Here is a 71,505-nt window from a genome sequence, read left to right as displayed (position 1 = left end):
TGGACCCGTCACAGGTCAGCAGAGTGAGTAAAACCGGCATGCATGATGGAAAACCATCAGATAGATCTTGACTGTTTTTTAATCACAGATTCAAAATTTGTACAGAAAAAATAATCCTTACAGTCTGGCAGTGCAGAAGTCCAAGGCCAAGAAAGCCTGTGCCAGGGGAAGCCTCACTGTGTCTGCCAGTGCGGGAGGCAGAAAGTCAAACCTGTTTGATAACGTGCCCCACGGTATGCAGCCTATGCCTAAGATTCCCAGATGGCTCCATTCACCAGGGCAGAATCCCTCAGGCCCTACTCACCATCCAATCCCAGCACCATCCCACTGAGGACCAAGCTCCTAATGCCCTAAGCTCGGGGGACACATTCATAGCATGCTCGGATGGCGTTCACTCCGTGGTTTCTTCTCCCCTCCTTACCTGGTGATTGATCTCTGAAGTTCTTCACCTTGATGGGGCCTGGCCCTCCCCCTTAAGTGGAGCCACTCACGCACACCCCCCCCAACCCTGTCTCTTCATAGGGATGGGTGCTCCAGAAATGCACGTGCCACCTCTGAGGTTGCCCTTGATCGGTGTGTTTACAGTGGAAAAACTTCTGATACTGGAGTTAAGGACTCCAGAAGGGCGGGAGAGGTCTCTTGAGGGGATACCAGTGTAAATGGTAGAAACCACCACCTCCCCCCACCTCCCGGCGCTCCCCTTCCCTCCCTTCCCTCCCCCAACACCTGGCCAAAAACTGCAGCCTTCCCTAATTACAACACAGGTGAGGGCTGCTGGGAAATGGCCGAAGACCATGTGGTCTGTCACAGAAGAGGGATTCTGATGAGAGAGAGGGAGAGGTGTGCCCACTTTGCAGGAAAAAACAAACAAACAAAAACTGTTACTTGCACCTGCCGTCTCTGGCGATTCACAACTTCCTCAACCCAGTCCACCCTCTCCACTCCAGAGAGTCCCACCTGCCTTCCCGCCTGAGCTGTGAGCAACTGACATGAGATTCTTAGGTTGCAGTAACAAAAAGCAGCACAAGCTGGGCTGGTGTGACACCTCAGCAGGGATGGGCAGCACCGGCCACCCCGACAGAAGATCCCCAGGACCTTCGTGATGCAAGGAGAGAGCCGGTTCCCACAGGCGACCCTCCGAAGCTCCACGTGCGCTGAGACGCACAGGTGCACACACACAACCAACCAATCATCAATCAACCAATCAGTCAAGCAATCAATGTGGAAGAAAAGTTTAAGGTCCAAGCAGGCAGCTTAATGCAATAGCCCCTATGCTGCAGATCTGGGGTCCAGGAGTAGGCGGGACTCCCACTTCTTCCTCTCCTAGCTCCCTCCTGGTTTCTGGTGACTGCCATCGGTTTCTGGCGTTTCCCGACTTGGGGATCTACACGGATCCGATCTGTCTCCATTGTAGTTCTCTCCTCTCTCTGCTTATGTCCCTCAGTCCCTCATCTTAGAAGGCCTCCAGCCGTGCCAGATTAAACGTCCCTCTACTGTAGCATGGGCTTCAGTTCAACTTGATTTTATTTCCAAAGTGCCATTTCCAAACACGCTCACACGCTCACAGGTGCCAGGGGTAAGGACTTCAAGCTAACGCTTGGGGATTTGCTTTGATTGGGCTTACAACAGCTGCTGAGTCCGACAGAGAGGAACTTTCGTGCAGCGTCTGAAACCCTGTGCACAACTTTGTGTCCACGCTGTATTTCACCTTCCCCAGTTTCTAGATGCCTTCTTCCGCGCCAGCCTTGCCTTTCAGTGTGTGTGTGTGTGTGTGTGTGTGTGTGTGTGTGTGTGTGTGTGTGTGTTTCTGCCACCTTTCCATGCGTAACGCCTCGAGGACATCAGTCAGGTACTACATTCAACCATCCCTGTATCCTCTGTACAAGGAAAATGTAAACTTGATGGTTAATTTTACATGTCAGCCTGGCAGAGTCATGAGGAGCCCAGATGTTCAGTTGAGCACCGTTTTCTTGGCATGTCTGAGACACTTTCCAGAGGAGATTATCATTCACTTTGGTAGACTGGGTAAAAGTGAGCCTCATGCAATCCTCCGGGGGCCCAGCCGAGTTATGGTGGTGCATGACTTTAATCCCAGCACACGGAGGGCAGAGGCAGGTGGATCTCTGTGAGTTCCAGGCCAGGCTGGTCTACAAAGCTATACAGAGAAACCCTGTCTTGAAAACACACACACGCACACACACACACACACACACACACACACACACACACAATATCCTCTCTGGGGCCCAAATAGAATAAGCAGAGAAAGGGGACTTTTGCCTGCTGAAGCTTGGCTGCCTAGAAACTGAAGCTCACACACATTATGGCTGCTCACATCTTCATGCTTGGAGTAGAACTCACACCATCATTTCCCCTCCCAACCCAGACTAAGATGGCCCCACCAGATCCCCTGGGTCCTGGCCCGGAGGCAGACTGTAAGACTCCGGGCCTCTATGGGTAGATGTTTCTTAGTCTCATTTCTCCCCTGCTGCTCTGCACTGGGTATCAGATGGTGAAAGAGTAGTCCTGGGAGAGCTTGTGAGGGGCCACCGAGCGCTGGAACCTGGCACCTGTGGGGTGACAGTTCCCTCCCTCAGGAAATGCATCTCTTGCTTGCTTGAGTTTATCGCCTCTGGCTGACCCCATGGAAAGATAAAAAAGACAAGCCACGGACATGTGCTTTTGAGAGTGTCAAGGTCCAACTACAAGCTGTACAATTTGGCTTTGGAAAGACTCTGGGTTAACACCACGGGTTACTCTCTAGTCCTGCCCCTGCTCCCTGATGCCCATGTTACCCCTCGAACAAACTGTCCCTTTCCGGGCAACATTTCACAGGTGACCCTGACCTTCTCTGAGTCCCACAGAACTACCAGGAGGATTCTAGAGAGCTTACGCACTGGAAGGGGCTGCAGGGCTGTGGGACAGGCGGAGGGAGAGCAGTTGATGTGGGCTAGAATCGTTGTAACTATTCTCTCTCACTGTAGCGGGTCGCTTGATCCTCGCCTCAAGGAAATGGTTTCTAATAGAAAGCAACCATCAAACTGTCCATTGGGTTCCCCCCAACTTCCGTAAGAAGTCAGAAAGAGAACCTTTATTATATCACAAGTGTCTGCATGTCCCCAGAGAAGGTCCCTTGGAAGCATAAGCCTTCCCCCCGCCCCTCAGCAGAACCTCTGCAAGTGTTCATCACGGGCAAAAAGTCTGGGTACCGCACACTCTCCAAGTGCCTGGGACTCTGACATGCTCTGTCACGGAAGCCAGGAGACACAAAAGTCTCCATCACAGGAGAAACCTGCCCCTTTCCCACCCGCCCCAGGCAGGGAGGTTTCAGTCTAGGCCTAGAACAGTGTTTTTCCCACCAAGGAGTGCACAGATGATGCTCTTACTGGAAGAGGGGACACCTAAGACCTGAAAAGAAAGCCTTTGGGTGCGTCGCTCAACAACAACAACAACAAAAAAAAACAGCAACAGCAACAGCAACCTGGGACAGTTCCTAATCCTTGGATGCATGCTTTGTCTGGTTGGGGAGCCTCAGGAGGAAGCTCCTGAAAATCGTTGGAAGCTTGCCCGTATATCAGGGCAAGGCTCACACAGCCATAGCCGCCCCAAGAAGTTCTTCCCATCCTGGGTCTACCTGGCTGCCCTCTAGCCATCTTCAGGGACTCCCTGGGGGACACACTCTGTGCTACAAACTGCACTGTGGTGCGTCCCCAGCCCTTACTGGAATTTCAATTGCTGGGAAAACGTCCTGGTAAACAACCTGCTCAGTCAGCACACGTCAGCAGCCCTGCTCCAGGGCTCTGCTGTCAAGGCGCAGCCAAGCTGGAGCCCTCTGTACAGCTGCCATCTTGTCTTTGGGCCAGCCCGGCCTGTCTGTCTCCAGGCCAGAGGCAGCTAGGCACCCGTAGCTGCACCCTCACCTTGCTGGCTTCAGGCGCTTCCAGCGTTTCTCCTCCGGAGGAAAGGCAGACACAGATTCCAACATGGAGCCTGGCAACTCCCCCTTCCCCCCACCCCAGGTTTTGGCATTCCTTTCCTGGGACTGGGCCGGCAGAGCAAATGGTGTGGGATAAAGACACAGAGTATCAAGGACCTCAACTGGCATGCCTGGGTGGGGACTAGAGCATGGACTATGTCATCATGAACCCCCCACCACACACACACACACACACACACACACACACACACACACACACACACACACACGATAACACAGGTGACCGGCCTGAGTGAGTCTCAGCTCAGGTGAGACGAGGAGGTCACGGGACAAAAGTTACTTGCCATGCAAGTTCAGCTCCTGGTACCCATGTGGTAAGTCAGGCATGTTAGTGCCTATTCATAATCCCAGCACTGGGGAGATGGAGCCGGGAGGATGACTGGGCCCCTGGTTAGCCAGCCAACCAGCCCAGCCAAACTGAGGGTCCCAGACCCCACAAGGAAGAAGAAAAGAGCCAACTCAGGTAAGCTATCCTCTGATCTTCACATACACACTTTACATAAGCATAACCCCCCTGAAAAAAAACCCACAAAACAAATATATGTATTTTTTAAGCCAGGTAGCCCCTGGAAAAGGGCAACACACACATGCCTGCATATAACACACACACACACACACACACACACACACACACAGACAGGTACAGCTGGAAACCTATGCTGTCCTCTTGAACATATCTGAGAGGGAGCAGGCTTGGTGGCATCTTCCTGTCACTGTATCACTTAAGACATGGAGGCAGGAGGACCAGGAGATTGTCTAGCCTCAGCTAAATGTAAAGCTTGAGGCCAGCCTAGGCTAATGAGATCCTACCTCGAAAACTGAAAATAAGTAACTAAAAATAATAAATAAGGAAGCATCCATGAGAAGAAAAACGAGAGCCATGCTAAGCCCAGCAGTGACTCCCACATCCAACAAAACCCCAGGGCAGGCTTTCTAGTTTTCTAGAAGGAATACAGAGAGACTTGCTGATGGCATCTGAGCCAGGCGTGGGCATAAAGTAAAATGTGACTAAGTCCAAAGACAACTGGGTAATCACAGTAACAACTATTCTGCACCAATGTGGACATGCTCCTGCGGCAGGCGCTGTGTGCTCTGTGCAGGATCTGCACCCAGAGCATTGCCGGTGGGGCAGGGACAGGTGAGTTCATGTGTGACTATGTCGATAATCTGTTCTGCCCCCATACCAAGCCCAGGCGTGATTCTCCTCCAACACATTCAGGAAGGGGTCATGGAGAAGTCTGGAAACTGTCCCAGGGAATCACAGCGGCAAAGTAGCCATGCGCCTCAGAGAGTGTACAGTTTGGGGACCAAATCCTTCTCCTTACATGCTGCTACCATTAGCAAAACAACAGCATGTGTGTGGGGGTATGTGTGCATGTGCATGAGTGTGTGCATGTGTGCACATGTATGGGTGAGTGTGTGCATGTGTGCACATGTATGAGTGTGTGTGTGCTTGTATGCACTGTATGAGTGTGTGTACATGTGTGCACTGTATGAATGAATGTGTGTACCTGTATGAGTGTGTGTGCATGTGTGCACTGTATGAGTGAATGTGTGCATGTGTATGAGTGTGTGTGTTCTTGTGTGCACCTGTATCAGTGTGTGTCCTTGTATGCACTGTATGAGTGAATGTGTGCATGTGTGTACCTGTATGAGTGTGTGTTCTTGTGTACACCTGTATGAGTGTGTGTACATGTGTGCACATGTATGAGTGTGTATGCATGAGTGTGTGTGCCCTGCCATGCGCCATGTCCTAGAATGAGAGCACTTGATTTCAGGAACTTCTATGATAAGGAAAAGCTTAAGACTTGTTTCTGACAGGAAAAAAATCTCCAGCTGCCCTCTTGTCTGGGTCTGTCCTAGCCTTAACCCTGAGCTAGTCGCGTGGCGCGCCCTGAGGAACAGACATCCAAGCCCTCGGTTTCTCCTCTGACAGGAGGCTTGGAGCTGTGAGAGGCGAGAGTCACCACCCTAAGTGCGGAGCAGGAAGTCCTGGGACACAATAGAGAGGGCATGAAGTTCCCAACAGAGCCCAGGGAGAACCCACATTCTTTGCCCTCCTTTCATGGCCTTGGGGCAAATTGAAGGGAGGAGGGTGGAGGGCTATGGAGTGTAAGGATGGTTCAAGACCCCTGCCCGTGCTTGAATGAGCTGAGACCAGGACAGACCCAGGCGAGGGAACAACAGTGGCTTCTGCCAACTTTCCCTTGGCTTGGTCACATCTTGAGAATGATTTGCACTCACCAGTCTCAGGGGGCTCTCGGGAACCACAGAAATAGATCCCTAGGGACCAGCAGCTTGGCGACCACAAAGAACAGGTTGAATCAGCATACCCGATTCTGACAAGACTGGACGCTAGTGAAGTCAATACAGGGTCTGTGTGCTGGATGCCACGGCAGCTGCACTTCTTGGCGAGCTGTATCTGGGGCAGCAATGGGCTAGGCGTCTGGCGCATCCAGTCCCGGTCCCAGAGGCCTGTGTCTAGCAGGTGGCTTTGAGCCTATTGAATCCGCCAAGGACAGCGAGAGTGGGCTGTGCAGACAGACTTCCTCGGGTGCTCCACACCTCCCTCAAGAGCCACAGCAGCCATGACAGGCGGGCACACACTGAGTCAGGTTTTGCGTTTGGGAGAGGTTTGCTGGGAGATTCCTCTCTAGTTTGCGCTTATGTTTCCTAAGCACAGGGTGCCCTGATCATGCAGCGCAGGGAATGTGCGTCATCAATCCATGTGGCTCGGCATTAATTGCTTGGCTCTTCTCTGCAAGGCCAGGCCACTCCGGGCCTGCAGACAAGATGGAGGAGGGGACACGCGAGCCCTGCAAGTCTGGTGTCTCCGAATAAGCCGTCCTAAGATGCAGCCACACAGGCCCTTCTGAGACTAACAGGGGAGATCGCCGTATTGAAATAAGAGGGGTGTCACCATCCAGTTCCATCTGCAGCTGGCCCCCCAACAGCCTCTGTGTCAGGTGGCCTAATTTCCAAACACTCCCTCTGTAGAGCAGCACCATGGCCCTGGGATGTACTACGGCCCCAACCCATGAGGATCTGTAAGGGGTTGACCAATGACCTTGGCAATGCCATACCCGTCTCCAGCAATGGCAATAGACTCGGGGGCCACAAACGTCCTTCTTGAAGAAGGAAGTTCCAGGGAAGCTGTGGTGGAGAAATGACCACAGGGTCCCAGGACCGGCGAACAGCCACAGGCTGCGTTGGCCTCCTCACAGCATTCTTAGGGCATAAAAGACAATGTACTAACCAGCTACACCAATTCCAGAGGGAGCCCTGCCCTGTGACCGGGCACCAGCCTGGTGTCTCAGAAAGAAAGCAGCTTTCAGAGAGTCTCCCAGCTACTGTGAGTCACCCGATCTGATTCCAACGAGGGCTTAGGTGGATTTGAAGACAGCCCATTGCCTCAGACTAATGCCATATTGCCTCAGAAATCAATTTACCTCCCTAGAGTTTCATAAACCAAGGAAGCATTGCATTTGCATAGTCCAAACTCCCCGGCCCAGCAGGCCACCCACTTGGTAAGGCCCAGAGAAGCCTTATCCCAAGTGTCTGGGATTTTTCAGGGTTTGGCCCTCCCTTCCTCCCTCCCTGCCACACCCAGTCTAAGCCCATGGGTTCAAGTCACAGACAGGGAGGATCCTTGAAGCCTTGACTGGGTCTCCTTGTCACCACCTGGGATGAATGCTTCCTAAATCTCTACCAGGCCTCTCTCCAGTCCCCGCAAACTTGTGCTGCCACCCAGCTCTTTGACACCCTCTGTAGCCATCCACCTGAGAACCTCTTGGAATGTCAACTCCCTGTGTGGCCAGAGATCTCTGTCCTATCCCACACCCCCCCACACACACACACAAAGCCCGATCCCAAGCTCTCCTGGACACGACATGGTTCCGGGACATTTCACTGTTCCATCCCGTTTCTCCAAGCTTCTTGCTGGCAAAGCAGCCCTACTTAGCATAGAGGCCACTTGAGGAGCTTTTGCAACACCCCCAGTGTTTCAGCTGCTGTGGTCTATTAACACAACCGGAAACCCAAAGGCTGTACACCGGCAGTCCATAGGAAATAGGTTTCGTTAACCGGAACCCCTCCTAAAGCGTGCTGTCTAAAGGGCTACACCTTCCTGGCAAGGGCTCACCTGCTGGTTTTGGGAGCGGAATGCTAAACTTGGCACCTGTCACCCTCGCCTTTCTTCAGATGGCCGGCCGCTGCTGAACCGCGGTCACTCATCAGCCTCCCCGTTAGAGCAGCAGATCTTAGACGATGGTCAGAGCTACGAAAGCGTCTAGCCTTGGCGGTCCGCCGCCAGCTTCACTCTGCCACACAAACTTGGTTGCTCCTTGCTTTGGCGGGGTAAGAAGGAAAGTTCAGACAAGGTGGGGCATCACCACACTGGCATCAAACTTAGGGTCTCCCTGCCACATTCACAGACTTACAGGCCATATGAATCCAAGCCTTCGCTCTGTAGACAGGGAAACGGAGGCTTAGATGAAGCAAAGGACTTCTTGGGGACCCCAAACTTCCGTAGCAAGCGTCACGGTGCAGATTACCCCACCGACACCAAGTCTACCGGCTTACAAGAGGAAGGGGGTAGAAATGAGGTGGTTCCCACAAAGGAAAAAAAACAACAACACAGAATGAAAACGCATCCTGGCCACGGGGTGAACTGATTATTATTAAACCTGAGCTGGAAAAGAGCTCGGGTGCGCGGCCCAGCGCAGATGGCAAACCACAGAAGCCAGAGACGAAACGGACGAGTTCTGGAGTTCCACATCTGCGAACGGTTCAAAGTGGGCCAGCCCTCCGTGGCCTGCGGAGTCCAGAGTGGAGGTGACAGACGGGGCTGAGTGCTCACGGGTACAGAGCTTATCCTGGGGCTAGCAGGAGTGTTCTGAAATGAGACAGCGAGCTTCACAATGGTTGATGTGATCTTTTTTTTCAAACCACTGGATCAATCGTATGTATTCCTTGAGATGCTTCAAGTGGTATCATGGGATGGCAGTGACATCGTATTGTAGGAAGAAGATAACTATGTTTGGAACCCAGGGCTTCACAGAGGCAACTACTCTAAGCACTGGGTTATAACCCAGCACAAGACAGTTTTGTTTTGTTTTTAAGAAAGCCTGAGGCCACCTTGCTGCCCACAGCCAGGGAAGGAGAGGAAAAGACAGAAAATGGAGGGTGTGAGGAAACAGCTTTCCCTCCTCCCCCTTGCTCCCAGCCAGCACACAGAGGTGGTAGGGGAACAGTCCCTCTCTCACAGCTGCCTCTGCAGTCCCCCCAGGTGACCACCCTGGGCTCCTCCCTCACTTTCTCTCTCCTTGGAGCTCGGGTGGGAAGTGTCCCACTCCATCCCCAACCCGTAATAAGTCCCTCATCTGCAGGCCGGCGTACAGGCTGCCTCTGCCGGGCTTCCTAGAGAATCTGCAAAAGGACTACAGAGCTCTGTGTGGCTACGGCTCCCTGATGGTGGGGGCACAGCTCTGCTCGGATCCCTGACCAAGGGACAGAGGTGACAGAGTGCAGTGGGGATGGAGGAGAGGGAGAGTTTCCTAGGGATCCCCACAGAGAAGAGAGGCAATAGTTTCAAGCTGTTCCAGAGGAGGGGAAGAGGAAACTTCAGATCCCGGACATCAGTTGGAAGCTCGCATTCCTTTCATGACGGCTCCACTGATCCTGTGTGGGCGGCTCAGCTCCTGGCAGCACCGTGCGTGGGTGGCGTTCTGAGAACACAAGGTCGCTGCTGCCACCGGAGCCGGCACCTAGACAAGGCTCTGTCCTCCCCTCACAGCCACCACAGCAGCAGAGCCCAGGCCCACTCAGCAGACACAATGCATCCCCGCACACACACACACCACACACATATATACACACATGCACACCACACACATATATACACACATGCACACCACACACATATATACACACATGCACACCACACACATATATACACACATGCACACCACACACACACACACCTCTCTCCTTCCTGTCTGCCTCCTCCCGCCGGGGTCTCACCCATGTGAGTGAGGTGCTCTGTAACTCTAGCCTGTCAGGCCTCCAAATGGAGGGAGGGAGGAAAACATTAAAGTCCAGAGCAGCCCGTTGTGATCACCACAATGAGAGCGGCTTTCATGAGTTCTGAGTGTCTTCAAACAGCTCTGTAAACACAGACTAATTAAGCCTCCTGCATTCTCCCTGTCATAGATGAAGACGGCGGCGGCGGCGGCAGCAGCGGCTCACCCAGCCCAGGCTGGTCTCAGGTGTCCCAGATGACCCAGCCCAAAAGGTCTGCACTGACTTCAGGAAAAGAGTCACGTGGGAACCCAGGACCAGTTCTGCAGGAGCAAAAAAAGATTGAGCAAGAAGGACAAGGTGTTACCTCCTACCCTCGCAGGGCAAAGCCCCAAGTCACCCTGAGTGCCCAGCTAACTGGATGTCTGGCTTCTGAGAGGAGAGGGGGCGGGACTTCCGGGGCAGTGGATTGAGCTGTAGCCTCTGCTTTCACCTCGTATTGGCAAAACGGGGTGGGGTGGGGGAGGACAAGGCCTTGGAGAGCTGGGTTTCCCAGGAGTGACTCATGGTTACCTATCAGCACACCTCATCCCCGGTGCTGGGTCTCTTAGCACCTCACGGAGATGGGTGGACCTTTCTCCACATCAGAGGGAAAGTAGGAGTCCTGTGTGCTGGCCTGTTGGTGCAACGGGGAAGAGGCCACTCTTGTTCACCCAAAAGCGCTTCAGGAGGAGCTGTTTCCCCGGAACGCTGAACCAAGACCGTCCCTTACGGCCACCGCTTTTCCTGTCTCCTTGCCTGGCCAAGGCTTAACTGGAAGAGCTTCTAGGACCCACAGCTCTCAGGACGCCAACCCAGGCAAGAGCTGCCCACCTCCAACCCCGGGGCAGCACAGATGCACCAGCGGCTTCCTTCAGAGCTGGGACCCAAGCACACAGGGGTCAGAAAGAGCAGAAACACAAGATCTGATGAGTGGGGACTGCTGAGGACGTTGGTATAGGTTCCTTAGTCAGAAACCTCGCCTCAGAAAGGAGGAGGAGGAAGGAAGAGGAGGAGGAGAACTTATCCATCTCCATCACTTCTAAAATTGTCATTTTCAACTAAAACCACTTTGCAAATGCCACTTCCAGTGCTAAGCATGTGTGCGTGCCAAGTGTGTGTGAGTGTGTGGGTGTGTCAGGGCAGGCCTATTTGTGTGTTTGTGTGTGTGTGCGCACGCTCTGTATATGAGCAGCAATGCTCTGTGTGTACGTGTGTACCAAGTTTGTGTGTGTGTGTATGTATGTGCATGGGTATGTATGGGCAGGCATGTGCGTGCTCTATGTATGAGCAGCTATGTACCGTGTGTGTGTACCAAGTATGTGTGTGCATGTGTGTGCTCCATGTCTGTGCAGCTATATGCACTGTGCGTGTGTGTGTAGGTGTGTACCAAGCACGTGTGTGCATGCATGTGCAACTGTGTGCGCATTGTGTGGAGGCCAGAGAACAGACTTGGACGTCATTCTTCCTCAGATGCCATCTACCCTGATTTCAGAGACACGGTTTCTCACTGGGACCTGGAGCTTCCTAAGGAATCAAGCTGTTTCTCTCCCCGGGGTAGGAAGAGCACACGGCCAAGCCTGCCTCTTTCCTCCGTGCTGGTGCTTAAACTGGGGTCCTCGTGTTTGCATAGCAAGCCCTTCGCCCACAGAGCCGTCTCCCTGCGGGACACACTTCATTTTCAAGGAAACCGGTGTTGCTGGGTGAGCCGCTGAATGAAGAACGTGGACCTCCCGGGTGTGACGGCTGTGCTGGCAAGATGCAAACTGGTATTTTGGCACAGCCAAACCGACCTTGGGTTAATTACCACAGTTGCCAGGGTTTGAGTATTTGTAAACTCTAGCAGTTGGCTAATGCCGCCACGAGCTCAGGAGCCTAAATTCTGCCTCTTCGTTGACCTGCCTGTGGAACACAGGTTGAGTAACACCCCCTCCCCCACCTCTAGAGTCCATTTTCCCCACAGCTGATGGCAAAAATCCCTCCCGAGGGGCCTGGATTTTTTTTTACCTTCCAGAACCAATTAATTACTGCTTACTTTACTGAAGTTGCCAGCCAAAACAACGATGCCTGTAAGGGTCCCGAAATTTGCATCTTGGTCATCTAGGTATTTCAGTTAGAATCAGAGACATGGGAGAGAAGCAGGAGAGGAGGAAAAGGAAGAGAGGGGGAGAAATGGCAGTTGATGGTCAAATCTAGGGAGAAACTGTAGGAAAGGGAAGGAAGAAGACAGGGCCTATTTTAAAGGAATAGGAGGCCATTAAAATGGAGCTAACCCTATGACAGCCCATCTTTCTTTGAAAGTGAGAGAGGCCCGTTGTCTTCACAGCTTCCACAAAAATACAAAGGTGAGAATGGCCATTCAAGACATGGTTATACCATCCTGCTCCCCAGCATCTCTTCCTGAAGCCTCCCTCCTATTCTAATTTTAATATTTATTTATTTTTGGGGGGTGGTTTTCTCTGTATTGTTTTGGAAGTTGTCCTGGAACCCGCTCTGTAGACCAGGCTGACCTCGGACTCACAGAGATCCGCCTGCCTCTGCCTCCCGAGTGCTGGGATTAAAGGCATGCGCCACCAACGCCCGGCTCTAAATTTAATATTAAGTAATTAGTAATGTGGGCATGGGCGGCGCATGCCTTTAGCGCTAGCGCTTGGGAGGGAGAGGCAAGCCGATCTCTGTAAGCTGAAGGATAGATAGCCTGGCTTGCACAGCGTGTTCCAGACCAGCCAAACTACATAGTGAGACCCTGCCCCAAAAAAGAGAAGCAAAAGAAGATAATTAAAGCAAGTGGGCTAGAGAGATAGATCAGTTAGTAGAGTGTTTGCTGTGTAAACATGAAATCCTGGGTCTCATCCCAGTGCTGGAAAGTCAGAGGGTCCCTGGGACTGGCCAGCCGCCTCATCTAATCATCAAGTCCTGGGTCTCAATGAGAGACCCCCGCCTCAAAAATCACAACATGGAAAGCTTCTGAGGACTGTCACTTGGGCTCCACATACATGTGCACACATGTACACCCACAGGAACACGTACCCAGACACGCACATATATACACAAATATGCATGAGCGCGCGCGCACACACACACACACACACACACACACACACACACACACACACACTCATGCAAGCATGCACGCAAGAGTAAAGCATAGGAAGCTAGACCATACACAAATCATGGCCCTAAATTTCCTTGGCAGGTGCCATTTCCCGAGAGCCCCTAGGGCAGTAGGCCACCAGTTCCAGGGGTCCTCTTGACAGGCTGCACCAAGAGCAGCCACCCCACTGACAGAACTATCCAGAAACATCAGTCCTTTCAAGATCTAAGGTCTTAGCAGGGAAGTGTGAAACAGAAACAAAGGACCCTGGTTTCCAGCTAGGCCTAGGAAGCCTCTGTTGAGGCAGATCAAAGCTCTCAGGCCCCTTCTGCCAGACTGTGTTGATCAGATGTGTGGTTTCTAAGTCCCTTGGGGCACAAAGGTACAAGGTGACTCCTTCAGCTCGTCACAGGCCTGTGTCAAAGGTGGCCTTGGAGTTCTGCCTTGGCCTGGCTCCTCCCGGTGGAAACAGCACTGAAGACCCAAAGGGCTCCCCGGGTGATGTCACAAACGGAAGCCTCCTGGATACTCACCACCGGGACTGAGACTTGGGGTCTTTGGGTTGATATTAGGCCAAGCAGGGTGCCTAGCCATTTGGTACACCGTTCCCTCCGAACCTTCTAATCCCTACCCAGTCGTAGAGGGAACAAGGGAGGAAGGCGATGGGTGGACACAGCAGGGGTCAAATGAAGGGCAACAGACGCTTCCATGCCACCTGCAGTGAGGAGCCGCCATCTTTCCACCTGAGAAGCCAGCCATACAGATGGCTCCCAAACACAAGCCCCCCAGACAAATCCACCAAGTCCAGCAAAGCTGCGCCCGGCCCCCCCCCCGTCCCCACCCATCCTTGCACATCTTATGCCTTAGTTCCCGAGCTCTCCGTCATCCTCCGCACCCACCAGGACACCCTTCCACTTTGAATACACCGGTTATTCTCAAGCCCTGGCATAAAAATCTCATGCATTCCTCCCTTCCTGAGGCCGTTCCTCGGCCCCTTTCCCCTCTGCCAAAACATCAAGACCAAGGCCCCTACGGTGTACAGGGAATGTGTGTTGGGCGGTGGGGAGTCCTGCAGGTGGACAGGAAATAGGGACACATTCCAAAGCTTTCCGCTGCAGTTTCTGGTCAAGGTGCACTTGGCATCTGTTCCCTGGCACACAGTAAACCCTTGACTGAGGGCCTGTCACGTGTTAGGTGCCGTAAAACTCGCAGGTGCTCCGGGGAGTTCCTCCGTGATGAGAGGGTTGGGTGTTAATGCGCATTCGTTAAGAGTCCACCCTTTGCCCACCTTCTGGAGACTCCTGTGACATGAAATCCCTGAGTAGATTTACCTCTTTGTCGCTGGCCAACCTCTCTTACTGGTCACCGTAGGAAAGGAGTTCGTGTCATCAGTACGGCCACTGCCCCTGAGCTGTGGAATCGCCAGGGTGAATGTGCTCTGTGTGTGTGTGTGCAGTTGCTGGGGACCTTGGTGGACCCTCCTTAGCTTAGGGCTGTTTGTGATGGCACAGACCCGGCTTTGATCGCTTTTGGCCTGGAAACTTTGTCCCTCGGGCACAGGGATGAGAAAAGGCAAACGACGGACATGATTCTGTGATGACTTTACCCGCAGGGGTAGACTGTCGATGTCATCCAGGGCTCCTGGTCGGAGGGATGCCCCGAGGATGTAGCAAGACAGGAGGGCTGGATACAGCAGAGACAGGGCCACTGGGCAGAAGAAACGCACAGCCAGCGATAGCTCCCCTAAGAATGAGCAATGCTCATGGGAGATGTCGTTCTGTAAATCTGTCTCTCTTACTCATTATTGAATAAAGCACTGTTGGCCAATAGGGAAGCAAGATAGGTGGGACTAGGAGTCAAGGAGGATTCTGGGAAAGAGAGGCAGAGTCAGTCACGATGTAGCCTCCAGAGGAGTAAGAGGTCCGGACCCTTTTCTCTGGTGAGAGAAAGTACTTAGATTAACAATTATGGGATTAAATACTTAAGTCAGAGCTAGCCAGTAAGAAACCAAGCAAACGGCCAACAGCTTCGTAATTAATATAGCGTCCTGTGTGTTATTTGGGGACTGCAACTGTGGCAGAGTCCAGGCAGATGGCGGGGGGGGACCAAAGCGCCAGGCAAGGAAGGCTACACTCTACATATTACACTCCACACAATGTGGCCACAGCCACCAGCAGACTGATGCCTACAGGGGAAAGCCCAGATCGGCATGCTCAAGGAGACTGACCTCCAAAGATGGCCCTGGCTTTTAAAAGCTTCCGAATCCTTGTTCCTCTCATACACCCCTCTTTGCCACCATATCATACCTTCCTCGGTGGTTTTAATTTTTAATTTTATATATTCAGGCGTTTTGCTCATATATCCGTCTGTGCAGCATGTATGGGAAGTGCCTGTGGAGACCAAAAGAGGGTGTCCCCTGTGACTGGCGTTACAGATGGCTATGAGCTGCCATGTGGGTGCTGGGAATCCAACTCAGGTCCTCTGGGAGAACAGCCAATGCTGTGAACTACTAAGCCATCTCTCCAGGCCACCTTAGTTGTCTCTTGAATCAAAAGGAGACTTCACAGGGTTCAGACACCCCCCCCCCAAGAGAGTACAGAGGAGCACTGCCAACTGGAGTATGGGTCCCTCCAGCCAAGGGTACACCTAGCTCACCGGCTTCAGGGTTGTCTCTAGCTAAATGGGGCCCCAGGGCATTTCATTATTTTGTTTTTTGCTTCTGGCACTTCTTAAAACAAACCTCAAAGATGGAAAAAGAAAAACCTCCTGTCTAAAACGCATTCCTTTTAGAATCCAAGAAATGACTCACAGAGGCTGGGCTGGCATTTACGGTCCTGCTAAGATGATTAGCTGCAGGAATCCTATTTTTGAAATGTAGGCTTTGTACCCTGCACATTCTTCTAGAACGAAATAGGAGAAAAATAACTCTACAGGGGGATGAGGGAGGAATGACACCCATGTTTACATATTTAGCATCATTTAAATACATACTATTTACCACTCACTTCGTACTTCACTGTCTATTTTTAACACAGGATTAAAGAGATTGAGGGAAAGGATTCAGTAAAGTCGCTCACAGTGTTCTTCAGAAAACGTGGCATTCATGTGTGAGCTGGAATCTAAGAAGCTTGGTTTTCACCCAAATGTCCCGTGAGTGATGGTCAAACAAGCAGATGCAGGATACTCTTCACTCTGACAGAGGAATACAACTCTGGTACTTGGCACATGCACAGACGAACTTTGGGAAAGTTAGGAATGAAATAAGCCAGCCGTGAAGTGACAGGTGCTGTGGGGGTTACCACCTTAGTCATCTGATCCACAGAGGCAGAGCAGAACGGGGATGTCAAGGCTGGGGGAAGGGGGAGGCTATTACTTAATGAGCTGTCTGAGTGTGGGGTGACAAATGTGTTCTGGAGCTGTAGGTGAGAGATGGTTGTACCTCAGTGTGAACCTGCTTGACGTCTTTGAAGTGAACCCCTAGAAAATGGTTGCAGTGGGAAATTTCATGATAGGCAGATTTTTACCACAGTAAACATTGTTTTCTCTGGAAGCAGACATTGAGAAATACTGGGGGCCTGAGGCTTCTTTCTGCTCCTTTTTCATCTTGGCGATGCCACTGCCCCCCCCAAGGTGGCCAAGGGACTCACTCTTCAATGCCAATCATTGTTCAGGCCTGCCCACTTGATCACAGACTAGCCCAGGTCCAATGGGGGCAAAGTGGCTTTCTGATGCCTATGCAATGGACAGGCAGCAAGGGACAGGTGTGCGGCGGGGCAGATCCCAACTATAGGAGCCTGATGTCTCTGAGACTTGTGTGAAGCATTTGTGTCTGTTACTCAAGTTTACACACCACCCCCCTTTGTTCTGGTGTGGTACGCCTGTCACTGTCACGGCTCTCAAAGCAACATGGCCCTCTGCTGGGCCATAAAAGCCAGCCCTAGTCTAAACCCACCCTTTGATGGTTAACTGTGTAGGAAGCCCTGGTTCCTAAAAGAAAAAAAAAGGTTTTATTTGTGTGTGATAACGCCTACATAGAAATGTTGCTCACAACGAATGTCCGTTCAAGAACAATGACTGCACTAAACTCCAACCTGAGGGGCGGGCTCTCTTGTTGGAGACTTACACGGGAGATAAATTAGCCAGAATAGAGACCTCTGAGATCTTCGGATATGAATGAAGGTGGAGTACACACTCATCCTATGCGTGTTTCTATGCTTCCCGTGCAGGGTGCATTCCGTGTTCCAGAATTGCGTGTGAAGGGCCACACAGAGCAGGGAAAGCAGCTGCAGTGTTCCAAAAATAACCTGTGACATCTATCAGAACCTTTTAAACACGATGTGTTCAGAACATCAGGTTTTTTCCTTTACAATTCACCAGGTGGATTTTGGTTAAGTAGGCTCCATGGAACACTGACTCATCCGACACAGACAAAAGCATCAGGGAAACTTTACAAATAGAATGCTGACCTGAGCAAGGGGGAGCTCATGGACCCCAGACTGACAGCTCAGAAACCAGCATAGGACAGAACCAGGCACCCTGAACGTGGGTGCCAGTTAGGAGGCCTGGGCAGTCTATGGGGCCTCTGGTAGTGGAACAGTATTTATCCCTAGTGTATGAATGGACTTTGGGAGTCCATTCCCCATAGAGTGATACTCTCTCAGCCTAGACACACAGGGCCCTAGGCCCTGCCCGGAACGATGTGACAGACTTTGATGATCCCCCATGGAAGGCCTCATCCTTTCTGTGGAGCGAAAGGATGGGATGGGGGAAATCAATGGAGGGCATGGGTGGATGTGAGGGAGGGGGAACTGTGATTGATACATAAAATAAGATTGTTTCTAATTTAAATAAATAAAAACATACTAAAACAAATAGAATGTTGCTGGCATTTTACCCATGAGCAGACAATTCCATCTCTCCACTGGAGAACGTCTGGAGGGATGTCAACTCGGGCCTACTGGCTTTACCATTCCTCATTGTACATCCCTCTGAGTGCACATTCCCTGGTAACAAAGAGGCCAGAAAATGGATAAAGCCCATGGCCCCCAGTCTGCAGGAGGCTGCATCAGGCAGACCTCTTTGCTTAGGGGACTTGGGGAAAGCACCACATTCAAAACCAATTCAGAAGGGCAGCTGGATTCCACAGTCAAGAGGTGGCCACCACGCTCTCCCTCCAGCCTCCATTTCCCGTAAGTTTCTAGGTGGATAGCTCTCACTTGGGATGGATAACTTCCCCCTTGGTTCTATTGATATTGTAACTGGCATGGAAAAGGCAGGGTTTTACTGGAGATCCTAAGGGGAAACCCAGGAGCCCTTCCCAATAGTTTACATCTTGTGGTCATGGAAGGCAAGCAACATTGGAGTTCTGCACAAAAAAAAAAAAGGATGTGAACCAAGCCCTGGAGCATCCTGGGGGAAAACCAGCTGGCCCACAGGATGCCCATGTGGGTGGCCATTTGCTCGGCTGTCGAGGGCCCCTGGCGCCAACAAGTCCCCAGCCTTTGGGAATACCCCTGACAGCGAAGAGATGTAAGCTGCCAGCCCAGACCTCCTCTACTCTCCCTCCTTCTCCGCCTTCTAATTCTGTGGCTGCTAGAGTTTTCTCCTAAAAGGCCAAGTGCAGACAGCTCTGAGGCATTCAAGAAGCGGCGGCCTGCAGAACCATGCAGGGGCTGAGCCTCAAGCCCAGCGTTGTGGCAGGGGTGTGAGAATGGGACCTAAGGGTGGGCTCTGAATAACACACAGACAGTTTGAAGGCCAGAACCGCCCATGAAATGATGGGGGGTGAAATCCAATCCGCCAGGCTGGCGCTCACCCCACATATGGCGTCCATCCATCCACCTTACTGCATCACGAGACCTTGCCGTACGTCGCCACGGGCAGACCGCAAAGTCGTCAGTAATGAAGCAGAGCCCAGACGCCAACCTGTCCCTTTTCACTCAACTCCTTCATCTCTGTGTCCACAAAAGTTCCTCAGCTGGCTTTATAGAACACTTGGGCTGTCTGGGACCAGCCGTAGCCCGGACATCTCACATGGAGTAGCAGTCTAGGAACACTTGGCAAGTTTTCAGCTGCGTGGTTTCCTGGAATAGGGTGTGAAAACTTAAAGTAGTCCTGCTAAGACTCACTGTGGTTACAAACTACCACCACCACCACCACCCACCACCACCCCCGCTTTGTCTGGTGTATCTACTAGTCGCTACTTAGTAACCAGTCATCAGTTTGACTGACCAGACATCAGCACCAGCCTCGGGTGCATGCATCCATCCACCTCTGGGTGTCTTAGGCAGTATCCCTCCCTACTTGGTGGGAGGGCTATCATATCTCATTATAACAACTCCCGATGGGGACTAATCTTGCCCCCAGTGGACACTGGCAGCTTCAAGAGGCTTTCTTGGTCATCAAGACGTTGCCGCCGGCATCTGGCGGAAGGTTGGGGAAGCTGCTGGCATCAAAATGCACACCTCACAGCCTCGGCGGAGCGCGGTCCCACCCAAGACAGTAAGGGGTGGAAAGGAAGGATCTTGGTCTTACAAAGGAAGGATAATGGAAACTGTTTCATTCCGTGAAAGGAAGTGGGGGGGGGGGGGTGTATGTGACTAGAAAGATGTCTTAGTGGATAAAGAAAGGGCTTGCTAAATAAGCGTGAGGACCAGCGCCCGGGTCCCCAGAACACACACAGTCAGATGTTATAATTACATACAATAGCCCTCCCATGGAGTAGGGACATTGTCTAAGACACCCGGAGGTGGATGGATGCATGAATCTGAGGCTAGTGCCAGTGTCTGGTCAGTTGAACTGATGACTGGTAACGTTCATCTGAATTCCCGGAGTCCCTGCACTACCGACTCACAGGCCAGCTAGCTTGATGGACATATCAGTACAGAGGACCCTGCCTCAAACAAGGCGGAAGGAGAGGAACCACACTTGACACTGTCTTCTGACCTCCAAGGCGTATGTCCACAATCATGTGACGACGCGCGCACACACAGGATAAACAAAAAAGACCCGTGATGAAACCTGGCCTGTTCCTTTCAAAATCAAGACCCCCCCCACTTTGGTTGCACACTGGAAAGCAAGTGAGTTTCTTCTTTTTAAGTACACAGATGAGCTATGGATGCTCGCGTAGCTGACTTACGGGCTCTTACATATCCCAGTCGGTGACGTGTAATCTGTCGTGTGTTGGGAAGAGACTCCTCGGAGTGAGAAGAGAGAACGGACAAATAGCCCTCACCCTTGTGGCCCTCGGAGCTTCTACAAGCTAGACCATCGCCAGAAGTTCCTCCCTATTGCTTGCAATTGGGCCCAAGGCCCAAAGCTGTAGGGGTTCTCTGGAATTGCGAGTTCGCTTTTGAACTCTGCCCTCTTATACCTGACCATGACTTTCCCCAAAATGTATTTCATAACAGCCTTAGAGATCGTGATGTAGTCCAGGGGCAGAGTGGCTGTCCAGGGTGTGGAAGACCTTGGATTCAACACCCAGTATCTCAAAGGTGAACTCAAAACCCTTAGATGTGTCACTGAAGCCAAACAGAGTTTGTCATGTGACTTTGTATAGGAAAGGCTTACTTCCACTGCCTCAGAACATGACTGACTTTGGAGATAAGACCTTTAGTAAAATGAGATCATTAATGAGTGTCCTGATTCAGTGTGACTGGTGTCACCTCCCCCCCAAGAAGAGATAGGGAACCAAATAGGCACAGAGGGATGACTGCAGGGAAACGCCCAAGGCGCTCTCGCCCCTGTTGGCTACCTGCAAGGATGCCCATCCTTCTCATAGGGATGGATTCCTGGGCCCAACCCAACAGAACCCAGTCAGTCAGTCTCTCTCAGAAAATTTGGCGTGCAAAACCCCAGAGATGGCTCCCAGGTAAATCACTAAACCTAAGACCAGCCGGGCCCTGTCCTCTGCTGACAGAGCCTGTTCAGGTCCCAATGTCTCTCACCTGCAAGGAGCCAAGACCTGAAAGGACACAGGGCTTCTAAAGCTGTTGTCTCTCCGGATGGCCCATCAGGGACTAATGAAGACCCTTGTGATGGTCGGTTGTCAACTTGTCATAGTCTAACCATCAACCTGAGAATCTCATCGAGGGGTCGTTTATTTTTGGTTGGCCTATGGGCATGTCTGTGTGGGGGAGGGTGTATCGATTGCTTTCATCGGTGTGGGGAGATCCAGCCCTCTTTGGGTGGCACCCTCTTGCCTGGGTTTGGACTGTGTAAGGGTAGAGAAAGCCAGACGGACACTAAGCATCCATTAATTCCCTGCCCTCCACAGTAGCTGGGTCAAGTTTCTGTCAACGAGTTCCCCGTTAGGATGGACGACAGCCTGGAAATGTGAGCCAAACGAAGTCTTCCTCTGACGCACTGCATTTTATCACAGCAGCAGAAACCATGCTAGAAAACACTCTTCCTGCTATGTCGGTGGGGTCGGACACAGGGGATTTTGAGACTGAGGGAAGCCCACATGGGATGGTGGGAAATACAAGAGGGAATGAAGGAATTTCCTAATCGTTGTCGGAGCAAGATAGACATCTGGCTGGCCTTAAGCACCGTCAGCCTCTCTTTGTAAAGCCAAACTTGTTTCACATTTGAGGTTAAGAAAAACTTGTCCTCAAGACAACCATGTTGGGGGAGGCAAACAGGAGAGATCCCACCAAACCAGGCATGGGCTAAGGCAGAGACACGGTCTACACAGCAGTGCTTTAGGTCTGTGGTCGGTCTCCCTGGATGCCTCCCTCCCTCCTCTGCTCCCCTCCTCTCTCTCAGTGTGTGTGTGTGTGTGTGTGTGTGTGTGTGTGTGTGTGTGTGTGTGTGTGTGTGTGGTCAGAGGTCAGTGTTAGACGCCTTCCTCAGTCCCTCTCACTGAACTTGAAGCTTTCCATTATTCCAGTTAAACTGCCTGGTGAGCAAGCCTTCAGAAACCACCCCCGCCCCAACTCCCCCACCTTCACCTCCCCGCACTGGAATCACAGACACGCTCTGTCACACCTCACTTTGATGTAGGTGCTGGGAATCGAACTTGGGTCCTCGTGTCCGTACTGCAAACACTCTCCCTCTCCAGGCTCCACCCACACACTCTCTACGGGATGACACAGCCCCTGAGGAGAGCGAGTGGCCCTGGAGGGGCAAGCGCATTTCACTCACCTACCCGGCATGGCTGCGCTTTGCCACGCTGGCATGCCTCTTCCATGAGAAACACAGCAGAGCATAAACGTTTGCTTTTTATCCCTCTGAGGAGTCTTTGTATTGAGCAGCTTCCCGTTTCTGTAACAGACACCCCGTGATGCATCTTCCACTTCTAGAACACAGAGGATTATTTTGGCTCCCATCCTAGAGGTGTCGGCCCGTAACCCAGGCGTAAGGCGGTCCATCCATCCTGGTGGCGCAGTGTGACAGAGCAAAGCCAGAGACGTCACACCTGGAACGTGAGTGGGGGCTGGCGTTCCAATACCCGCTTCATGGGCACAGACAGCCCCAGTGGCCTGGGGTCCTCCTGCCACAACAGGCTTCTTTCTGCCCCCTCCCAGGGGTACAATGGACTTCAGTACGCAGCCACAAACTGCAGAGGTGACAGTCACCACAAGGGTTAGGTGAGTTGAGGGAGGCGGACATGTGGAAAAGGTCGTGGTAGATCGGGGTGGTTCAGAGACATGATCAGACCCCTCTGATGCCCTCACAGGCTGATGTGTGATTCACGTGATTCACGTCTAGCCCTCCTCGCAGAAGAGGAAGGAGGAACGCACTCACAAATTCATGCCCCGCCAACAGACAGGTTAGCGGAGGGCAGACCGAGGGCGCCGTTACATCTGTCTCTTCTCAGCTTCTCACAACAATCCTGACGCTACAGCAGCATGACTTGGGGTAGGGGAACTCTGCCATCCGCTCTAGGCATTTCCAGAAAATACAGTCAGCTGGTCAGTACAGCAAAACCCCCAGAGACGGAGCTTAAAGAGGAAACGTTTGTTTTGGCTCACAACTGCGAAGGGTCTTGTTCAGTTGGCTCATGGCTTAAGGGCTGCGGAGCACGTGCTGGAGGGAATGGTCTGCCTCGTGAAGGCTGTGCGGCTAAGCACGGAGAAACTTCCTGGAGTTCCACAGTCTCCTTCAGCGAACCAAGACCTCACCCCAAGCCCCAATCCCTGAAAGATTCACACTGGGAACCAAGCCTTCAACACACAAGTGCTTTGGAGGAACATTCCAGGAACAGACTATATCACCAGGAGACCCCCCCCTTCACCTGGGCCTTAATGTACGACTTTGTTATAAAATGCAGCATATTCATGCACTCATATTTATATTCATACCCTGGGTTCCAGGGATTGTGGGCCCGGGCTTGTTTGGAACAATAAGGGGAGAGCCTTAATCAGGGCCCTGTGCCTTGCAGCAGAATTCTGGTTCCGGAACCCTTCGCCGTCAGCCTGGAGAGCAGCGGCTCCGATAGGGCAGTAGACTGGGGTCTCAGCCCAGCTTGTGATACGGGTGCTCCATTGGACCCCCCAACTGCAAAGCCTGCCCTGGATGCTTCCCAAGAGTACGTATCATTAGGGGAAACTTTGGATTAAAGGGTTAAAGGCACATGCTGTGGGTGGTGTTACGTGTAAGAGATGTTACCCTGAGCTGGCCACGAGACAAGCAGTGTGCAGTCTTCCAGGGGCTTGGAGAAACCCCAGACAACACGCCACGGGCCAGACCGGGTCTCTGCTGAGGTTTGTGTCACGCTCTCTGCATGGAGGTCACTATCCCGCAGCAGCCACCTAGGAGAGTGCGGTGGCTGTGCACGCTCCACGTAGATATACATTAACTCATTCCCCCCTCCCACCCAGAAGATTCTTCCTCCCCTAAAAGCATGCTTTTAAAGAAATTGCCCCCAAACAGTCACAGCGAAGTTTTGGATGGGTAACAAAACACATCATTAAGCGTGTATACGACTTCCTCCCGGAACGTTCTGTCCAGGTGACAGGGGATGGTGAGGTGGCCTATTTACAGACCACCCTCCTCACTGCCCCAACTCAACCCCCCCAACACTTCATTAAACTGCCTCCAGGCAAAGAAACCAAAGCAGATCCTATCTTTCTCTTCAGGTCAGCGTAGCTAATTAGTCAATAGCTGGTTCCCAAAGCAGACCAGTGATGTAAGACATTTCTTCGTCTAACTCCCCCTCCGCCCCCATTTTGCTTTTACTTTCATTGTTGAGGTAGCAAAACCAAGTTCAGGAAGGAAGGAGTTATTATGGCTTATGCCTTACAGGTACAGTCCATGATGTCTTACAGGTACAGTCTATCATGTCTTACAGGTACTGTCCATCATGTCTTACAGGTACTGTCCATCATGCTTTACAGGTACTTACAGGCACAGTCCGGCACACCTTACAGGTAGTGTCTGTCACGTCTTACAGGTACAGTCCGTCAAGCCTTGAAGGTACTGTCCATCCCGTCTTACAGGCACAGCCCGGCACACCTTACTGTGTGTCAGGGCGAGAGCCTGAGGCAGCCAGCCGGTCACTGTGCATCTGCAGCCAGGAAGCGGGCTGCTGGTACTCACCTCGCCTTCTCCTTTTTAATCCAGTCCAGCTGATGGGATGGTGACACCCACATTCAGGGTGTCCTCCCTCCTCAGTTAGACCTCCCTGGATACGTTCTCACAGATGCGCCCAGAGGAGTTCCTCCCAGGTGATGCCGACTCCTGCTGAGTGACTACAGCGATTTGTAAACCCTGAGGTTGAGGTCGGAAGCAAGCCAGTAAGCATCTCCCCTCCGTGACCTCTGCATCTCTAGGTCCATGTCCTGTTTGAGTTCCTACCCTGACTGCCTTTGATGATGAACGGTGCTGTGTAAGTATAAGCCGAATAAACCCGTTCCTCCCCGACTCGCTTTGTAGACATGGTGTTTCGTCGCAGCAGTAGGAACCCTAAGACAGACTCCAAAGCTGTTTGGCGGCTGCCAGAAACTGGAATGGTAAGGAAGGACTCTCCTGTGAGTTCTCAAGAAGGAACCAGCTGGGTTGAGGAGCCAATTAACCCCACGACTGCAATGATGAATTTCAACAATCTTAAGCCAGTCAGTGTGGACTTTGCCACACTGGGCCCCTAAACACTCACATAGTTTAGGGCCTGAAATGCCCCTTTGTCATACTTCACCTTCAAAGCTTATGTCATTACTAATATTCCTATTCTTTTGTGTGTGGGGAAATCATAATCGTACAGGTGTACACATATATGTGGACACCCATGTCAACCTTGGATGTCATTCCTCGGGCGCCAACCACATGATATTTTTTTTTCTGGACTTTTGAGATACAGTCTACCTGTTGCAGCCCTGGCTGGCCCTAGAGTTTGCTATGTAAGCCAAGTCGGCCTTGAAATCCCAGAGACCCACCTGCCCCTGTCTCCTGAGTGTTGGGCTTGTAGACATGCACCGTCACGTCCGGCCCACCCTGTGTTTTGAGAAAGTCTCTTTCACCAGCCTAGACCTCACCAAGTAAGCTAGGATGGCTGTCCTGTGAACCCTAGGGACAGACCTTCCTGCTTCTGCTTCCCGGTGCTGGGAACGCAAGTATGCGCCACTGTGTCCCCTCTTTAATGTGGGTTCTGGAATGGAATCCAGGTCCTTGTGCTTTCAAAGCCAGCTGAGATATCTCTGCGGCCCAGTGTTCCTACCCTTAATAAGCCCCTCCTTTTCTCCTGCCTGCTCCCCGGGTTCCCTCCTCGGGCCTGATTTAAGATAAAAGCTTGGGGATTCTGTGGTGGTTGGAATAGGAACGCCGCCCCCCCCCCCCCCCGCCCATTGGCTCACAGATTTGAATGCTTGGTCACTAGGGGGCAGCACTGCTTGACAGAGACTAGGGGGTGTGGCCTTATTGGAGTGGGCGTGGCCTTGTTGGAGGAAGTACGTCGCTGGGGGCGTGGTGAATTTGGGGTTTCAAACGCTCAAGCCAGACCCAGTGTCTCTCTCTTCCTGCTACCTTGTGATTCATAAGTAGGAATTCTAGCTACCACGTCTGCCTGCACACACACCACCATGCTCCCCGCCACGAGGACAATGGACCGGACCTCTGAAACTAAGCCAGCCCAATTCCACGTTTTCTTTTGAAAGAGTTGCCATGGTCGCGGTGTCTCTTCACAGCAGGGGAGCACTGACTAAACCGGAAGCACGAAGACCCCCTTAGGAACCCGCAAGTCATCCCCTGGCCCCAGCTCCTCCCATCTCTGTTCTTTTGAATCTTATGCAGAATAGCACACAACACATACGCATGTAGATGTTGCCATGGTTAACCTTCATTGTTGACTTGACTGTATCTAGAATCACCACGGGAACGCCTCTCTGGGCCCATCTGTAAGGGATTTCCTAGATTAGGTTTACTGAGGTGGGAAAGACCCACCCTAAGGATGCCAGGGGCCTGGAGTCTCCAACTGAATGTTGGGAGGAAGCCACGTTCCAGCATTTATCGCTCTCTGATTCCTGAGTGTGGACCCTGCTGCCACGACGTCCTGTACCCCCTCAAACTGTCAGTCACGTACGCCCTTAAATTGCTGCTTGTCAAGTATTTGGTCCCAGCAACAAAAAGTAACTGCTACATATGTATGCATGCCTAGAGCAAAACTCTTGTCATGTTTTCTACCCGAATGAATGTCTCGCAAGCTGCCCGCGTCTTCTAGATTGCTTCTGTTACTCTACCAGAGCTCACGGCGGCTAAGGCTTCCCCATAACTTTCCCCACAGAGGAGGCTCTATCCATGGCACAGTGGTAAGGCATGACATCCATTCATGTTCAGCCACTGCTTCCAGAGGCTTAGAAAGAACTTCCATCCCCAACGTTGTCAGCTGATCTTGACCTCTCTCCAGAGAGAACCTGTTTTTAAGTTTCACAGATCTATGGCCATCATAGTAGGCTTCTACCTTAGGCCTGTATGTTGATATCCTGGCTTTTCCCTCTCCCTGGGTCCTGGGCAACCTAGCCCTGTTCCTGCTCCCAGCTCCTGCCCCGTGGGGTTTCTCCCCAGCACCTGCCTGCCATCCCGCACCAGCCCTCTCCTGGGCCTGGGCCTTCTCCTTGGGGAAGCTTTCCTTGTGGCAGGGTGTCTAATCCTGGGACTCTCTCCCCGCCCCCCCCCATCACTCTTCTCCGAGCTACCTTCCCTCGCACTGGGGTTCATCTTTGACAGGCGATCGCTCCTCAGTGACAGCTGTCAAAGGTTGCATGGCTGGCTGGGCGGTGGTGGCACACACCATTAATCCCAGCACTCGGGAGGCAGAGGCAGGTGGATCTCTGTGAGTTCAAGGCCAGGCTGGACCGACAGCCTCCAAAACAATACAGAGAAACCCTGACTCATAAAAAAAGGTTGCTTGGCTGACTCAGCATGCCAACGGCAGCTCTGAGGGCCCCAACTGCAGAGACTTGCCCTGAACCGCCCTCCCCCGTTCCCTATATAAGCAAGCGCCTCCTGCCTGTCCTCTCTCTCTCTCTCTCTCTCTCTCTCTCTCTCTCTCTCTCTCTCTCTCTCTCTCTCTCTCTCTCTCCATTTCTCCTCCAGATCAGTTAACACCTATCCCTCCCTTTGCTCCCTTTCCCAATAAACTCCCTGTGGGTTTGTTGAGCTTGGCCCTCTGAGCTCCTAAGTCACGTGTGACACCACCAGAGGGTTGTCCCTTGGTGTCTGTGCCTACCCTCATTAAAAGATGGCTGACAAAGCCAGGAAGAGGAGACAGGACACCCGTCAAGGAAAAGGCAATGGGGAAGAGCCTTTTCCCAGGGATAGGGGTCACACCAGTGTGGGAAACAGCAAGATCCAGTTTCCTCATGGGTCTGGATAGGACCTGGAGGGCTGAGGCCCTGGCCGGTCTGAAAGCAGCTCCATTTATTCAGCGCTATGTATTTACAGGACACAGATGGACACAGAGAGAGGGGGGGGAGAGAGAGGGAGAGAGAGAGAAGAGAGAGAGAGAGAGAGAGAGAGAGAGAGAGAGAGAGAGAGAGAGAGAGACCCTACACACATACCAACTGCCCTGGGCTATCAGGCTCTACACGCTCACACACACACTTTACATAGTATATCCAAACCCTTACAGCCACCCTCATTATGAAACGGGGTATTTCCAACTATCCCATTGCACAGATGAGTGAGCTAGAGTCTCTGAGGGGAATATGCCCCAAGTCTCTTAGCTGAGCCATCCGCTCAGAGGTAGCAGAGCTGAGATTGTCACCTCACTATCACACTACCCCCAAAAAGGAGCCTGGGGGTGCACTCCGAGTCTATGTTGATCCTAAAACCACCTCAGAATGACTGATATGTTTCTGTCCATTTAAAGGGCTTTGGTCTTTGTTGTCTGGTCTTTGTTGTCTCCTTTGAGAGGAAGGGGGTGGTCAGAACGCTACTGTGACCCAGAGACACACTCAGGAGCAACAGTGTAGCATCAAATGCAGGCCCCCGCCCTCGTTATAAAGCAGGGAGTGCCGAAAGAAAGGGGGGAAGGGACCATGGCAGCTCAGCTGGTGTCCACGCACAAAGGTGGACACAGGCGTTCATCAAGGCTCAAGACCTGCATGCAGGGAACGTAGGCAGCCCCCCACCCCACCCCGGAAGGCTCCTCCTGCTCCTGAGGAGGCATTGCGGGTACGGAGAACAACCTGGGTGGCTGCACACAGCAGCCCTGCGGAGGAAGAGAGCCTGGCCTTAAACTGGGCACCGAGAGCTGAGGCAGGGTGGTTTCCTTGCAGTTGGTTGATTGGGGAGTGCGGGGTGAGGGGGGGAACAGGGGTGAGGGGCGGGGGGCGGGGAGTGCTGCTTTGCTTTATTCTGACAAAATGCCTCTTCATAGGCTCAGAGCGGAGGTGAGCAGGTGGAGAGTCGCAGTCAGCCCGGAGCTGACAACAAAGCAGCCAAAGAAAATAGCTTCTCTTTCTAAAGACACCAACAGCACAAGAAGTGTTCTGTCTGTCTGTCTGTCTGTCTGTCTGTCTTAGTCAGTTTTGTTGTTCTCTCCCATCTTCAATGTCTATCCCTGTCTCTGTCTCTGTATCTACCTATCTCTCCTCTGCTGGTATTTCTCTCTCTCTCTCTCTCTCTCTCTCTCTCTCTCTCTCTCTCTCTCTCTCTCTCTCTCTCTCTCTCTTTCTCTCTCTGTGTGTGTGTGTGTGTGTTTTGATCTCTCTCTTAGTCTCTGTCTCTCCTCCCTTTGATGCTCTCCCTCTCCCTCTCCCCCACTCTCTGTTGGTGTTGCTCAGTCTCTCTCTCTCTCCTTCTCCCTCTGTTGACACCTCTCTCAGCTTCTGCCTCCCCCAGCACACTACTCTACTCGCACCCACCAGCCTTGAGCACACGCTGTGCCCGTGGAGATGATGTCTCAAGACCTCGGAGGACTTAGAGCAAGAACTCCATTCACACACGGGCCTGAACACCCCCTGATTGGCCGTGGACACTGTTGCCCTGGCAACGTGACTCAACGCTTCCTGCCTCACGCTTCCCCCCCCCGCCCCCGCTCCACCCCCAGAAGTACCTTCATTACTCCCAGCGACACCGAGGGTTATTAAGGCTGTCTAATGAACTCAGCTCTGACACACAGCGCTCTCCATCACCGTCTCTCACCCTGTAAACGCAGGCAGATGAATGTGCAGCCTCTGGGGAGCCGGGGGGGGGCAAAGCCTGTGAGCCCTTTCTGGTGTCGATCCTCATTCTTTGGACCGCATGAGACTTATGTCCAAATAGCACTTGATGAAATTCTAAGGGAGGAACCAGCAGAAAGCTGACTGCTGCATCTTCTCGTGGGATGAAGTGTCCCTTTATCTTCCAGGGCACGAGAATCTAATGTGAATAATGATTTCATCCGTAGCCAGGAAGAGTTGACTCGGTCCGTTGGGGCTGCTGTAACAAAACGCCTTAGTCTGAGAGGGTTTATAAATAAACAGGAATGTATATCTCTTTCCGTCCTGGAGGCTGTAAGTCTGAGACGTAGTCACCCGGGGGATTCTGAGTCTGTTGGGGACCCACCTCCTGGTGGATGTGTGTTCTCACCTTGAGCTCACACAGAGGAGGGGCAAGAAGTCTTGGGGCATGTCTCTTATGACGGATCTAGTTTCACTCCTGAGGGATCCCCCTTGGTGACTCCCAGAGGTCTGACCACCTCCTGCCATCTCCTTGGGCACAGGCTTTTCAACACCACGCTGGGCTGAGAAGGGACATACACTGAGACCTTTGTCCATTGCTAGGCATTTCAGGGGAGAATACAGACTGTAGGCCAAAGCTTCTGGTGCTGAAAAAGAAAATCCATCTTCCCAACCCTTGCCCTAGAGGACAGAAGGAAATGGGGAGGATAAAACAGAGGAGATATAGGGTTCTGGGCCTCAAACACACAGGTCCGAGGCTCTCGGCTCGTTCCAGGGACCAATTGGGGGGAGGGGAATTAGGTTCTTCTTTCCAACAGCACCTGGCTGAATTCCCTCCGTGGTACACGCAGGCAATGGTCCCAAGGACACACTGCTGGTCCTATGGCCTGGATGGTCACAGCATCCGTCCCTTTGCACCGTGCACCTGTGACGTCATATGCTGTTCTTATGGCCAAGCACTCAGTGGCCACTTGTTCCCTGCACTTTGCCCCAGTTAAATGTTGCCCACTGCAAAAAAAAAAAAAAAAAAAAAAAAAGAAGCCTCACCATGGAGAGTCACACCAGTCCACAGTATAAAGATAAGAATTTAGAAGGTGCACCCATTAGGACCCAAGGTGTAATAGATTCTCCCCCCCCCAGGGCCTATGCCCACTCAAGCACTAGGGTCTTAGCCAGATGAATAGTACCATACATGGTTTCCTCCTCTGGACAGTATTTAATCCAACCAGAAAGCAATTGGCTATCCCCATAACATTCATAGGCACAGTAACCTCTGGCTTCTGGGTGAAAACTTGCTTTGATAACTGCATCTCAACTTGCATGGCTTCCTTTAAAGCCTATATGTATCTTCCTTGCCCTTGAACAACCTTTTTTCTGAAACATGGGGTGCAGCTTTCATATGTAAATGGTTAAGGAGCAGGAGTGAAATTTAATATCACTATGTCCATTATTATCCTCATTTCCACTCCAAGAACTCAGTCACCGGCACCTCATCAATACAGAAGGAAGTGAGGCCCTGCCAACGTGGTTGGATAACCCTGTGTTAAGAAAAAAAACAATCTGAGTTGGCTGGGTGGGTCTACAAACTTAAAAGCAAAGCCCTGTCTCAGCCTGGAGGGGACATTCCAAGAAGGAAACACATTCACAGGCCCTTTCTGGCTCTGGCAGGCAGAGGCCATGAGCAAGGACAGGGCCAGCAAGAGGCTTGGGGTTGAGGCCAGCAGACTGACGGCAGGAACCTGGGACCTCAGTTCTCAGTCCCCGGGACTGCGGTACTCTGCTAGTGGCCAGAAAAAACCTTAGAAATGAGTTTTCTCCAAGCCTCCTGGTAGGAGCTCAGCTGGTCAGCCCCATGGTTACAGCTCACAAGACCCAAAGCAGAGAGAGCCGGCTGAGCCATGCTGGCTGGCCAAGTTATAGATAGGCCTGTGAGAAGATGGGCATCGGGGTGGTGGTGGTGGTAAGGGACCCAACCCCTTGCTCATCCTGGGGTCTCTGAGGACCCGTGTAGCCCGCCCACCTCACCTCTGTAGCTTCTCCCAAACTCATGGGCTCTGTGTGTTACTAGGCCCCTGGGCCCCCACACATGGACCCCAGCATCTCTGCTTTCCTTGGCTCCTCTGTGGCTTTACTCACTCTTTGTTCCCTCTATTCGGTACTTACACTTAACTCATTATCTGTTCTGCTGAGACAGCGGCTCTCAGGTGATGATGTTATTCTTGTCTGCCCCTAGGGACAGTGGGAAATGCCTGTGACACCTTTGACATATCCTGGGGACTGCACTAAGAGTAAGGATGAAGGATGTGATAGCGTTTCGAGAACGCCCCCGCGCGCGCTAAACCATGGTCCATCCCAAAGTGCCATTCTCTTAAACGGCTACCTCCATGGGAATGGGGATTTCCTTTGCGCGACAGTGTCCTGGTGACTGTAACAGAGCCTGGCATCTAGAAAGGGCTCCCTGACTGGACAGACGCGTGAGTGATGTTGCTTTGCGATTGAGTGATGGGGTTGTCCTTCTGTGTGTATGCTTCTCTTAATGGTTGGCAAATAAAACACTGCGTGGCTAGTGGCCAGGCAGGAAGGATAGGTGGGGCTACCAGAGGAGGAGAATTCTGGGAGATGTAGGCAGACAGGAATCATGAGGTGAGCCCGGGGAAGAGAGGGTGCTTCAGGCATTCTCTGGTAAGCCAAGACCATGTGGAAATACATAGATTAATAGTAGTGGGTTAATAATGAAGAACGAGCTGGCCAATAAGAAGCCCTAACCAATGGCCAAGAGTTTTATAATCAATATATGTCTCTGAGTGTTCATTTGGGGCAAGGTGGTTGCGGAACCCTGCAGGAAATCCCATAACAAATTGAGGGTATACCTGTCTGTTCATCTACACTGGCCTCCCAGAAATTACCCATTATCTAACCTTCCTTTTCCCTCTACTAGAAAATGGGGACCCACTTTAGCATCTCTTTCTCACTCACCGTTTTGGGTCCAGAGCCATCCTTACTGCCTCTGTGGGCTCCTGGGTTCCTCTAACCTGCCCCACCCACTTCCGTGTTGACCAGGAGTCTACCGTGGGAAGCAGAGGGTCCTCCAGTCCCTTCCTCTTAGAAAGGAGACAAAAGAGACCAAAGCAGGCTCTTCCCCGCCCCCCTCCAGCCACCCTCCCTTTCCTTCCAGGCTTGCCTGATTTCCACCCAGATCCCAGAGCTCCAAACTGGATGCAAGCCATGTGAGCTCTGCTCTCAGTGGGCTCTGCTCTCAGTGGGCGACCAGAACCCCCATTTCATTCATTCATTCATGGCCTGGTGAGGTAAGTGAGTGGAGCCCAGGCCCTGCAGTCACCCATCACCATCACCCGCCGGGAGCCTGCTGGGCAGGAAGCCACAGGAAGAAGAGAGAAGACATGAAAAGGATGGTTCTCAGAGAAGACTTCCTCCCAGAACCTAATGCTCTGGGGGAAAAAAATCTCCGTAATTAGTCATTAATTGGTACATTATCAGCACCATGTGCCAAGGATTAAGTGGGTAATTCCCATGATTTCTAGAGAGCAGAGTAAGGCATCTCACCAGTCAGGCAGGATGGGGGGGGCATAGCTCTCCCTTACTCTCTAATTGTGGCAGCCTGAGGCCTGCCCGCACAGCCTCCATCTACCCCGTGGAGCTCTTCTTGGGTTTACTTCCCCAGCACAGAAAAACCCTCCCGTGCTGCAGGCTGCTTCTCCCTCCAGACAGAGGGATATGCTCTTGTTGGATACAGATCTTGCCTCTTAAAGGGGGCTATATTGATTCAGCCTGGTACCTCTTGGCCATTCCTGTAGAACACTGCAGATAATCTTAGCCGAGTTGGTCCTGTAACTTTCTGCATTATCAAGATGGCCATAGACAAGGGAATTGTCAGGAGAGGTAGGGAGGAAAGAAAAGATCAGGAAAGAAAGAAGAGTATGCAATCAAAAGTCTTTGTGTGTGTGTGTGTGTGTGTGAGCATGCATGTGTGCATGCATACATGGAGGCATGCACGGGTGCACATGGGTGTGCAAGCATAGGGTTCGCATGTGTAGAGTCCAGAGGTTAACATCCAGTGTCTTTCCTAATCACTCTCCCTTGTGGTTTGAGACGAGGTCTCTAACTGGCAGGGCGTTTGCTGGTTTGGCTAAACTAGGGGAACCAGTAAGCCCCGGAGATGCTCTTGTCTCCAGCTACCCAGAGCTGGGGTTACAGGTGTGTTCTATAGCTTCACATGAACGCTCTCACTGTGTGGGGGGAGGTTATGGAACCTTTTAGAAGCCTTGGTGGAGGAAGTCTATCACCATGGGGCAGGTTTCGGAGGTTTACAGCCTTGCCTACTTCCTGGGCTCACTCCCTCTTTGCTTTCTTTGCGTATTGTGAAATAGCAATGAAAATAATAATTTTATGACTGAAGATCAACCACAGCATGAGGGAACTGTATTTAAGGGTTGCAGCATCAGGGAGGTTGAGAACCCCTGCCCTAGACACGGAAGCATCACCCTAAGCTCTCCTGGATGTTATCAGGCCCCTCGTTGCATGATTGGGGGCACGTGGTAAATGTCATGGAAGTCCTCTAGGGTGACTCAGAGGGGAGCTGCCTTTCCAGACTCTGGGTAAATGCAGGCAGCCTGCAGGAACACAGGGGCCATGAGCAGCTGTTCTGTAGGTGAGGCAACCTCTTCCTCCTTGAGGCTACACCTGACAGTACCTAGATGGAACATGTGTTTGAACTGTCTGTGTGTCTGTGTCTTCATTTTATTTTGGTATCCCCAAACCTGGTGAGATCTATCTGATCCCACAATTGTGCCCCCTTCCCCCCGCCAGCTTGAGCCTGAACAAAAGATCCAGGCATTGGTCTTCATTCAAACTAAAATCTCCAGGTCAGTCTTGGCTGCTGGGATAAACAGAAGCCGCATTCGCCTTGAAAAAGAGGCATCTTCAACCTGAGCATCAGTGCCGAGTTCCAAGGCTGAATGTCACGCACTCCATCCCGGAGTTCTAGTCAAGCTCAGCATAGAGTTCAGCTCCTGCTCTTCGCAACAGAGAAAGAATCTGATTTGCAGGGTTCCTGAAGCACTCGATGAATTTTGTGTCTCTACTCCCATGCAAAACCTAATTCAAGAACTCAGATACCATATGTATATTCAAGGAGTAGTCTCATTGGTTGACAGAGTATGGGTAATGAAAGACAATCCAATCCCCCTCCTCTATGTGTGTGTGTGGTGTGTGGTGTGGTGTGGTGTGTGTGTGTGTGTGTGTGTGTGTATGCATGTGTGTACAGGTGCCCTTAAAAACTAAGGAAGTCCCCTGGAGATGGAGTTATAGGCAGTTAGCAGTTAGTAGTTCCTGGGAACTGGGTCTGGATCCTCTGCAAGAAGGGTCAATGCTCTTAACTGCTCTTAACTGTCTCTCCAGCCCTCGTGATCTTTGGTTTTTATCTACACATTATTTCTTCCTCAAGAACTTTCTAAGTACCAGCAACTCCTTTGTCTTACATGCAATGGAATTATTTTTAAATGACAGAATCATCTTGTATTTGTTACAAAAAAATGATAAACAAGAAACAAGTCCAGTTATGGCAAAGAAAGCTATAAAAACTCAAATGACCAAAGCTTGGAGATAATGGAATAAAAGAAGGTTCTTTTCATTGTAATGAAATATCATTGGCGATATCTAACCAGTCCACCCTTGTCCCAGAAACAGCGTGGCTTGGAATTGACGCTCCTAGGACCTCTGGCACGCTTGCTTGGTTTCATCATAAACCTTTGAGCATATCCCCAGGATTAACAACCCCACACCTTAGCTTTTTCTGTTTGCCATAAACTGAGGTTATGGCCTGACAAAGTTTCATTTCTGATTTGAGTAACAACAGGAGTGAATCAACCAATAAAACTCTTGGTTAATGGAAAACTTCATTAGATGTTGGAAAAAAAAGAAAAGAAAGAAAAAAAGAACAACCCAGCACACAGTGAGTTTTCTTGTGTTTACCATGAAGTAGTCTAACTCCACCCTGGAGTGTGTAAATGCACAGACGGTTGGTTGTATACATTGGCACTGGGTTGTCAAAAAGGAAGTTATGTAAACACACCCTATGAAAACTTAACTGCCACCTTCATAACTTAGTCAAATACCAGATGAAAGGATGGCATATATCCATCCCGGGAGGACTCACTTTATGACAGCCAGGCACTGGGGACAGCACATTGTGCAATGTACCCTGCCTTCCCTGTTTATATGACAGTTAGGGTCCCTTTGCTGGTACGTGTTAGCTATGGATACCTGCCAAGTGTCCTTTGAACATGGCCCAGAAACACCACTTCAGTTGGTACTGGATTTCTTTCTTTCTTTCTTTCTTTTTCTGAGACAGGATTACTCTGTGGCTTTGGAGGCTGTCCTGGAACTCACTCTTGCAGACCAGGCTGGTTTTAAACTCACAGAGATCCGCCTGCCTCTGTCTCCCGAGTGCTGGGATTAAAGGCGTGCGCCACCAATGCCTGCTGTACTGGATTTGTAAGTCTGTGTATGTGTTTCGATGTCTGGGTTATGATTAATTAAAAAAAAATGCCGTTGGAACCAAAAGTTAAGCTTTAACTCTGAGCTCAAAGTGAAGTGGAAAAGCCTCCCTGGAACTGAAATGAACGTCTAGAGACACTGCCGGAGAAACGGGCAGCCACAAGTCGCCGTCCCAGGAGTTAGCCTGGACCTCCACAGCTTCATCCTCCTCGATTGACTGCACCAGGGACTGCGCTACGTCCAGAAACTGCCAATAGATTCCACGAGGCTGGGTGGCTTTTGTCTTTTGACTTCGTTTTAACCACGGGAGACAGTGGTCGAGGGGTACACGGGAACACCGCCAGGTGGCTGCCCCTGGCCTGGCTGTCCCTGTCCCAGAAGATCTTCCCAAACTTCAAATCCTCACTCACTGGTGACCATGGGGGAGTGAGGGACAGTGACCACAGAGAGAGTTGGGGACAGAGACCACATAGATAATGAGGGACAGAGACCACATGGAGAGTGAGGGACAGTGACCACACTTGAGACCATTTCCTCCCAAGTTTCTGGAGTTGTCTCTTCTTCAGCTACTTCATGGGAATCTAAGCCCCAGTTACAAGACACCCCTGTGACCGACCCATGGATATTCTTACTTCCTTCTGTGAATGAATCCAGCCACCTCTCTGGTTTAGAAGGGCCACCGCCCAGGGAAGAAGTGCAGGTGACACTGCAAAGTGTCACCTGGAAGAGACCCAAAGGCCAGCTCGCCTCTTGTCATTCCGGAGCCCTTCGAACATAGTTGAAGCAGAGCCATGGACGTCCACAGGAAGGCAAACCCAAGGCAGGTGAAACCCCTCCCAACGTAGAGTCTCCCGACAACTCTGTAGGACCCACGGGGGAGTCTCCAGGGCTCAGGTTCGCCAGTGTTTCTTCTGACCCGAGGTAAGGTTCGCGCAACAGAAAACCAACCCCGTGACGTGGGCAGCTCAGCAGCGTTCAGTCTGTTCACAGATCAGCCACCACCACTCTCTAGTTCCAAGACATCCGCGTGGCCCCAGAAGATGCCCACAGCAGCTGAGTAACCAGTCTCGAGACCTAGCAATCACTAATCTGCTTTCTGTTTCTATGAACTTATCTATTCTGGGTATGCCAATAAGTGGAACCAGGCAACATGCAAACCTTTCAAACCCTCTCTCACTTAGTACGTGCTTTTCAAGACACAGCTTGTATCAGCCCGTTACTCCTTCCGTGTATGAACATTATCTTACAACATGCCATATACCATCACCCCTATGTTACCAAGATTCCTCTGTGTGTCTGGCTGAATGCTGTCCTGTTATGTTCCACACACCGCTGGGGAGCCGGGGTATGTCTGAGACACACATTCTTAGGCAGATTTGTCACAGGAGCCAAAAGGAACGTATCTAATAAATCTGAACTGCACAGGCCACCACATAACAGAATCCATGGCTACCCAGCCTACTATAACCGCACAACCTACTACACTCTTAAACTGGGTGACTGTGCAGCCCACTCTAGTACCAAAGTGTGTGACTGTACAGCTCGCTACACCTCTGGCTTGTGTGGCTGCATAGCCCACCACGCTTAGCCATGGCCAGAAAGACTGTTCAGGCTAGAGCAGGCTACGAACCTGCCCAGCAAAGGAATTCCTTTTCTTTTTCTTTTTTTAAATTAGAAACAAGCTTGCTTTACACATGTCAATCCCAGCTCCCTCTTTCTCCCCTCCTCCCCCGCCCCCCACCAGCCCCCCGAACCCCCCCACCCAATACCCACTCTGTTGCCCAGGGAGGGTGAAGCCCTCTATGGAGGGGGTTCTCCAGAGTCTGTCATTTCATCCAAGACAGGGCCTAGGCCCTCCCCTATGTGTCCAGACTGAGAGAGCATCCCTCCATGTGGGATGGGAACCCAAAGTCCATTTGTATGCCAGGGATAAATACTGATCTACTACCCAAGGCCTCATAGATTGCCTAGGTCTCCTCACTGACTCCCAAATTTAGGGGGTCTGGATCAGTTCCATGCTGGATCAGTTCCAAGAGCACCCCCTTGTCAGGTCAGCTGTCTCTGTGGGTCTCACCAGCCCAGTCTTGACCCCTTTGCTCATCACTCCTCCTTCTCTGTCACTGGGTTCCATGAGTTCAGTTCAGAGTGTAGCTGTAGGTGTCCAGCAAATGAATTCTTTTTTTTTTTTTTTTTTTTTTTTTTGGCTTTACGAGACAGAGTTCCTCTGTATTGTTTTGGAGGCTGTCGGTCCAGCCTGGCCTTGAACTCACAGAGATCCGCCTGCCTCTGCTTCCCGAGTGCTGGGATTAAAGGCATGCGTCACCACCTCTCAGCTCCAGCAAATGAATTCTTAACACTGTGCCAAATCTAAGGCCATAGCAGTGGGTGCTTTGCGCTCCTTTACAGCCTCATAAGATGGCTGTCTTACACACTGTCCATCCATAGACACAACGCCAGCCCTCACATGCAGCTGTGTTCGATCGGCGGGAAACATTTCCTTTCATTTGCCCGCTGATGACAGCTTCCATTGTTTCTACCTGCTGGAGTGGCAAACGAGCTCTAGTAGTTCTCTGGAGGATGTCTTTATACAAGTGTTTCGGTCCCTGTTTTCAATTCTTCAGGGTACCTACTGCAACACACAGATTTAACAGCTGAGTGACCGCTCTGCAAAGTTCTGCAAAAGCTGCAGCTGGCTCGCGACTGAGCAGTTCCCGAAGCCTGGTCACCGGGTTCGGCGTTCCGCTCCCACAGAACCAGGACTCCCTGGGATCGCAGGCACCCCTGCTGCCTCCTACTCTCCTAATCTCTCCCCCCTTGAAGCTCGGTCCCCATTACCTTCCCCATGAGACACCCCACAGACCTTTCAGCTTTCCCTCCTCCAATACAGGGTCTGTTATCATTTCACTAACCTAAACCCACATGAGCTGTCATGGGAACCCACAGAGCAAGCTTGATTCATGGGTCTCTCTCTCTCTCAAACTCAGGCTGACGGTAAGGTCTGTGTGAGCATGAGCTTGGAGACGGTGTGCCACGCTGAGTGTGTGAGAGAAGACTTGTGCAGCCAACTGGGTGACGGTAACGTCACAGCCGCCCCACGGAGACACAGTCACCGTATGCTTCGTCATGCAGCAGCCCCTAATGCAAGCCATCCAGGTTTTTATGACCTCCTAAACGGTGCTTCACCTCACCTGCTGGTGTGGCTCCCAGCAGTGAAGCTACCAGAGGTTTCAGAGGCGTGGCAAGCCTCGGCGTTGCCGCCTTGCCTTGCCGGCAGCCACTGAGAATGTGGACTGGTTCCTGGGCCAACAGCCAGCCCAAGAAGGAAGCACCACCCCTGCTCCCTTCTCTGAATAGAATCTGTCCAGAAGGCCACGCTGACCAGATCACGCCCGTGCCTGCCGGAGGCCCTTCCTATCCGAGCCTCAGCTCCCCCTGATGGTACTTGCTCTTTTGTAGAAGTCATTACTGGGGGTGGGGGGGGTGTTTCAGGGTCTTCTAAAAGATCCAACAGAAAACACAACTTTTAGATCCACCCTGTGAGTCCTGTTACCTCAACACATCTTATCGATTGATTATCACAGGAGCAGTTAATCCCAGGATTGCCAAAAGAGATGGGTTTATGGGGCTGGGAGGGGGGGAGAGGAGGAGGAGAGAGAAGGAAGATGAAGAAAAGACAAGGGGAAGGGGTGGAGGAGGAGAATATGAGGATGAGGGAGACAATGGAGGGAGGGAAGGAGGAGGAATGGGGGAAGGGAGGGAAGGAGGGAGGGAGAGAGGAGGAAGAGAGAGAGGGAGGGGAACACTAATACCCTCTGCTTTTCTACTTTCTCATTGCTAGATTTAGAGTGAAACGCTGCCTTTTGACGTCAAAACTTGAGGAAAGAATAACGCCCCACCAAAGAATGCATTCACACCAAGTAATGAGGCACCAGTTTCTTCTGCAAGGTCTGAATACCGTCAAGCAGTCACTCATCTGGTCACAAGAACAGAAGGCGTTTGAGCTGCAGTTTGAGCTGCAGTTGCAGCTCAGTGGTAGCTGGTGCTGGTTTTGCATGCCCTCCCCCCTCCCCGGGGGTCTAAACCCCAGCACCACCCACTGATATGAAAAGGAGGCACAAATAGAACCCCTCCACTTGACACGTGCAGTTTAAACACACACGCTACTCAGGAACTGTGGTGGAACGCAGACCAAGACCCCGGATGGCTGGGGCTGCCACAGGCAGGGAGGCTCAGCTCCCCCCCCCCATTTAATATCCACAGGGGCTCAAAAGGGGGCATTGGCATCCTGATCTAAATGTGAGAAGCAGAGGATCTATGGCAGGGAGGAACACAGCCCGAACACCAGGGTGCGTTGGAGTGAGCCCGGGAGTCCCTTGGCCCCTCCTTCCCCACCGCACCTGATAAAGCGAAGGACAGAAACACTGCCCTGCTTTTCCCTGGCATCGTCCCTCCCTGTGTCTGTCCTTTCTATGTGCCCCATGTCCACAGGACCCTGGAGAGGCACAGGGACCCCGGACGCTGTGACCTCCACGCCTGCTGAGCAAGCCTGGCCTCTAAGCTGACCAGCACCTGCAGGTGTTGTGGATACAGACAGGAGGGCACCTGCTTGTATCCAGTTCCCAAAGTACTAAGTCACTCGCTGGGCAAATGGGGAGGGTCCTGTTCATCTTAATGCAGAGTAAGAGAAACGAAAAGGGAAACGGGATGGTAAGTGACTGTCCCTGGAGTTGGAGCCTCACTCTCTGCTTCTGCGGGTGACTTACTACTCCCTCCTGGTCTCAGCTTCCCCATCTGTGATAGGGGTAAACAATCAAGAACAGTACTGAAAAAAAAAAGTAATATTGTACTGTAGATGGGTGTGGTAGCCTATGGGGTCATCACGGCACTCAAATGGAGCTGAGATGGGGCTATGAATTCAGGGCAACTCGGGCTACAGATCTTCATACAATATAAAACAAAGACCAAAATGTAGCCAAAAAAAAAAAAAAAGGATTTGCTCACAGTAGCCATGAGGTAGAAACAACCCAGCTGTGTATTGATAGAAGTGTGCGTCAGTAAATCACACAAACAAAGGAAAATGCTGGTCAAGAAGGAAAAGCTAACATGTGTCAGGGCACAGAGGGACTCAGCTACAAGAGCTTCAGGAAAGACTGGGCACAAAGGCCAGAGGCTACAGGATTCCACTTCCATGGGCTGTCTGGAGGAATCAGGTTCTCAGAGACAGGGTAACAAGGTGGCCCATGAGGAGCCAAGGGAGAGGACCAGGGGCTTGATGAGGAAGGCTTAATTTTACAGACAAAAAGCAACCTGAACATGGAGAACGGCCACAGCTGCGGAAGCAGCAAGTATTTAAGACAGAACCGGCCCGTGCCTTGCAGTGACTTCGCTGGCAAGACTCATGTCATAGACATTTTGCTCTCAGCCAACGGTGAACCAGGCATGGTAGCGTCACACTGGTGAAGAGGTCGGAGCAGGATTGCAGGTTAGAGGACAGCCTAGGATGATTTTTTTTTTGTCTCAAACCAAGAAAGTAACAAAAGCCAATGTGGTGGTCCTTTTCACCTTCCAGTTTTGTGGCTGGGCTGAGATGAAAGCAAGCTGTACTGTGGACCCAAATCCTCCAAGCAGGTTGTTTTCTACCCTGAATGCATTGCACATTTAGACTCTCTTGGTAGGTAGAGGGGAGTTTGGATTTAAGTGGCAGAAGCCCGAGGTCTACCCCACAAGTTGCGTCGACAGTTTACCCTATAATTGAGGTGTCCTGAAGGCTCCATCCTGTGCAGGAACAGAGAATCACAAATAGGCGGGGGGCTTGGCTCACACCAGCAACTCACGTCTATTAGGCCAGAACTTCTGCATACTGCTGAGCATAGCTGGGTGCCTTGTGATAGGAGGATCGTAGGTATCAGCCACCTACGTTGGATCAAATAAAACCCTTGTCTGCAAACAGGACTAGTGTTACATGCAGGCAGCATGGACCCTGCCCTCTGAGGAACCCAAATTCTGTGGGGGGGGTTTCTTTCTTCTTTATTTTATTTTATTATTTATTTGTTATTTTAGTTTGGAGACAGAGTAGCCCAGACCACCCTCAAACTCACTACGTAGTCCAGAATGACCTTGAACTTGATTCTCCTGCCTCTGTCTTCTGAATGAGTGCTGAGATTACAGGCATGTGCAACCAGGCTCAGTTTTTACACAGTCCTGGGAATTGAACCCAGGGCTAAGCCAGCATTCAACCAACTGAGCTATATCCCTAGACCCAAAACTCCTGTTTTAATGCTCAATGGCCGCCATATTGAAGTTCCTAATAACTCCTGAGCAGGGAGTCCATATTTTCCTCTGGCCCCAGGCCCTATAGATCATTGTCCTGTCCTGTCTGCAGAATCTGGATTACATTCTAGGCCTAGGTCTGGAGGCGGGAGATGAAAGGAAGAGTAGACTTGAGGCGCCCACAGTCTGAAATCACCCAGAGAAAGGCTAAGTAAACCATCCCAGGGACTTCTGGTCTACCAGCAGCTGACCGGGCGCATTGGTTAGCTGGCTACGCACTGAGCTGCCTGCTAGAGTGGGGGAGAAAGAAACCCAGGTCATGGAGTGAGCATGCTCAGGCTGATAATAAATAGCGCACGAATTAACATGGATGTCCAGTGGGGCTTAGAACAGAGCCAAACTAAAGAGCAAAGCAGCACCTTGGCAGATGATCTTTGAGCTACGGTCTGGCCCTGAGGCGGACAAGAAGCATCAGAGTCTTCCCTCTGTCACTCAGGCTTCCTCACTCTGATGAAGAAGACTAGCTCGATGGCATTAGCTGGACTGGCAGCTGCCATTCACCAAGGGTTCCTGCTACTTCCTGCTTCACAGAGGTTCTCCCTAATCCTCCCCAAATATGGCCATTAACTGACCCATTTCACAGATGAGGACCCAGAGGATGAGAAACCCTTGGGTTGCTGTCACCATGGCGACAAGGCCGGTCAGCAGGAGCTATAGTATGAATTGGGGGCTTTGCTTTTGAAATCTGGGTTTGACCTTGTGTGATGGCTACCTGGCTGAATATTGCCTGTTTCCTAAGACTGCTCGCATGAGCCCATCCCCCTACAAGCCTAGGGGACCCAGGGATGAATGGAGATCACTCTCCATTCTGTCAATTATTAGCATCCTGGGCAAAGAGTTCCCTTAAGGACAAAGAAGAGCAGCATCAATAAGCAAAGCACTCTCTGCGAGAGAGCCTTGTTGAATCAGAGCCCTGGCCTCACCCTGAGCCAGGAGCCTGCTTGACAAATGGGCACCCTGTAGAAGGATGAGCCGGCAGCTGCCCTCTGGGTGATGAATCTCTCGGCAAGGCTACTGCTGCCTGCCTAAAAGTAAGGTTGGGGCAGGGTTCGGGGGAAAATTGCGGGGCTTGCAATGTGCCGCCCACAGCCTGTGCACCTAGCAGCTGGGGGCTGTCCTCTTGGCACCCAGCCTGGAGATAGCTTTGTGTGCCAGCATGCCTGCCTGGGTTCCCCCAGTCAAATGCCACCCTTGACAGTGCCACCAGCCTCTTCCTCCTCAGTGGGAATGTACTGCTCCGCTAAGCTGTTACACGGCCCTTGCCTCACAGAAGCCTCGAAAAGCACGCATCCCGCAGCGATTCTGAACCATCTAGCCTTTCATCATTTTTTTTCTTTATAGAAAGCCCGTGGGTGGAGGGGAGAGAAGAATCATGAGGTCCCTGAGCAGATGACTCACCGAAGACAAAATGACAAGGCAGTTTCTGAACAGACAGGACACTTGGCAGAATGTCACTCATTCATTCACTCACCATTCATTCATTCTCCATTCATTCACACATTCAGTTGCGTGTTCCCAGTGCCAGCTGGGCACTGTGGTGGGTGCCTGGAAAGGTGCAACAAAACAAAACAAAAATATCTCTCTCCCCCTGGGCCTCCATGCTATCAGGGAGAGAGGAAATGAATGGAAAATGGTGTTTGGGGTGATAGGAGCTGTGGAGTGAAGTCGGTAGAAAAGAAGGTGAGAAGTGAACTTTGTAACCATCTGGTCTACCCAGATAGGGGAGGTAACAGGGCCTAGGGAGGAGTAGAGCCAGCATGGCCTAGGCATGACCTGGAGGAAGCAGTGTGAATGAAATCAAGCAAGCAGGAGGTGAATGTGGATGGTAGAGGGTCTGGGGATCATTGGGGAAATGTGGGTGTCCATGCTGAGAAATGAGGTGGCTACCGTCCCGTGCAGAGGATACACATGATTGGCCCTGCTTGCTTCTGTTCAAGGCTGAGAAGAGGCAGGGAGGAGGACACAGCCGCCGTCTTGGTGCAGGGTGATGGAGTGGATGAGGTTAGGGAAATGGCCAGCACCCAGGGATTCATTATGTTGGGGATGGGGTGCTGATAGACATTTCCCTAGGCTAGGCATCCCTCAGCACCCTAGGAGGCTTGTGGTAAGGCCTCCCTAGAACCGTCCACATATGGGCCTTGGCCAGTGATAACAGATGCTCCAAGCCGTGGTAGTTCCATTTCGAGCAGTCCTGGGACTAAGTCCCTGTCTCTGTTTGCCACCAGAAAGAACACTGGAGTAGAGGGGTCCACACTAGATACATGACTGCTGCTGTGTGCCTGCATGTGTGCACTCGCCATCAAATGCCAGGCCTCCAGGCAGGAGGAAAACATGTACAGGCATCACTGGCTCGCGGGCCTGATGCTAGTTCACTCTAAAAATGGTCTGTTTTCCAGATCATGATTCGGGCTGAGAAACAGATAGGCCTCTGCATCTTTGGGAGCTCATTACTCTAGACTTGTCAGAGCGAAAACAGATCAAGTCACCACCGTAGAATTTACGGACAGATTTTCCTTTCTCCTTCCCAAATCTCAAGCCACGCTCATATAGGTTTAGCCGGGAACAGGGCAGCTATCTGAAAAGAATAGATTCACACTGAAGCTCAGAGCAAGCCACCATAGAGCACACATCCTACGTGCCACATGAACTAACCTCAGGCACCACAAGGGCCCAGGACAAATATCCAATCCATCACCACCCATAAGTCACATGTGGCCGAGGACAACTATGAATGAGTCGCAGCACTACGCACAAAACCTACTTCAAACACGACGAGGGCTTTAACTTCTGCAGCTTTTCAGATTGAACTGCCTGGTTGTCAAGCATGACCATGGTAGAAGACAATGTGGCCCAGAGAAGCCAAAAGGCTGGCCACCCAGGAAACTCTGTGTCCCTGGCCACCGGGGGAAACTCTGTGTCCAATGAATAAACCTCCCTGGCCACCCAGGGAAAAGCTATGCCCAGTGAATTCTGTGTTCTCTTTCTATAACTGGCCTTCTGTGCACACGAAGGCGGACCAGACACCAGAGTGATGCAATCACAAACCCAGGGATGCCCAGAGCCACAAGAAACTGCAGGAGACGAGCGTGGACCCTCCCTAGATCAAGTGGAAGAAATGTGGTCCTGTCCTCTAGAGCCAGGAGAGTGTGAGACAATAAATTCCTATTGTTTGAAGCTACCAGTTGGTGTACTTAGTCACAGCAACCCCGGAGTCTTTGTTTGTGCTGGAGTAACAAAATATCCGAGGCTGAGTAAGTTGTTAGAAAACAAAAAGAGTTTTGTAACAATTCTGGGCTCATAAAAGTCAAAGAAGCCCTGTCCCGTGTGGACTTCTTGACTGCTTCCAAAATGGCTCAGGGTAGCCGGGCGTTGGTGGTGCACGCCTTTAATCCCAGCACTCGGGAGGCAGAGGCAGGCGGATCTCTGTGAGTTCGAGACCAGCCTGGACTACCAAGTAAGTTCCAGGACAGCCTCCAAAGCCACAGAGAAACCCTGTCTCGAGAAAAAAAAAAAAAAAAAAAAAAAAAAAAAACCAAAATGGCTCAGGGCTGTGTTCTCCAGGCCAGGAGGAACACAGCTCCTTCACAGAAGGTGGAGAGGCAAGGATACTGAGCCTGAATGAAGACCTTGTGCCTATTCACTGGGTGGGGAACCCTCGAGACCTGACTGAACCTTAGAGGCCCCATAAAGTTTCAACACTTCTGCTTTTGAGGGACCCATTCAGACCACGGCACCTCAGAAACGACCTCCACAAGGGCACAGGCCCTTCCCATCCCTTGATGTTAGAGCTTCCTGAGGCCCAAACACACTTTCCGGAAGTGAGAGATAATAAAAGGTGCCGTTCCAAGTCACTACAAGTGTGGCAATCTGTTCCTGCAGTAATAGGATGGTGGGGATATCTAGCAGGCGACCCACACAGGCGATCTAGCCAGATGGCCAAGGAAATCCTCCAATGAGTAACTTTGGGGTGAGAGTTAGGGAAACTGTGGTTAGGAGAGAAACTTCCAGAATGGGAACAGCAAAGGTTTAGATCTGTGTGGTCTTTGAACATAACAAACAGGCTTAGTTTTCATTTACGGTTACAGTTCTAGGGAGCAGAAGCTATCAAGGGCTTCTCTGAAGAGCAGAGAACAGAACACCAATTCCTGCAAGGCATCCTCTGGCCTCCATGCACATTGTGGTGCACGCACACACGTAGACACACACACACACACACACAAATGAAGTTTAATTTTCCAAGCAACAATGACACACTTCAAAGTAACTGATAAAAGGAGGAGTCAAGCTGGTTCCCTTGCTCTGTCTGGCCATTCAGTGCCATCCCAGGTCGTAAAGCAGTCGGGAGAGTGTCACCAGATAGGTGTCAGCTCAGGACTCAGCCTCCAGAACTGTAGGAAACATATTCATAGTCATTGTCAGCTATCCAGTCTCAAGTATCGTGTGACAGCAACAGAAGATGAAGACACTTGGCAGAGGTTAAACTCAGTCATCGATGCTATCCCGTCCCAAATAAGGAATCCAAGAGATAGGTCGTGTCTAAACTGCTGTTCCCTCCTCCTGTGGTCATGACACATTTCTTTACCCTCCTCATCCTCTCTGACCCCTCTCTTCTCATGCCACGTCTAGCTCGGCATCAAAATATGGAATTCAGGTCAGGGTTCTACAAAATGCACGAGCCAGGAGGCAGACGGGCCTCGTGTATGTGTGTGTGTGTGTGTGTGTGTCTGGTGAGCACGACTCCCGGCGAACTTTTAAGGAAGTGACAGCTGCCTGCGGATCTTGTAAAGCCTCAGAAAACTAAACTGGGCTGCGACTGACAGGAGGGCAGTCTCACGTTTGCTCTTTCCACAGTTACTCACAGTTCGTCTACAGAAAAATCACAAGCCAAGCTGCTATGCGCGGCTGACACCGCCTGACTCCAGTGGAAGCTATGAGGCGGTGACACCCCCGGCACAGACTCCAGCCCGCTCCCTCGTCCGTGCTTCTCCACGCTGCCTGTGATGGGTCACCACATCCGGCCTGTGTAAGAGACATGTGGGGCTCCCCGGAGAGACCCCTGTTTTAGTGGTGTTTGCATGTGTGAAGACTCTGGTTTACCCCTTTCTCCGGCTCCGTTCGCTTCCTGCAGACAATTGCAAACTCAGAAGCTTTGACCAAGCAATGTGTGGAAGAACACATTGCTTGACCTTTTCTTAGGGAAGATGCTGCAGGCATCCACTCTGAAGGCACCCACGGAGGTGGCTTCTTCCTGAGCCGTGGGACAAGTTCATTCTTAGCTTCTTCCAGGTCCTAGAAGCCACCCATGCCTTGGCTCCTGCTGCTCCAATGTCCCTGGTCTTTTCTAGCTTAGGTCTTCCTGCCTCCTTCCTGTAATATCCTTGTGGTGGCATCTGGCCCACAGGGTGAGCCACCAGAATGTCTGTTACCCACTTCAAGATCCTCCACAAAGTGACAACTGCAATGTCCCTTTTGCTATGTCCATTTACATTTCAGAGCATCTAGGGATTGGGACCTGGACATCTGAGGACCCTTGTTCTGTTTGCTGTATCATCCCACATCTTGTGACCAACTGGAGTGAGTCCCTCTACTCATTCACGCGCGCACGCACACACACACACACACACACACACACACACACACACACACACACGAGTTCCCTAGGCAGGCAGTATGCACGGCCCTGGCCTGGCTTCCTCCGTGCGGTGATGGTATTCACCGCCTATTCTCCAGAAAACAGGCCGGTACCATTAAGCCTCTTTTCCTGCCCAGTTCTGTGTCCCAGTCTGGCATCTGGAAATCGTGGCTGCCAGAAACAACACAGGAACTGTCTATCCGACAAGAGATGTCTTCTCGGTGTATACATCACAGAAGCCTCATGGGCACCCCCAGAACCCATCAATCACCACTCAATAACCATGGTGGCCCACGGGGGACTGAGTCACTGCAAGTCTAGACAGCTTCCCCGTAGTGTGCACACTCTGGGCCCACTATTCCTCCTGGCCTAAGTCGCCGTGATCTCTCGTGGGGTCCGATGCTGCAGCCGGATGAACGTCTTCCTAATGCCCACCTGGTCCCTGAAGCCCCTACCCATGTAGCTGCCACTGTGATGCCCCAAAATGCAGATAATTCCTCATTCCTCATTTAGTTCCTGCAGCATTCTCATTACTCACAGAGTCCCCAAAGCCCTCCCGAGATGGTCCTAGCCTTCCCACGCCTTCCTCTTCCCTGTCTCTTTTTCTGGGTCCTTTCCAGACTGATCTTATCTTTCATTTGTCATGTGGAATTCAATCCTTCCACTATGAACTGGTCCCTAGGCCTAGCCCTTCTCAGCCCCAGCCATTGAACACTCCTGTGAGGAGGTGACTGCAGAGACTAATGGGATGGGCTGGATCACGGCTCCCCTCGTGCTTCCCAGACTGAGATCAATGCTAACTAAGCTCGAGTCCCTTAGAATGATGGTTGATCTTCACCGCAAACTCCAGAACCCCTTAGAGGGGACCAGACAGATGGCTCAGAGGTTAGGCGCACGCGCTGCTCTTGCCGAGGGCCTGACTTTAATTCCCAGTGGCGTGCAACTGCCTGAGGCTCCAGATCCAGAAGGTCCATCGCCTCTGAGGGCTCCTGCATCTGTGTGCACACACCGTTCCTCCACAGAGACACACAATCAAATATAAATATAAAAAGGCGACTCCCCCTCCGAGAGCTACGCCCTACAGTTATCTGTGAAGGCATTTCCAGGAGAGCATCTGAGGAGAGAAGATCCACCCTAAGCATGGATGGCACCACACGAAGGGCTGGAGACCCAGACTGAATCAAAGCGAGGGAAACGAGAAAGCAGCCGGCCACCTGCTCTCTCTGCTTCCTGGACCATTTGAAAGAAAGGATTCCCAGCCTCACACTCACACCCCTTTCTGGCCCTCCCTCCACCTTGTCTCTTCCACCCTAATGAACTACCTACGCCCTGTAACTGTGATCCTGAACAAATCCGTGCCCCGCCCCCCCTTAAGCTCCTTTTGTCCAGGTCTTTTTATAACAGCAATGAGGAGAATAACCAGTTGGGCAGTCACTGCCGATGCCCTTACTTGAGGAGGTCGGTAGGACTGACCCTCGTGGCTACGCCGGGTACCTTAGCTTAGCAAATGGAGGTGAAGCAGGAGCTGGGTACAGACCTTGTACGGGGAGAACACCGTGTGTGTGTGGTGTGTGTGTGTGTGTGTGTGTGTGTGTGTGTGTGTGTGTGTGTGTCACCATGTACACCAAAGATGCCAGCATCCCAGAAGATCCTACAAGAGGCTGGCTCTTCTGCACCGCCCCCAGGAGAACGAGCCCTGCTGAGACCTCCACTCTAGCTCTGCCGCTAGCTACGTGAAACATTTCTCAGACTGTGGCACCCGGTCCCAGCAGAGTGGCGGCGTGCTGCCAAGGCCACGGTTCCCTGAGCTGGGACTTTGGGAGAAGAGGGGACACACACTCGTGGCCCTTACATGAGCTAAGACAGAGGTGAGCTGGGTAAGCCAGGTGGCCAGCTTGCTGATACTACTTGGACATTGTGACCAGGTTCACCGTGCCATGGTAGCATTGGGGCTCCTGCAGCAAATTCCAGTGGCTTCGCTCTGCGCTGTCCTGGGGTACTCGCTATGGTGGCATCAGACGGAACTCAGCTTTGTGGGAGCGTAAAGGAACCTTTGGTGACAGCAGGCGGTCCTTCCTAGCCCTCTGGGCCCAGCCCGCAGATCACCCCTGAGCCTGGGCTCCAGCTGCAGCTGCAGGCTCTCCCTTTCCCCACAGCGGCAGGAGCCATTCAGGAGTCTGCCCTGGGAGACTTCCCCACAGCTCCTCCCACTAAGCCCTGGCTCTCCCCAGCCCTCCAGAATGGCTGCTGGGATTGTGCCTGAATTTGGAGCAGATGTCCCAGTCCAGACTCCAACCTGCCCTCCTCAGACACCACCCTCTCCCATGATGTACCGACCATTGCCAGGGTCTATCGTTACTTCGTCTGCCAGGGGTATTTGCTGGCTTCTTACGTGTTTATCGCCGGAACCCCTGCTTGGTTCCATGGAAACGGGATCTCATGTTCTTATCCCCCTCCTTCCACTTCCTTGGCCAGGAACAGAATTTGGCACACAGTGGGCAATTTTGTGTATTTATGGAAGGAGAGGGGGAGAGAGGGAATTTCTAAGTTTAGTTTCTCCCTAAAGAAGCTTCCAAAGGTATTTTTGGAACACGTCGAGTATTTGAGAATATGGGCCTAGTAAACTCTGTTAAAAAAAGAATTACGCCTCAGGCACCGACTTTTCCTTTCCACTTCTAAATAGCACGTCCCACCATTTCAAAAAAGAACCTTACAGCTCCCAGACTGAAGTTTCTGCCTCTTCCTCCTCATCCTCCTCCCCCTCCCCCTCCCTCTTCCCCTTCTTCCCCTCCTGTCCCTCCCAGCCCCCCTCCTCCTCCTTCTCCTTCCCTTCCTTCTCCTACTCCTCCTCATTGTCCTACCCTTCCTCCTCCTCCTTGCCCTCAACATTTTATATTGATTCTACACTAGGTAGGCAAAACTGTGACTTTGACCATGTCCATGGTGGCGGAGCAGCGCCCTTCCTCGAGACACACTGCTCATCTTGCACACTGAAGAACGTCCATCAAAACTGTCTTCTTTTACTAAAGCAACACTGGGGATTTCTGGGGGGGTTCTCTGGCGCACTGGCTTCTGTAAGTTACAGTTCGTGGGAACACACGGCTACCTCCATTTGTTTACAAAGCCCATGGCAGAAGCCCAGAGTCTAGGAGTCTGGGCGTTAGGGCAGAGGCCATATGGCTCATGTGGCCCCCTTAGGAAAACATTCATCTGCTGTTGCCCCTCACAAGCCTGGCAGACAGATGGCCCCTGCCCTGCCTGTGGTCCGACCCCAGGTGGAGATTATGGTACTCACTGGATCACACCCCCTTTTCTCTCTGGGTAAACAGAGCCCAGGCAAGTGACAAACAGATGTGATCTGGGGTGCGGTGAAATGACAACTGGAGAGTTTTATAGCTCCCATCCCTAACTCCTCCTTCCCCCTGGAACCCAGCAAGTGTCCAAGAGTGAAGCCAGGACCCTGATGGTCACAGAGACCCAGTTCTACCCTGCTACCTGCAGCAGACTGACCAGGAGGGAGGAACGAGGCTTCCCTGTTCATGCCTCTGCGACTTCAGGATTTGTTACAGCTGCAGGTCCTGACTAGTCCCGGAGTCCTCGGTGAAAAATCATTTGTCTGAATTTCCCAACACTGACGAGTGTTCCTTTGCTCCTGCCTCAGATAAACCTTTTTTTTTTTAACTGAAACTGTTTCTCCTCCTTCCCTTTCCTCCCTGCTACTATATTCTCAATCCACTTAGTACTGCTGGTATGATGAATATTAATTACATCGGGGGTGACCGCTTGCTGTTAGATAAGAAGGTTCATCCGCAGTTGTCAGGTGGTCGACAAAACACTAACAGTTTCCTTTTCTCCAGCTCGGGCCGCAGTTCCTTAACCACATTCAAAGACATGGAAGATGGTTCTAGAGTTTCAGCTCTGGCTGCAGGTCCCTGGGCTGATGATAGCGCATGCGTGAAGAACCTCCCAACCACTGATGATGTGGATGGCAACAGTGTAGGCATTTGAGCTAGGGTGGTTACCGTGGCAACCACGGAGCCGCCTTTACCCTGCACAAGGACCTAACCCTGTAGGGCTACTATGCTCCTCATTCCTGGGAATAAGGAAGCTGGGGCTGAGGAAGGAGTGGCTTTCACGGGGTCCCTGACAACTATGAAGCCACAGAACTTCCGTGGCATAATGAGGGAAAGCAGAACATTCTGGAAATGAGGGACCCTGGCTTGCATGGGACCTTCCAACACACAGCCCTGCCTTCATCTCTATCTGCCTCCCAAGATCGTGGAGATAACATGGTGAGACTCCAAGCTGACTTTCTCAGTCTAATTAAGGTAGGGATGGAGGTATCTGGCTGTGTTCGTAAGTCTGAAACACAGCACCCTCGTAGCTGGTTTACTTGCTATGCAGACTCAGCCTTTCTTGTCTAACAACTGCAGCCCTACTCAAGCTCTGTGGGACAGTTCAAAGCTGCAGGGAGAAGCCGTCTGGGGCTGCAGGCGGGAGACTGGAGAAAGCACACTGTCAGTCTCTCCGCTCTTGGGATGAGAGACAGAAGAATCGTTGCCACCCACTCTCCTCCCGACTCCAGCATAGACTTTTCTCAGTCTTCACAAATCGGGGAGAGGTGATGTTTCGGCTTCTAAAGGGTAATGGTCGTACGTCTTACACCACCCCACCCAGGACTGTCCATTTCCAGCGCCAAAAGTCAATCACACAAAGCTGGGAGCCCCTGTTCTAGTTTGATGTGATTTTTTTTTAAAGAGGAACTCTCACTAGCCAGTAACTCTTGAATTCAATGCACCCTCTCACCTCAGCCTCCCAAAGAGCTGGGACTATAGGCACAAGCTATCGTGCCTGGAAATTTAGCTTACCCCATAAAGAAGTGAAGGCTACAGCAGGTTCCGGCATCCTAAGCTTGTCCAAGAGCCAACCCCCAGCTTCATTCCGCTCCAACTAGCCAAAGTGAGTTAGCCGTCTGAGATTCCCCATAAAACTCTAGCCTTCTAATTGTGTGGTTAAGCAGCCTTAGGCCTCAGGCTGAGCGGAGAGAAGGGAGCTGGCCTCACAGAAGCCAGATAAAGCCACAATGAGGGCAGAGTGTGAGGCAAGCATGGTCAGTCTGAGCCTCGGGCTTCCCTGTTTGGTTTTATAGAGACACACACAAGCATGACATCACTTGAAGTAGGAAATTAAAAAAAAAATAGAGTCGAACTGGTGGCTTAAGTGCCCACAAGCGCCTAGCAGAACAAGAAGCTTGGCGTTATCTCATTCCACAAAAGCCTGATTGACAGGGGCCGAAGCCACAGCCCTTATTCCTTCTGGTCGGAGCACACCAAGGCTTAGACATCTGATGGCCCGTGTGAGGTGATAGGGAGGATATGAGGCTGGGACCACACACCTTTACAGCTAAGACGGGGAGCAACAGTGGCCTCCTGTCAGCCTCAAAACTCCTGTCGTCTCTGGAGAGACCAGGCAGAGCTCTCGAGTGAGCTTGAGGTGGGCACACAGTGGCCCCTGTGATGGCATCAGCCTTGGCCTCTGCTCACATCAACAGAGATGGCTGGGCTCGGCCCTCAACAAACAGATCGTGTGTCCAGCCTGGGAGAGTTCCACTGAATGATACAAAATCAAAATGGAGTCACCGGTAACAGACCCCAACAACAAAAGTCCACAAAACACCTGTGAGATGTTGGTTTCTAGTCGCTATTCTGTTGCTGTGACTTTAAAATTTATGAGGCGATGTGTTGGATAAAGGGTTTACTTGACTTACAATTCCAGGGTATAGTCCACCACCACAGGGAATTGCTAACTAGTCAGTCCAGTCATGGGCAGAGAGAACAGAGCCACGGACCCACTCAGCTTACTTTCTCCTCTATTTATGTGCTATTGGGGATCCCTTGCCTAGGGAATGGCACTGCCATCAGTTAACAATCAAAATAATCCCCCAGAGATATACCCAGAGGCCAACCTGAGCTAGATAATGCTTCATGAGGGCACTCTTCCCTTACGATTCTAGGCTGTGTCAGGTTGACAGTTAACACCATCAAGCACAGGGCTAGTGGAAACCCTCTCACAAGCACGTGCCTGAGGATGGGAGCTATTAAGGGATCAGGACCAGAGCTGTTAGGATCACCACCTTGCCCAGTGGTCACTGTAGACAGAAGATTCTGTCCCGGCCCAGTCCCACGCCATCTGGTCCCTAATAAACACGCAGAGGCCTGTATTATGAGCTGTTTGACTGATGGCTCAGGCTTCTTGTTGGCTAGCTCTCTCTCAATTATTAACCCAGTTCTATTCATCTGCGTATCTCCACGTGGTCTTGGCTTACCAGAGAATGCCCGGGTGTCCCACCTTCCTGGTAGCTGCTTGGCGTCTCCTTGACTCCGCCTACTACCATTCCCTAGTCCTGTTTGGACTTCCCACCTGGCTGAATCCTGCCTGTCCATTGTCCAAAACAGTTTAATTCATCAACCAGTAAGAGAGACTTATATATTCACAACACACGGAAGAACATCCTCTATCAGGCCACCATGACCTCACACAGAAAATATTTCTGCAAGGACATCGCCTGTCCAAATGTGAACTGACCCTCACCTCTGCTGCTAATCGTCAATGACTGACTATTAATTTATAAGCTACTTATGTAACCCTCCTTATCTTGCCTCAAACTCCCAGGACGTGCCCACAGTTTGCTACGGCATGTGTGTTGGTGACACTGCAGAATAAACCAGTCTTTTTGGAAACGGCACCTGTCATTTAGATTAGTACTGGTTGGGGCCGTTAATGGAAGAAGTGGTTGAGGCTTCTGTTTTGTTTGAGTCGAAAAGGCCACAGTCAACTCTGGAGCCATCCTTCTCTTGAATTGCCCACAGAAATGGCTTTTGCTCCCTGTCTCTCCAAGGTGTAGAGTGTGTGTGTGTGTGTGTGTGTGTGTGTGTGTGTGTGTGTGTGTGTGTGTGTGTGTGTGTAATGGTATCAGAGCTGGAATCCCCAATCCCCGTGGCATGTGCTCTCCTAATTCCTGTCTCTCTCCTCTGCAATTCAGCCTTGAAAACAGATAGGTCTCAGACCGTTCCTTCATACAGACATGAAGAGATGGCATTCGATCTCAAAAGCTCTGTCTGCACATGGTACTAAGGGTTCCTGCATCTCCTTGGTGGCACTTGCTCGTAGGGGCACACAAGCCCTACGCTTCATTCACACCTGCAGCCCTGTCCCTACCCTAGACAGCAGGTCCCACCTCACAGCGTTGACACTAGCCACCAGTGCTTAGAGGACTGACTCCCTGTCGACACCTAGGCCACACGCACACTGAGAAAAATGGAGCAAACGGAACTGCCAAAAGAGGCAGCACTAAAACCTGCTCTCGGCATAGACATGGGGGTTAGATGGACCATTAGATGTAAGCAGCCTGCCCAGTGCTGAGCTGACAGAGGTAATCCTCAGACCAAGGTAAGCCACTCATCGTCACAGTGGCCCCTGGGACAACCTGCCTCTGGCCTCATCACACATGGAAGAGACTGAACTCGGACAGTATATGTGATTTTTTTCCTCTGAAGCTCACACGTCTAGTGCAATGGCAGATTCATGTCAACCCCCAACCCCCCACAAAACCAACCTCACTTATACAGAATTTGAGACATACAGATAGGTGAATACAGAAAAAGAGCATTGCCACCAAACCTCTGTCCTCCCTGCTGGTGGCCGTGCACCTCCCTGGCTGCATTTGCTGGGACTCTGACCCACCTGTCCTGAGGACATAGCTTGCCTAATTGTGGCAGGCGCTGGGCTCAGCAGCACCTTCACTGACTTGCCAATGGCCAAACTCCAAATCCTTAAAGGTCTCTCTGCCTTGAATGGAAGAGCGGATACACAAGAGGGTTTGCGGGCTTCGTGTGGGGGAAACTCCCGCTCCAGGGATTAAAGCTCTATTAATTCTCTGTGGCGCTGGGAATTAAATCAGAGCCAACCCGTGAAGACCACCCCTCCCCCCCACCCCCGTGTGAGTTACTTCACTACAGCAAAATTCCCCCACCAAAAGCAACTCCCGCAAGGAAGGGTCTACCGTGGCTTGTAATTTGAAGGTGTGGCCCATTGGAAGCCACGGTCCGAGGTCTGAGGTGCCTGGCCACCTTGCACCTGCCGTCGGGAAGCAGAGAGAGGACCGCCAGTGTCCAGTTCACTCTCTCTTTTTATAATACAGTGTGGGAATGCCACCAGCCCCGTGGACCGTGCTGCTCACATTCGGGGAGGGGGGGAGCTCGCCTCAGTCAGCCTAATCTAGAAACTCACAAACAACACACCAGAGGCTTGTCTCCTGGACGGCTCCACTGGGCTGACAGTCATTATTGTCACCGAGATCACCTTTGCCATGTGTCTGGTGGCATTACTCATTGTGCCTGGATCCACCATCCCAATGACGTGTGTGTGTGTGTGTGTGTGTGTGTGTGTGTGTGTGTGTGTGTGTGTGTGTGTGTGTGTCCGTGTCTGCTGCTCCTGTGGTCACAGATTGACAAATTCTGACACCAGCAAGGTGGGAAAAGCAACTTCCTCTCCAAAGGAAGAGAAGGGGGCCTCCCTCAAGGCCCATCCTTGCTGCTGCTCCCCTGACCATCGGCCCCTCCCCCACTCCCCTACAGACCTGTCTATCCTCCCATGAGAGGGAGAGGGGGGAGCCTGCAGGGGCTTCCTACCATTGTCCGTGTTGGCGGTAACTCTCATCCCAGCTGCTAAGAGAATGGGTGACTGAGTCATCAGGGGCTAGCGGTCCGTGTTGAGTGACAGGATGGAGGAAGGAAGTGGGAACAATGACCATTGGTTGCTCGTGCTTGGAACAACGCCTCTCCCTTCCCAACCCTCACCCTTGGAAGCCAGATTTCAGCCCAGGGCAAGCCCAGCAGGGTTGCCCTACATCTCTCCAGCCATGTGTGAGGATAGAGCATGTGGGAATCCCAGTGGTGCAGGGAGATTGGCCTCCCAGAGGTGCCTTCCCATTCCTGGTACTGCTGTGTCCCTCCCTCTCCCAACCCTCACCTGGGGCTGTCCCTGGACTCCTTCCTCTCTTCCCAACAGAGCCACATCCAAATCGTTGTGACGGCTGCTCTAGCTTCTCAAACGTCCTTTTGATTCTCCGAGCGCACCTTGTACTTTTTTGTTGAGGGTCAGGCATACCATACCCGGTCAAACAAACCCCCGTAATAGTTACCAAGGAGATTGCTGGTCTTGGGTTTGTGCTCCCGTAACCCACATTTCTCTGTGTCTTTCTGTCTAATCTGCCTCTCTATCATTTCAGAGTTGGGAGGTAGTGTGTTGCCCTATGGCCTCTGTCCTATGATTGGCTGAAGACTTATTAACTTGGGCTTTTCTCTTGTCGAGTGGATGGGACCTCCCAGGCTCCTTAGACACCCTACAGGAACTGCAAACATCAGGCGAGGGAGATTTCTGAGTCAGTAGAGTGATTGCTATGCAAATGGGGACCTGCGTTGGGTCCCGAGAACCCATGTTTTAGGGAAACCAGCGGTGGGTGACCATGCCCTTGCTTTCCCAGCATTGGGAAGGGGAAGACTTGGCAGACCCTGGGCTTGCTGGCCAGCGAGTCCAGCCTATGCAGAAAGCTGCAGGTCTGTGAGAGCCCCTGTCTCAAAACACAAGCTGTTGGATGCCTAAGGACTGATGCCTGGTGTTGGCCTCTGCTCCCACACACACTCGCACACACGGGCACTCACACAGACATGCATCCGTATGCACGCACACACACGATATAGCCACAGGAAACTATTTCTCCGCTGCCTTTACTCCCCAGATCCACACCGGCTTTTCTTGTCTACTCATCCCAATTTTCTCCAAGACTCCGCTTACTCTACGAACTCTACACTGGGGATTCTTTTCCCCATGCTTAGCTAAGGCATGTTTAGGCCTGGCTAAGGGCTTTCCCCTTTCTTTAAAAATTTGTTTTCCTGAAACCCTAGCCAAAGCTTCTGGTGGGTTTGCTCCAGCTGTCTACCAGAGTTGGTGCATCTGACACACTGGTCCATAACAACACAGCTCGTTGGGTTCTGTCTCTCTTAGGAGACCAAGCACCTTTGGCACAACGGCAGTCAAACACAGATGACCGGTGGGCCTGCTCATCTACCCATCCCCCAAAGCACACGACTGACAAATAGTAGTGGATAGATGTCCGTGACTCTCAGGTCCCGTGTAGACAGACAGCCCGGACTGTGTGTTTGATATCACTGGCCTGTCTCTTCGGGAGGTGGTCAAGTGTGCAGTAAAACACCTTCATATGAATGCCTGGGCAGAAACTAAGATCCCAAAAATACAGCGTAGCATAAAGAAGTAGCTAGATTATACCACTGGGAATTTCCTTAAGAATTGTGGAAGCAGAGTACAGAAACAAGAAAAACAAAAAAGGAGACAGCTGAAACCCACAAAGGGAGATGGGAAGCTGAGCAAGACAGCCCAGGGGGGACTGCTTTAGGCACAGAAACGTTTCTTCTTACAGCCATTAGAGTTACTGCGGCAGAAACATCAGCTTCCCCCCCCAACCCCCGCCGTTGGCCCACACTCTAAACACTGCCAGCACCTCCTGTGAGTGGGCTTTTTGATGCAGGGATCCGGAGTCTTGTGTTTGGACAGACACTGTGAGATGCAGAGGTCACAGAAGAGGTGACGAGATGGTCGCTAAATGATGCTCACCCAGAGAAAGCGGGACTCGGAGGACTCGGGTTCTGATAGACAAGGACTGTGCACAACTTAGAATTAAAGGAGCTGAGAGACAGTGTCTGTGGCATTGAAACACGCACGAGCGAATGAGCAGACGGGAAGTTCTGCGGAGGCGGCGACATTCTGGCGTGGCCTCTGCCCGAGACACGAGGTCAGGTCCAGCCACTGAGACCTGCATCTGTGAAGAGAGGAAGGCCCTGGGGTTTCTGTACTCTATGGTGTTTTGTCAGCCATACTGAGATTTCAACCGCCCCAAACGGGAAGAATTAGGCTGGATTCGCATCTACGGTCCAACAGCCAACAGCAAGGTAGCAATGGGTTGGGGAGGTATAGTTACTAACGCACCAGCCAGCCTCCTGCTTGTGAGTCAGGCAAGCCTCCTAGAGCCTGGTTACTCTAAACTTAGGATCTTACTTGATAGATGAAGATTCTCTCTATCTATCTATCTCTCTCCCTCCCTCTCTCTCTCTCTCCTCTCTCTCTCTATCTATCTCTCTATCTCGCTATCTCTCTCTCTCCTCTCTCTCCTCTCTCTCTCTCCCTCTCTCCCTCCCTCCCTCTCTCTGTCTCTGTCTCTCCCTCCCTCCCTCTCCCTCCCTCCCTCTCTCTCTCTCTGTCTCCTCTGTCTCCCCTCCCTCCCTGTGTGTGTGTGTGTGTGTGTGTGTGTGTGTATGCCATGTACTTGTCCGTGTGTGCATGTGCACATGTAGGCCAAAGGTCAATATTAGCTGTCTGTCCCAGCCAGGGTTTCCACTTTACTTTTTGAGACAAGGTCTCTCATTGGCCTGTAACTCACCGATTAGGCCACACTGGTTGATCAGAAAACCCCTAGGGGGGTCCTCCTGTCTCCATTTCCCAGGTGCTAGGGTTACTGGTTTTGGAGACCGTGCCTGGCTTTTTTTTTTTTTTTGTGGGTGCAGAGCCTCTGAACTCTGGTTCTCATGCTTGCACAGCAAAGCCTTTTTGAAGACCGAGCCTCCCCCCCATCCTGCCCAACCCTCTAGCCCAGCTGAACCTCCTCCAACAATCACATTATCCACTGAGAGGGAGAAACTCAAGATGGGCCTCAAACACATAACATAACATTAATGTAATTGCCAGAACCCTCCCATGGGACGCACGGAAACGACGCAGAAGCAAAGCAAATCCAAACGAAAAAGCCCCTCCGCACGGGCCAAGAAGCTGAAGCAAGCTGTCCTGAAACACGGGTAATTTTGTTTGGGAAAACAAAGGGTCGGATTACAAGCACGTCTTGCAAGGGAGAGTTACTGAATGCTTGCACTGAAGTGCTTGGCACACTGAAAGCCCCCAGTGTTTCTGCAGGTGTATATCGAGCTTAGACATCTGATTCCGGTTACCTGGCCCTGGCAAAGACAGCGGGCCCAGTATTAGACACAACCATTCTTGCCTAATGCTTTTCTCAAAGCCCGTGTAATTCGCTGCCGGGTTGTATTTCTTGTGTTTAGGCTGTCTGGCTTGCTTGCTTTGTTCTCAAGGAACCAACCAAACAACACCAGCAGACCAGACGTTTGCAAAGAGTCGTGAAATCACAGAACGGGAGGGAGGGTGGGAGGCGGCCCTGAAATCCAGACCCAATCCCTCTGCCTCTCTGAAAAGGTATCTGTGGGCGCAGGAGAGCACAGGACATGCTGTCCTTGGGCCACAAGAGGAAGGACTCTCCAACATGAAGAGACCACAACTAGATTATAAAGTCCATACAACACAGGGTTCTGATGCTACACCACCTCCAGTTAATACCACCTACTGTTGTGTCCTTTTTCACAGTTTACAGGGAGCTCTCTGTGATGGGGGTTGTCCTTCTGTGTATATGTTTCTCTTGGTTGATGAATGACACACTATTTGACCAGTAGACGCAGGAAGATAGGCGGAACTAAGAAACAAGGAGAATTCTGGGAAAGGTGGACAGAGAGAGACCACAGGGAGACACCATGTAGAGACCAGGAGGATAGGACACGCCAGGCGTTCTCTGGTAAGATAAGGGCATGTAGAAACACATAGATTAGTAATTATGGGTTAATAATTAACACAGAGCTAACCAATAGGAAGCCCTATCCACCGGCCAACAGTTTAATAATTAATATAAGTCTCTGTGTGCTTATTTGGGGCTCTAGGGTGGCGGGACCTGGCAGGAAAGAAACGCCATCAACATCTCTGTGAAACCTCTTTTTAACAGTTAGTCTGCTTCTAAAAGCATGTTAGAGCAGATAACCAGGACTCAGGGAGATGCCCAATTGGCCCATTGATTCCTGGCCTGGAGTGGACCTACTTTCTCCAGTTTTAACCCTTGAACAGTCGTTATAGGGACCAACACCGTCCCAACCAAACTAGATTCTGCCACCTGACCTTTGTTCAATGGTGGATCCAAGGCTTCCTATGCCCCCTCTATCAGATTTTCTTCCATCCAGAGGAAGAAGGAAAAATGAAATTTTTAGTACATCAGCAACCTGCAAGACCAGTGGGTCTGTGGGAGTGGGTTGGGGGTCAGCAGGCTAGCCACACTGGGCTTGAAAGATAATGGGAAGGGTCCCAAGCCTTCGTTCCACAGAGCTCACAGCCAGTTGTCTCCTACGACAAACAAGGCTCCAGGCTAGATGTCTGGTGAAGTCGCAGCACGAACGCCGAGGCCTGGCAGCGAGTGAAGTCACCTGTCCCCAACATGTGACATTAGAACTGGGTTTGAACCAGCTCTGCAAGTCCAGTGGGAAGCCAAGGGGGGAACCCCAGGCTTGAGCAATAGGATGTGTTTCTGGGACATATGGAAAGAGGCTTCTGAGATCTCTTTTATGCTATGCATGCTGGTTACAGGAAAACCACTTGATGAGCCAAACTATTTTTTTAAGCATTGGGGTACCTAGTACCTTAAGGCAGCTGAAGGCCCTGGACCAGACCCTGGCCTTGTCTCTACAGAGACAAATCTTGATATTTTTTTTTACAATTGCAACAATGGTGGAGAATCCTTGAGGGTGAACTGTTGTGAGGATCTAGCTCTCTTGTGCATATGGGGGTATCCAAGACACAACAGCTCTTGTCAGCGTTGCTGTCAAATACTTTCTCTTGGTGACGAAGGGACTGATTCTCTCACTGTGTGTCTCTCTATCAACAGACCATTTGAGCCGGCCCAGTCAGCCCTGTTCTGACATAGTTTGCCCCCAGCTCCACAGCCTCATCTTGCTGGCCTGCAAAAACATGGGGGTAGACGGTGTTTCTGTTGCGTCTGGTCCCACCACCCTGCGGCCCCAGATAAACGCGCAGAGACTTAACATTAAATATAAACTGTTTGGCCAATGGCTAAGGCTTCTTACTGACTAGGTCTCTCTTAACTATTAACCCGTATCTATTAATCTAAGTATTTCCACGTGGTCTTACCAGAGAAGGCTCGCTCCAGCATGCTACTCCTTCAGTGACTACATGGCAGCCCTTCTCCACATCCTCTCCTCATCTGGGAGCCCCGCCCATACTTTCTGCCTGGCTACTGGCTGATCAGTGTGTTATTCATCAACCAACAAGAGAAACGTGCATGTAGAAAGACATCCCCCCCCATCACGTGGGCGAGCCCTTACCATGATGGCCAGACTCAGACACCCTTGGGGAGACGAGGGAGTCCGGTAGAATCCCACCCAACAAGCAAAGCAAGAGAATCCCCACAGCAACCCCAACCTGAAAACAAGGCAGGCGTGGAACGACACAGCCAAAGTTCAGGGACGCAGCCCGCGGGCAGGGTACTTGCATAACTGTGCACGAAGCCGTGGGTTCCCGCACCACATAAGCCTGGCACGGTGTCACGAGCCTGTGACGCTCGCACTTGGGAGGTGGAGGCCGGAGGAGCGGAAACTCGGGGTCATCCTCAGCTACATAGGGAGCTTGTGATCAACCCGGCATCCATAGACTCTGTTTCAAAAGCAAACAGAACCAAACTGCAGAGTCTGATCAGGAAAAGCGTGGAGGCGGCGGCATCCCAGCCAGACCTTGATGGGCAGATGGGGCTCTTGGGCATGGAGGTGGCTAAAAAAAAAAAAAATGCTCTCAAGTGAGCGGTATGTCCTTTCGATAAAGCATCAGTAAAGGCTCAGGGTGGGGAGTGGTCAGAGCAAATGTGAGAGTTGCCCACCAGGTAACCTCACCAGGTAGCCAGAGGTGGCCTGTTCATCCCAGCAGGATAAAAGAGCAGATGATCCCTACCCAACTCCCCACAACAGCTGGAGACTGTCATGGAGCTAGGGGCCCTTCCTACTCCCTACATGAAAGTTTGCTTCCCAGAAGGACAAACATTAATTTATTGTTATTATTATTATTTGGTTTTTCGAGACAGGGTTTTTCTGTGGCTTTGGAGGCTGTCCTGGAACTCGCTCTTGTAGACCAGGCTGGTCTCGAACTCACAGAGATCCGCCTGCCTCTGCCTCCCGAGTGCTGGGATTAAAGGCGTGCACCGCCACCACCGCCCGGCCCGAGGGGCAAACATTAAATCAAAGCCACCCTGTGACTTCCCAGTTCAAACACCATAACCAGGCCCAACTTGGTCACGGCCCAGAGCTGTCACTCAACCCCCAGGCTATGGAGAGCGTCTGACCCTAGAAGGTGCCGTGAAGCAGCGGTGATGTCAATGGAGCAACCTAGTTGCTTCCATTTGGTACATGTCAAAGAGTCACGTTTGTACTGGATGGAGGGAGGGAGCTGCAGTAACTCAGCCTTCCTAAAGCTGCAGCCCTTCAGTGAAGTTCCTCATGGGGTGGTGATTGCCCCCACCCCCCCAACTATGATGTCATTCTCATTGCTACTCCCTAACAGTAATTTTACTACTGTTGTGAATCATAATGTAAATATCCGATACGCAGGATGTCTGATAGGTGTGAGACCCTCGGGTTGAGAACCACTGCTCTAGAGATGCCGTGGGTTCCCGCACCACATAAGCCTGGCACGGTGTCACAAGCCTGTGACCCTCGCACTTGGGAGGTGGAGGCAGGAGGAACAGAAACTCAGGGCCATCCTCAGCTACGTAGGAAGCGTAGCTTAGACCACCTTAGTGACAGAGTGTCTCGGCTACCAACAACATTCCAGAAGTCAAAGCGGAAAGGGGGCACACTCCCTGTGTGCGGCAGAGCCGGATCCTTCTGTGCACAGCCCGCAGGGGAGCTGAGCCTGCATCTGCTTCGCAGGGAACAAAATGGATAAGCTCTTGAAATAAGTGACGGCACTGCTACGGCGTACGTTGGTGTCTGCCAAGGCCATTCACCTATCTGCCCATCCCTGGGAATAGCTGCCTCAGATGAACCACCACGGGCCAACCCCTGCAGCCAGCCAGCTGGTCCCGTCCCGTGTGTCCCCCTGTCCTTGCTCTATGGGGCCCTGATATCCTTAACCTTGGCAATAAGCCCCGATAAGGAAACGTACTTTACCTTCTGGGCATAGAGTCTTCATAGGTTTGAAGCAAGCCTGCTAGCCTTGCCTTCCCAGCCCCACAGATCAGATCAGCTTTACAGACCCCTGAGTTGTGGGAGCCGTGCAGGGGAAGCGGAAGGGCAGTGAATGAAGAGTTGGGCATCTGATACCGAGTTTGTGTCCTCTGCTACTGACAGTCACAGCCAAACTGTCTGGAGCGGGAGCTCAGAGGCGGTGTGATCTCCTAGATGTGTGAAGGGTCTCCCACTTGTGACCCTTAGCACAGCAGGAAAATAACCCACAGAGGAACACACACACACACACACACACACACACACACACTCAGGACCAGATTACAGGATATATGCTTGTCTTGATACAGGGAGCCATACTGACCAAGACTATATATGTAAGAGGGCATGCAGGCCTGCCCAAGGGTATGGAAGGGTACCACTGACCACACCCATGTATCTTGGGTGCCTTGAAGACAGGAAGCTCCTAATATGAAAGGGAAGAAGACTGAGGACTCTGAGTGTGTTTGGTCCCCCCCCCCAGGAAGTTGGGAGAAACATTTCCCCACTCAATCCCACCCTGGGCTCTGCTTGTGTCTATGGTCAGGTGAGCCCCCAAGGGCACAAGGTCCTGCTGCATCCACAGGGCATTTGTTGAGACATCAACAAATCCCTGCTATCTCCTCCTCCCAGGAGCCTCCAGAGACAGAGAACAGGAAAACCCAGCTTCTGATGAGCTCTGCCCCATCAAGACAAATGACCCAGTGATGTGCTGACTGGTCCCAACATTTCCTCACATGATCAGAAAGACAAATGCAACTCCTCAGGCAGGCATGGGAGCTGCTCTCCCCCCAGTGCATCGAAACAACAGGCCTTCAAGGAGGTCCCCAGACCCTCAAGTCCCTGAGAGCTTATGTGATAACTTGACTGTGACTCAATCCTCTACTCTTCCAAAAACTCATATGGAAAGGTTTCATCTTTATTGGTTTTTAGCATTGTTGTTTGAGACAAGGTATCTCTCTCTAGCCTAGGCTGGCATCCAACTCCCAGTTGACCTGTCTCAGCCTTCCTGGGTCTGAGATTACAGGCGTGTACCACCATACCCAGGTCAAGTTGAAATTTGGTGACTGAGAACTGGGGAGACATATTCTTCCAAGAGACTTGACGGCTGTCTTTCTGGAGTAGGTTCATTCTAGAAAGAGCAGGTCAGGGCAAAGCAAACCCAGCCCCAGCGTGGTCTCCCTCTCTTCCTTCCACTTCTCCGCCATGCTACAACACAGCATGAGGTCCTCGCCAGATGTTGCCACATCTGAGCCTCTGCCCCCCATCCTCCAGAACCTCAAACTAAATTGTAAGCCACCCCCTCCATCTCCAGTGACGTGGCAAAGCAACAGAAAACTAACTGAAGGCCTTCCCAGGACGGTTGGGACCACTAGCCTTGGGTTAGAGTTCGTCTGCACCACAATCAAGACTCAAACTTTCCCACAGCAACTCTGTGGGAAAATCATCCAGAGATTCAGAAATGACCTCCCCCCACTCCCCTCGAGGCACAGACAGCAGCAGGTGGTATGTCCAGGCCTCCCTTGTGACTCTGTGCATCACTCCAAGGCAGCAGCTGGGAGTGGACATCAGCTGCCTCCCTTCACGTGACCTGTGTGTCTCGCCCATGGGCAAGGATACACACTTCCTCATCTCCCCCCAGCTGTCAGCCAGAGCTCACAGCACTCGAGACTCTTATCTCAATAAGATGGCAATCAAGCTTCAAGGATGTGTGGACAGTTCTAATAACCCTGCCTTACAGAGATTAGCAGGTCATGAAAGCCACCATGAGGACCTGTCCAGTCCAACCCCCGCAGAGAAGATCAAGTGGTTCCAGGTAGAACAAACATCATTCCTTCCAGTAAGTGATGCTCGCAGCGCCAATTCTAGCCCCACCGAGCTGCCACAGCCCTCTCCTTGCCCCGCTCTTCCAGAAGTGCCCAATCTGGAACCAGACACATCTACCCAACATTCCCACGGCTGCTTCACCCCACCCCACGTGCCCTGCCCCACATCTGCAGAGGTGTGAATTATCAGCCTCCACCTGGAGTTTCCCTTTATGAGTGCCACTGTAAGAAACAGATCTTCGGCCGGGCGTTGGTGGCACACCCCTTTAATCCCAGCACTTGGGAGGCAGAGGCAGGCGGATCTCTGTGAGTTCGAGGCCAGCCTGGTCTACAGAGCGAGTTCCAGGACAGCCTCCAAAGCAATACAGAGAAACCCTGTATGGAAAAAACAAACAAACAAACAAAAGAAGCAGATCTTCGGGGACTGGAGAGATGGCCCAGTGGTTACGAGTGCTCCCAGTCCTCCCAGAGTGACCCATGTTCAGTTCCCAGCCCTAGGGGTTCCCACAACCCTCTTCTGGCCTCTGTGGGTACCTGCACTCATGTGCACACACCCACTCATAGGCACGGAAATAATTAAAAATGAAATATTTCTTAAAGAAACGGACCAACAGGGAGAGGAGGGAGAAGAGGAAGGATAAGAAGGGAAGGAATCGATGAACTTGAGGAAAATAGCAGAACTGGAGTTGGTGCTCCAAAGTGAGGGATTGTTAACCCCTTTCGGTATCTGAGCCATTGCGGTCTCTGGGTGTCTTAAGGAGAAACCCAGCCAGTTTCCCTGCCTTGGTGAGCGCACTCTTGTTGTTTTGAGCCTAGGGGTCATGTTTCAGAGACAACCCCCCTAAGATGCTGAGACGCAGCTGCACTTGACTGCTTGCTCGTGGGCATTGCTTAGCACGTGGTCATGTTTGGAGAGTCTTATTTGCTTATTGTTCCCATGAGATTATTTATCAAAAAAAAAAGTGCCAGGGTCTGGAGAGCTGGCTTATCGAGGAAAACACTGAGGACCAGAGCTCAGATCCTCAGCGCCCACGTCGTGAGAGATGGGAAGTATGTGGTAGACTGTCTGCAATTCCAACATCTAGAGGGCAAAGGCAGGGTTGCCCTAGGCAACCAACTTGTCTAGGATTGGTGAGCTCTGGGTTCGGTGAGAAACCCTGCCTCGGTTAAAAAAAAAATCAAGGAAGACACTCAACATCAGTTTGTGGCCTCCACATGCACACACGCACATGCAAACACACACACACACACACACACACACACACAGAAACAGTGGCCCATTTAAATGAGGATTCCTGTTCATCATATTGCTATGAAAACCCATGAGAACACTCATCTGGGGCAAAGCTGTCAAGAAGAAAAAAAAAAAACAAAAACGCTCTGTGACGATGTCTGTTAATGTCCCAGATCTGTGCTATACCAGTGCCCGCTGCTCAATACGGCTACAATCGAAAGGCTGGGTTTCAAATGTGTTCAATTACTTAAAAACCTGAACAGAAACACATGGAAAACCACTACCATCTTAGATGCTCTCCGTCTGTTTTCTGTCCCTATAGTGAGATGTGTAAATCTGGGTACTTGATGAAGAAAGGGGGGTCTGGCTGGCTCACAGTTTGAGGTATTATTGACATGGTGTCTCACGGCGGCCCTCTCTGTCACACAACAATGGGATGGCAAGGGAGAGGAGAACATAACATGGTGAGACAGGGAGCAGAGGAGTAGAGAGCGCTCGGGGTCTTCCTGTGACTGTCACCCCCTGGGGGACCTAAAAGGCATCGCTGAGAACCCCCATCCTGCCGAGGGGGATGGCCCCATGCCTGACAACCTTCTTCCGTGTCCACATCTCAAGACTCCACGGCACCTAATACCAACAAACTTGAGTGCAAGTGCCTATCCTACCCCAAGAACCTTGGTTGATGTACCCCATCAAGGCACGCCAGCAAGCCGGGAAGTCCCGGCCTTCACCTCGGGGGACTACAGCGAGTCTCTGTTACCCTCTGGGCCTCGTTTGCTTGTCTCCAACCTGAAGCTGCCATAGCCTCAGCTCAGGGAAGCTTTAAGAAGCCAGTGAGAGGAATCAGGGCTCCCTGTGAAGCTTACATGGGTCTTCTGCAGCCTGGGTGGGGCTGTGAGGATCCAGAGTCATCTCCCCATCCTTCCTTCAGGCTCTTCCTAACCCTGGTGTCCTAGTGGGCTGAGCTGTATCAGGGCTCGTGGCTGTGGCCTTGTCTGGAAATGAATTTAGATGTTGTGGGTATGATTAGATGAAGGATCTTTAGAAGCTATCCTGGGTTAGGGTGGGCTCCGCACACCATGGCTGTAACTTCCTGTCAGTACAGGAAGGGGCGGGGTCACACAGGGAGACCTAAGTCTGGGGAAGTGTACCCACAAGCCAAGGCACTCTCGGTGCCCCCAGCTGGGAAGAATCCTTCTAGAAACCTCAACACATTTCCGGCCCTGATGACTTAGTGGCTTCGCACACTCTGCCCCAGAGCTGTGAGAACACAGCTTTCTGTTGTTTCCAGCCTCCTCGTGGAAACACACACACAAGTACCCTCAGCTCCCATGCAGAAAACCACTTATATGGTGTCTTGCTTTACAGGAAGTTATGGAGGGCAGAATGGACCCATTATAGACAGAGCTCCAGGCTCATATGAAAAGAACCAAAGCTCTTAGTATGGTTGACTTGACTGACAGGTCCAAAGTTCTAAGCATCATCACAGAGAGCCAGGTCTACCAGGAAGGAGACCCTAGGGGAGGGAAGACGGGACTCAGAGATGCCTGAGGCTGGAGGGTCATCACCACCCCAGGGTCAAGCAGACTGTGTATATGAACCTTCAATGCAGAGCTGCCACATGGGGGAGGGGCCAGCCCAAGACCCGACTCTGAGGATCCAGGATTCCAGTCCATCCGTTGTTGTGTCCCCTCCCCCTCCCCTTCCCCCCCCCCGTCATAGTTACTTTTCTATTGCTATGAAAAGATACCATGACAAAGGCAACTTATAAAAGGAAGAGTTTGTCGTGCGCTTGCTTACGGTTCCAGAGGGTGAATCTATGACCATTGTGGCAGACAGACAGACAGACATGGCATGGTGCTGGAGCAGTAGCTGGGAGCTTAGATATTGACACGACAACCACAAGGCAGACAGAGAGAGAGAGAGGGAACTCTTGGACAGGCATAACTTAAAGTCCACCCCCAGGAACACACCTCCTCCAACAAGGACACACCCCCTAATCCCTCCCAAACAGCTCCACCCACCGCAGAACAAGCATTCAAACATGTGAACCTATGGGGGCCATTCTTGCTCGGAGCACCACACCCCTGGCATTGGATTCTTCCATTTTCACAGTGCTGAGGATTGCCGCCTTCCACCCCCCCCCGCGGCCCCCCCCCGCCCCCACAAGCAACAGAACAGGGCATCAGTCGCTTGTATGTGGCATAGCCACCGTTGGAGGTGACACGATAGAACGCGGCTATGCGAAATCTGCTCAGCCGGTCCAGCAGCCCCTGCAAAGATGCTTCACCCTACATCTTCACAGAACTTTCACAGAACTAACGAGGATAGCACAGGGTAGCAGAGCACAGACCTGCAGCTGGACACACCTCGCCAGCTGCATTGCAACAAAATGACTTCCTCGGGAACCTGATACATAACTGATCCATTGTATCTGATATATACAGATCCGTTCCACTTAGGATTCTGTGTTCCGGGGGAGGTACCTTGTGGGGGCTTCCGTCGAGCTGCCTGAAGGGTTCATGGCACAAGGCTGACTAGAAAGTTCTGACTTAGACCTTAGGAAACCTGTCCCAGTTGGAGCAGGGGAGATGGTTGAGCCACAAAGAGCGCTGGTTGCTCTTGTTGAGGACCAGGGTTCAGTTCCTGGTACCCACACGGTGGCTCACAACCAACAGTAGCTCCCGTGTCAGGGGATCCAATGCACCCAATGCACTTTCCTGACCTCTACAGGCACCAGGCAAACAGGTGTGTTTATGCATATGCAGGCAAAACATACATACATATATATATATTATATATATACATGCATATGTATGTGTATCTGTATCATCTGTTTTTAAAAAAATGAGAAACCTTTGCAAGTGCTCTGTAGTAGTTTTGGGTTGGACTTTTTAAAAATACACTGCAGAGGACTGGAGAGATGGCTCAGCGGTTAAGAGAACCCGGCCGCTCTTCCAGAGGACCTGAGTTCAGTTCCCAGCTACCACATGGCAGCTCACAAGCTCTCCGTACCTCCAGTTCCAGGGGATCTGATACCTTCACACCAACACATAAAATAAAGTTGAATAAATTAACTGAGCATGTCGGGTGATCTCCACGGGCCCCCAACAGGAGAAGGCAGGATCCCCTTCTGCAGCTCTGTGGAGCAAGGCACCTGCAGGCTGCCAAAGAGACCCAGCCTATTTGTTGCTGTATCACCGAGTACCTTCCAGGAATCAGATGGGAGAAATGATACGCGTCTCTGTGGTTTGGCATCGGGAGCTTAGCTCTGACTTCCCTGGTAACTGCCAGCATCTGCAAATTATCAAGTGGATGAAAGAAATCAGCTGCCACCGTGAGCTGTCCCCCTCATTCCCACGTAGGGTCCAGCCTCCCTCTGGGCCATGGAGCAAAGTTCCGTGGCCAGGAGCTTTTAGGGCTGAGCCCAGGCCCCTGAACTAGTGACCCCTAAAACATCTGTAAACAGAGATACAGGATCCCCGATTCTCGCTTTGTCCCTTGTGTATTTGAATAAGGATCACAAAAAAAAAAGCCATAGCAATGTAAAATCAGACCTGGGCCAGTATCAAAAGTCTATTGATTCTCAGACTCGTGTGGGTCCAAGTTCAGCAAATGGGAGGGCTGTATTCGAATTCTTATCCTGAAATGCAGGAACAGAAACTCTGATCAATGGATATGATCGACGCAGTCAGGAAAGGCAGGAGCTGGCAAGGCCAAGCACCTCACCCAGGTGTCCATCCCTTGCTTACATAAGCTGGTGGTCTCCCGGAAACAACGGAGCAGACGTTTGTGTGGGAAGCAGGCCTCACCCAACATCTGTCCTGCGGCAGGGAGGGCCTGAGTGTTGCAGACCGTGCTGGAGTTCCCTGGTGGGCGGCCTGGCAATTAGCTGGTGCTGCCTCACGTGTGGTCTAATTACAAGGGGAAGAGAGGTAAAGCCGGTGGTGACAACTTGCCCAACGGCTTCGCACGGCTCTGTCATTTTTTTTCCTCCTCTTCCTCCTCCTCCGTTAATTTTTTCTCTAACTCAC

The 71,505-nt window shown here is 51.6% G+C and overlaps 2 long non-coding RNA genes across 2 annotated transcripts; both read right to left on the bottom strand.

Annotated features, from left to right (window-relative positions):
- Positions 1 to 8,655: 8,655 nt before the first annotated feature.
- On the bottom strand, positions 8,656 to 10,286 carry LOC121141741. The gene is made up of 2 exons (XR_005878680.1): positions 10,019 to 10,286; positions 8,656 to 8,891 (listed from the first exon to the last, which is right to left on the bottom strand). It is a non-coding gene; the product is annotated as an uncharacterized LOC121141741 (long non-coding RNA).
- A 36,519-nt stretch (positions 10,287 to 46,805) lies between these two features.
- LOC121141740 lies at positions 46,806 to 47,814 on the bottom strand. Its single transcript, XR_005878679.1, has 2 exons — positions 47,452 to 47,814; positions 46,806 to 46,980 (listed from the first exon to the last, which is right to left on the bottom strand). It is a non-coding gene; the product is annotated as an uncharacterized LOC121141740 (long non-coding RNA).
- Positions 47,815 to 71,505: the final 23,691 nt, after the last annotated feature.

The sequence above is a fragment of the Mesocricetus auratus genome, unplaced genomic scaffold (assembly GCF_017639785.1).
Source record: "Mesocricetus auratus isolate SY011 unplaced genomic scaffold, BCM_Maur_2.0 Super-Scaffold_100008, whole genome shotgun sequence".
Classification (NCBI taxonomy): Eukaryota; Metazoa; Chordata; class Mammalia; order Rodentia; family Cricetidae; genus Mesocricetus; species Mesocricetus auratus.
This window is presented reverse-complemented; position numbering and strand designations above follow the sequence as displayed.